Source organism: Lynx rufus, unplaced genomic scaffold (genome assembly GCF_022079265.1).
Source record: "Lynx rufus isolate CCGP_SWC_20201006 ecotype Redwood Valley unplaced genomic scaffold, mLynRuf1.p SCAF_15, whole genome shotgun sequence".
NCBI classification, from domain to species: Eukaryota; Metazoa; Chordata; class Mammalia; order Carnivora; family Felidae; genus Lynx; species Lynx rufus.
In genome coordinates, this window is record NW_025814829.1 from 14,865,195 (window position 1) to 14,937,283 (window position 72,089).

The 72,089-nt window shown below is 35.2% G+C and overlaps 1 long non-coding RNA gene across 1 annotated transcript; it reads left to right on the forward strand.

Annotated features, from left to right (window-relative positions):
• Positions 1-30,695: 30,695 nt before the first annotated feature.
• LOC124510495 (uncharacterized) lies at positions 30,696-58,193 on the forward strand. The gene is made up of 3 exons (XR_006961714.1): positions 30,696-30,809; positions 34,669-34,715; positions 58,125-58,193. It is a non-coding gene; the product is annotated as an uncharacterized LOC124510495 (long non-coding RNA).
• Positions 58,194-72,089: the final 13,896 nt, after the last annotated feature.

A 72,089-nucleotide genomic window follows, 5' to 3' on the forward strand; every position in this document is an offset into this window, starting at 1 on the left:
ATCAACTCTGAGAGCAGAGCCCAGTTCTGCTTCATCTTTATGTTCCCAGCGCATTATAAATTGTAAATATTCCTGTGAATATATTAAGAAAAAAGAATTGGTATATTGGTCTAAAGGAGAAAGATGCACAGATGGAACATTTAGGGTTGGACTTTCAATGACAGTCTCACTCTGGTGGGAAGTTCACATTGATCTTCAAAAGACCTCTCCTGATAGCCGGATTTTGGTTTTAATGGAGTAGAATCTATACTTCATTCTCTGAAACCCAGTATTTATTTATTATGGAAAAGTAAATTTATCATGGGTCAGAGGAAATATTTACATTTAAGGAAAATAATGCCATGTAATGTTTTAAATAAAGATGTGACAAAGCCGAAGTAGTAATTACACAAGGGATTTACAGGAATAACACAGAAAGCAATGTTTCCATAACCCCTGGCTCCTCTTTCTCCCTCTTGCTGAACTTGAACTTGTGTCTTTGTATGAACATGTTTGCTTCTTTGTCGTACAGAAGAGTGGGTGAGAAAATAAAGCAAACTTTATTAACTCAAATAAAAAGATAGGTGGGTCTGTTCAGGAAACAAGTTTGGATTATTGTCTGGAGGTAAATTTTCTTAAGGGAATCTACAAATAAATTATGCTAACGTTGAAGTTCTTTAAATGTATTTTTTTTCCTGCAGAATCTTTAAAGGATATATCAGGTAAGAAACAAGTAAGGGAGACAAATAATAAAACAGTCTTTATGATGCATGAAAATTACCTGATTATACTAAGGTAATACTAAAAATTTAGTAAAATATGAACTGAATTTATAGACAAAAAATTACATTCACAAAAGCAAACAAAATGTCTCCCATGATAAAATATGTGTTTTTCTTTGAAGAATGAGTTATGGGATGGTAGTATAGGATAGTAGGTTATTATGTATCATAGGATAGTAGTATATAGTAGGATGTAGGATAGTAGTATATTGTTACATGATAAGCTAAAATGGAAAAGATAGTAGTAAGTTGAATAAAAAATTATTAAAGTTACATTGGAACAAGCCATATAGAAGATTGAGGTGTAGTGGATGAATATCATCTAATTCATTATCAAGTCCACAAGAAAAAATAAATCAGTCCGTTTATGTATTTATAATTTATTAATTTTAAATAAAATGATGCTTTAAGTTAAGCAATTTAATTGAAACATCTGATACCTTTATAAATTAATTAGCTAATTAATTTTTATTTAAAAGATTGATCCAATAATCCTGTACAATCACAACAGCAAAATGCAGTCGAAACTGTACTTTCTACTCCAAATAATATACAATAAAACCAAATAAAATGAGAGAACAGGTAGCCAATAATTATGATAAGGACTATTCTTCTGTCACATGTGCACACATATAGCAATATTATTTAGTATCATCCTTTGAAAATATAAACCATTAAATAAATTTTGTTATTTTAATCTAGTTTGCTAAATAAACATTGCCTGGTAGTCAATATATAATTCACTTTCCAAAAACTTCTCAAACTGATGTTTAAGCCACATCTTCAATTCCAACTAAAGTAAAGTGAGCTTAAAGTTGCCCTTTGTTTTTTACCTAGTTAAAACTGGAATAAAATTAGTAGGTAAATTAAAGCAACAAATAGTTGCTGAGATATATTTTTTATTAGTAGAAGCGGAAGATGAATAGACATTCCTGGGTGGCTCAGTCGGTTAAGTGTCCAACTTCAATTCAGGTCATGATCTCATGGTTCCTGGGCTTGAGCCCCCTATCAGTCTCTGTGCTGACAACTCAGAGCCTGGAGCCTGCTTTGGATTCTGTGTCTCCCTCCCTGTCTCTCTGCCCCTCCCATACGTGAACGCGCTCTCCCTTTCTCTCTCCCTCTCTCAAAAATAAACAAACATTTAAAAAAATTTAAAAAAAAAGATGCATGGACATTTCTAAATTCAGAGCTAACAAAATTAAATTTTAAAAATTAACTTTGGGGGCGCCTGCGTGGCGCAGTCGGTTAAGCGTCCGACTTCAGCCAGGTCACGATCTCGCGGTCCGTGAGTTCGAGCCCCGCGTCAGGCTCTGGGCTGATGGCTCGGAGCCTGGAGCCTGTTTCCGATTCTGTGTCTCCCTCTCTCTCTGCCCCTCCCCCGTTCATGCTCTGTCTCTCTCTGTCCCAAAAATAAATAAAAAAAAAAAAAAAACGTTGAAAAAAAATTTTTTTTAAAAATTAACTTTGCCTAATTCTTGCATATTTACCTGGGTAAGTAGAATTTTCATCTTTGAAAATATACTTTTATGGTTTATATAAATGTAGCAAAATATCTGGATGAAGAGTAAAAAATAGTATGGCCAATCATCCACTTATTCTAGTTACTCACATAAATCATACTATATGCTAAAATTCATGTATTGAAAAAAAACAAGGTAGACATAAGAGCATTCTAATGTTTTATACTAGCTGCATCAAACATTTAGTTTCAGATACATAGATTTGTAAATTTCAAAATGGAATTCCTTCTTTTCCTCCAGTATTTAGACATTAGTTGAAATTTATGAATTCTGAAAAACACATAACAAGATAATATATAAAGTCAGAAATTTTCCTCCTCATTAGTGAAAACTGCCTTACTGTGTAAAAGTATTATTATTTCTCTCTTTCAGAAAACATTCTGAAGTTTTAATTTGTTTGCTGTTTATTAAACAAGCTCTCTCAGCTTCCATTATATCATAGTCTTTTTCCTTGTATGCTACTTTTTGTTGCATTGCCTGTTTTTTCTCTGCTTAATTTGTTTTTCCTCACATTTTACTCATGACCACATGTTTTTCTCCCACTGTACATCATTCAGTAAGTCATTCCCGATATACATGGTACATTTTGGAAATTTTCTGGAGTATTATTGGTTATCACAATCAGGAGCATGTTTAGTGGGAAGGGAATAATTAATTATGCTGAATGTCCCGCTCTCTGTGGGATAATTTTATGAAATGAGAAATGACTCACAGCCTGAACAACTTTAAAAAGTTTCACCAGACATTCATGGTAGTAAACGTGATGAAATATTTCGAAGTGAGCATCTATCTCCAATTCACATGAAATTCAATTGATGTTTAACCAAGGGTACTATTGTAATTTTTTTCTATTTGGCCTTTACCAATTACCAAGTCTAGCTTCCTTTGACCTAAAATGCCTAAAGTCTCCTTACCTCTCCTCTTTTGCTCCCAGCAATTCAGTTCTGACACTACCCAGAGTTGGGACAAACTTTACAAGATAAGGGCATAGGCCTCCAAAAAACTGTCCTCACTTTAGATACCAACCTTGAGCCCAGGAGTTCCCATGACACCAGCCCTCTTGACAAACTGGCAACATACTTGGGGGTTTCCACTACTCCCTCAGTTTGAATAATTCACTGGAAAAAGTCACAGGACTCAGGAAATGCGCTATACTTACAGGGTTTTTGTTGTTGTTATTTTTGTTTTTGTTTTTAATAGCAGAAATGGATACAAAACAGGACCAAAGAAGAGATGACTAGGGTGAGACCTGGGGGGGGTCTAAATGCTAAGTTCTTCATCAAGTCAAGATACATCAGTCTCCTGTCACACTGATGTGTAACAGTACACACAGAATGCTGTTAACCAGGGAAGCTCACCCAAGCCTCTGTGTCTAGAGATTTATTGGGATATCATTACACAAGCTAATTGATTGAATCGGTCTGGCAGTTGAACTCAATCTTTTGGCCCCCTGTCCTCCCCAAAAGTCAGATACCAATTGGATCAAAGCCCCAACCCTCTAATGACATGGTTGGTCTTTCTGGTGTGGCCAGCCCTGATCCTGGTTTTCCTCATTAGCAGAAACCCAGCTATGGTCACAGGGCACTACCTTGCATACCAACGGTACACCTGTCACTTATGAAATTTCAAGGATTTGGAAGCTGCCTCCTAGGAACCAGGGATAAAAGCCAGCCAAATTCTTTATTACACAACACTCCCTATTACCTTTCCTTATTTCAGATTCTCATCATCTTTCCAAAGACTTGTGTTATCATCTAAGTTATGTTCCTACTTCCTACAGTGGTTCTGCTTCAGATCCATTGTCTGTAATCTTATAGGAATAATCTAGCTAAAATGCAATTTGAGCAATCTCAGTCCTTTGTTTGAGTCCTTTAGCAATGCTCTGAATTAAGCAAATCTAGGTTCCTTAGCATAATGTACAACACTCTCCGAAAGCTTCACCTGCCTAGTTCTCTGGTCGTATTCATACCCCAAATTACTTTTTTCCATTTGAAAAAAAAACTTAGTTGTATATCCCTCCTAAAGTGACTGATATTTCTCTTTTGGGTGCTATTGCTCATTCTAATTTCTTTTTTAGAAGACCTTTCCCTCCCTCTGCATAACTGCATAACTATAATTCAAGATTCAGATTAGGCAAAATTAAATCTTTCTTGCTCTACTCAGATTGGGTGGGGTTCCATTTTTTGTGTGTGTGTTCTTTTGGTACTCTGTACACTATTTTTGGGAAGTCACTTATTTTCTATTAAAAATTTTATTTATGTAAATGTCTACATTGTAAAATTACCCCTGATACTTGTTTTCTTCTTTTTAATTTGTAAGAGAGACCCGAGTTTTTATATGGCTCTTAAGATTTCCCACAAGAAAGACTACATTTTCCAGCTTACATCATGGGTAGTGTGCCATGTGATTAAGTTCTGATTTAAGGGATATAAGTGTGATGTAAGACTTCCAAGAAGTGCCCTAAAAGGGAAGAATTGGTCCTGTCTTTTATGTTTTTTTCTGTGTGCTAAAGTGAAAATATTCAGAATGGAATCAAATAGTGCCATAAGGTAGAAGCCATGTGTATCGGAAGCCGGTATGAACTGTTTCCTGAATAATTGTTGTCTTTATCATTCTTAGACTATCTTGATTTTTTTTTCCACAAGAGAGAAATAATGTCTGTCTTATTTAAGTAGCTATTGTCTTGGTCACTCTGGCCAAAATCCAGTGCTGATTGCTATTCTTCTCACAAAGTGTAAGCTCTTATTATCTTCTTAATTTCCAAGAACAAGAACAATAGCTAGAACTGTATGTACTCAGTCATTGTTCATTGAATTGAAATAAAATATAGATGAAAGAGCAATTGATTTCTATTTATAAGGAGATAACGAAGTATTTGTTCAATAGTTTTAATAGATTTATTCCACTGAAATAGGTTTTTTGGATAATGATAATTTAAAGTTTTAAATATATGAAATTGGTCAAGTGAGTAAATATCGGTTAGATAAAAGAGACACATTTTGGAAAGACACATTTGGCCAAATTACCCAAATGGCAAAATCTATTATAAAAATGGATTGTATATTTCAAATAGATTGTATATTTCAATATTATAAATTGCTTATTTACTTTAGTATTGAAATGCTTAAGGTAAAACATAATTATCAATATACAAATTAATGGGAAAATATTTTGGTTTATTTATTTGGTTTGCTTTCAACAGAGTATATCTTTATCAATGTCAAACACAATGCTCCCACTTTTGGGCTTTTATTACATCACTTCTTCCTTGTTTTCCTCTACTTCATACTTTCCTATCTTCTTAGGCTTATTGGCTGACTCTTCTACTTCTGTTCAAACCCTATATGTTGCAGTAGCCCAGGTCCTGTCTATCAGCCCCTCACTCCCTGGGAATCTCATTGAATCCATAGCTTTAGTTACCATCTATAAGCCTGTATATCCCAAATCTGTGTTTTCTGTCTGTACCTCTCCTTGAAATCTTGATTTGTATATCCAAATATTTACTTAAACTTTACATTTTGATATCCAGTAGTCATCTAAGACAACATATTCAAAACAGAATTATTGAAATACCACATAAACTACCTTCCCAAAAACAAACCTACTTTTTTTTTAAAGCAGTTTTTTAACATTTATTTATTTTTCAGACAGAGAGAGACAGAGTGTGAGTGGGGAAGGGGCAGGGAGAGAGAGAGGGAGACATAGAATCCTAAGCAGGCTCCAGGTTCCAACCTGTCAGCACAGAGGCCAATGCGAGCTCAAGCTCACAAGTGGTGAGATCATGACCTGAGCTGAAGTCGGACACCCAACCGACTGAGCCACCCAGGCGCGCCAACAAACCTGCTTTTATACCTGTCTCCTATCAATGAAGTCCATACAGTAGCTCGTATCAAAACCTTAGATCATGTTTTTGATGTGCCTTATTTATCATATCCATTTGTATTCAATGACAGATTCAACTCTAAAAGATATCCACATCTCTTGGAATATATCCAACTCTTTCTATCAAATCTACAACTCTCCTATATCAAACATCCATCTCATTGATTTGAATCACTACCATAGGATCTTAGATAGTCTCCTCTTTTTGTCTTGTTCCTGGGCTCCTAGTTTCCCTCAGAAACTATTCTCCACATATGGAGAAAGTCCTTTTACATGTAAGAAGGAACATGCCATTTCTCTACTTAAAATAAGACATTTAATATATGTTGCAAAAGAGTAAACACATTCTTATAAATGGATTGATTATTCTAGTCTTAATAATAGGAAGATGATACTTCTAATACAATTGAGTTAAAAAACACTAAAAGTCCCTTATACAAGATGTGGAATAGAATAATATTCAGCCATAAAAAAAGAATGAAATCTAGCCATTTGCAACAATGTGGATGGATCTAGAGGGTATTATACTAAGTGAAATATATCAGGGAAAGGAAAATACTGTGTAATTTGTCATATATGTGGAATCTAAAAAAACAAAACAAAACAGAAACAGACTAAAAAAATACAGAGAACAAACTGGTGCTTCCCGGGGGGATGGAGTGGGAGGGATGGGTAAAATAGGTAAATGAAATTAACAGGTTCAAACTTTAGGTTGTAAAATAAATGTCATGGGGATGTAAAATACAACACAGAGAATATAGTCAATAATATTGGAAAAACTTTATATGGTGATAGATGATAACTATACTTAGTGGTGAGCATTTTGTAATATATGTAGATATTGAATCATTATGTTGTACACCTGAAACTAATATAACATTGTATGTCAACTACACTTCAATTTAAAAAATTCCTTTATGTGTCATTCACCTACATATCTATAAAATATAATTCAATATCAGCAGTAAAGTCATATGTTTTACAATCTGTAAACTTGGTGAATTGTGGTACATTATCACACACAAATGATCCATCACATAAAGGTGTATTAACAGAACAATAATAATTTGAATCATATGCTAAAAATAAATGAAACTGGTGATTTGGTTTCTTGTTTATTGTGTGTGTGTTTCCTTATTAACATATTTCTCATTCAAATCTGGTGATAAAAATTACTCTACTTGGATTGTTTTCCAGTGAAAAGATAGAATAAATAAAAAGAATTTCTTAAATACAGAACAATGAAAATTTTATTTTCATTTTGTTTCATTTTGTTTTAGAGATCAGCTTCCCCTAGAGGCAAAGTGTTTTCCCTTCCCATATTATCACATTATACCTTGATCAAAGTATCTCAGTAAACAAAGTCATCTAGCCCTCTATTACTAGGTAAACTCCCTATTATTGAATTTTCTTTTGTTCCCCACTGAATTAGTGTCCATTTGCTACTGTAACTTTTTACCACAAACTTACTGGTTTAGAATAACAGAAATTTCTTTTTTCTTTTTTTGCATGTAACAGTAGTTCATTCCTTTATTTTTATTATTTTTTTCAAGTTTTTATTTAAATTACAGTTAACATAATGTTACAGTATAACATTAGTTTCAGATGTAGAGTCTAGTGATTGATCACTTACATACAATACCCAGTGCTCATCACAGCAAGTGCCCTCCTTAATGTGATCATTCTGTAGCTCAAAAGTTTAAAACCATCTTATTGGGCTAAAAGCAAGGTGTCAGCATGGCTGCATTACTTCTGCAAACTACAGGGGTCTGTTTGCTTGCCTTTTCCAGCTCTGAGAACACCTGCTTCCCTTGGGTCAGGACCATCATTTTTTATCTTCAAAGCCAGTACTGTCCAGTCAAGAGCTTCTAAGGCCGCCACCTCCCTGGTTCTCTCTAGTGTTTCCCCCTTTCACTTTTAAGAACGCTGTGATTGTATTGAGCCTGTCTTAGTCTGTTTAGGCTGCTGAAACAAAATATCAGAGTGAGTAGCTTATAAACAACAGTAGTCTACTTCTCACAGTTCTGGAGACTTGGGAAGTCCAGTATCAAAGCACTGGTGGATCTGTGAACTTCTCACTGTTAATTTCACATGGCAGAAGGGGAAGGGAGCTCTTTTGGGCCTCTTATATAAGGGCACCAATCCCAATTAAAAGGACTTTGCCCTTATGCCCTAATTACATCCCAAAAGCTCCACCTTGAACACTATCACAGTGAGCATTAGGATTCAACATATAGGGGTGCCTGGTGGCTCAGTCATTTGTGTCCAACTCTTGATTTCAGCTCAGGTCATGATCTCATGTTTCGTGAGTTCAAGCCCCATATCAGGCTCTATGCTGACAGTGTGGAGCCTGCTTGGGATTCTGTCTCTCAAAATAAATAAACTTTTTAAAAAAAGGAATCAACATATAAATTTGGAGGGAGTATTACAAACATTCGGTCCACAGCAGGGAACAATAGTAATAATCCAAGATAATCTCTGTATTGTAAGGTCAGCTGAATAGCAATTTTAATTCCATCTGTAACCTAATTCCCCATTTTAATGTAAGCAAACATGTTCACAGGTTTTTGGAACTGGGCCTTGAACATCTTTGAAGAATTATTACACTTACCACCATCACCAACTGGTGGACTACTCCCGTTGAGTTGTCAGGGGATGGAGAGATATATTTTAGAACTCAAAAAGTGCAAATGATGTGTTGAAAATTAAATTTTCCATTCTCAGATTAAACACATTTTTATTCATCCAACCACATCTTCAGTAAAACATTTATTAGACACTTACTCTACCTACAACCCTTGGAAACAGACACACCACCCATTCTGATGAAATTTATAATTCATTGGGGGAACAGGCACACTGGAATTGGTGTGAATGTTACAGAGATACACCCAAAATTATGGGATTTGTTACAGGTCCCCAGATAGTCAGTGGTAGCTAGTTCATTAAGAGAAGTGGGAAATTATTTCACCTAAAAGAATTATTTCCCACTAGTAAATATTAGACATTGAGGTAGATGGAGAAGTTATCCAGAGCCTTTCAGTATAGTTCAAATCACATCATGTAAAAGTCTGGCCTGATCTTAGCACTTTTTGAGATAAAATTCAGTTTCTTAAAAAATGACTGGAATGTTTGTTTTAACCATAGCAGGTAAACACTCCGATTGTTACACTAGTGATCAGATTGTTATCAGACACATCAAAGACAGGAAGAAAAGAGTAATGGTGGTTTTTACTACAATAACATAGCAGTATAGTGTATAGGCAATCTAGAGAGAACATTAAGCTCTGTGGGAGCAGTGCTAGAGTATGAAGCCATTTTCTTTGTTACCATAGAAACAGCAAAATGTCAACTATTTTTAGAGCTTTGTTCCAAGATTCAAGCATCCATGCTAGTTATCAGTATGTTTAAAGATGCCAGAAACATATGCCAAGTAATATAGCTAGAAATTTAAGTTTGTAAGGTAATTTATTTCCTCTAGGACATTTTAATAATATGCATGTCCCCCACATTTAGTGGTATTTATGCAAATAAATGTCCACACTTTATAAAAGATTATATAAACAAGTATTATTTTATATACACATATTTAATAAAATAAGTTACTTCCACACATGCTTTTTCAAGGGTGAGTATAACATTATAGTGTTCATAGCTATAAACACTATAATTAACTTGGTACACAGACACTCAATTAGTTGGCCTCTGTTATCACTTAGCTAATTTCTTTCACCTTCAATAAACATCTACTGAAAGCCAGGCACCCCACTAGGTACTGCAAATATAAGGATGACAAAAGTGCCATATTTTTCCCCAAGTACATATTTTCAAACGTGAGCTTGACCTTAAGATGCGTTATATTATAAAACCTGACAAAAATTTTAGGACAAACAAATGTTAATTAAGGTGCCTTTCTCCAAAAATAAAATGTTGGTTCTTAATTTTTGCCAAGAAGCAAAAATGAAGAATGGATTCATGTTTAACTGTAATTTTCTTTGTGTTTGATGCTTAATGAAGATCCTCTGGCAAATAAGAATGTAAAATCCATCTGTGCAGAATGCTTTACATATTTGTATATAATGGAAAATTAGTAACTTTTATGTTTTTATGGGTAAGACATAAACCATGCAATTAGGAAGAATGATGCAGTTATCAAAATTTTGAATTACCAAAAGTACCGTTCGCTCATTACTATGTATATATGTTTATAATTCATGACCTTCATCTTCTTTTTTTATATTTTAACTTAAAATGTGTATTTGGGGGTTTATAGACAAATGTAATTATTGAAAGCAATTTGAGAAGAAAGTGATCTGGCAAAATATTCTCACACTGAGATTTACTTTCTTAGATTACCACTGATGCCTCCTGAATTCTGTAGATAGAGACAACTAATTGAGAATAACATGGTCAGAAGACCTTTTGCAGGAAAAATATCCTCTCATTTGGAGTGACTTAAATACTGTTGTTACACAGTCTTTAGTAGCAAGTTAAAAATCAAGTTATTAGGCAAATTTATCTAACTTAAATGGATCAAAAGTCCATATTTAAAATAAGATAACAAACTTGTATGGATTCCTTCAATAGGATTGGTGTTTATTGGTTAAGAGGTAATAGGCAAGCCTTGATAGCAAAAAAAAGAAAAAAAGTGGGGGGAGCATGGCTGCAATAAGCTAAAGTTGTCATCTCTTTAACATGTGGAAAACATTTTACAATATTCCAAAAATACACATACAGATATCTGCATATTTTTTAAATGGCATTTGATGGTACTTTAATGAGTCACATATCCTGAGATAAAAAGTTAATACAATTATCTAGATAATTGCATGTCCAATTATTTAGAATCTCCAGCAGAGAAAAAAATAAAGATTTTACTCTAATTGCCAATTTTCATTTCCTTTTGTGCTAGAAAATATGTCTTTGCATAGTCTGTTCCTTCCTAAAGGTGAAAGCACGAACACATTATTCTTTACATTGACTCTGCAGTTTGCTGTAGTCATAACTTGACCACCAAATGACCTCATGTAGTGCATGCTACTTAGGTTTGCCTTTTGGACTGAGAACTCATCTTCCAAACTGATAGAAGTGTTGACTGCATTCTCTCTAAGAATTGCCCTCTGTGGAAATCTGTTGTCTCGCCCCAAGCTTCATGCATTCATTGGGGCAAATAGCATCCAATGATGGAGGATATATGAAAGTCTGGTCTTTATTATTTTCTCAATCAATATCCCATATATTTCATATGATACCTAGTATTGATTTACATGACCATCCCAGGTTCAAAGCTCTCTGTGAGATTAATTGATGCTTCTGTTAAAACAAGTCACAGTTCGACTTCTCCCTCTACTGAATCTTGGTCCCTCATGCCCCTATAGGAAACTTTTCTTAGAGCTCTCCCGAATAAACCTCTTGCACTCAAATCACCATATTAGAGTCTGTTTCCAGGGAATTCCAATAAATACCTGAAAGATGTGTTTGGAGGACTAAACATCAACTATATAACAAAACAAGCAGAGGGTTGAAAAAAGTTGGTTTTTACCATTTATTTACCTGTTATTGGTTAACACTTGTAGATCTCACATACTACTGGATTGCTTTATTAATAATTATCTATGAAAATGAATAAGTTCTTTTGCATACTTATTGCTACTATATTAGATAATGTATAGGCAACTTCACATTCATTAGAGCTTATTTTTCTGCATTTATAATCTATGTAGGTGACACCATTGGTAATACCTTAATTGATAGTCTTTTCTTTTTGGTAATGTAAAAAGTATATATAACATAATTTGTATATTCTAGGGCCAAGAATTCCTCTCAGGAAATAATTCACATTTTTCCTTTAATAAAAAAATCTGATTATAAAAATGAGTTAAAGATGTATATGCTATCCTTATTGTGTAATTCTTATTATCTTCCTCTTCATAAACCATGTATTTCTAATCATCCTTCACTTCTTTATTATGTAGCACAAAGTACATTTACAATAAATGAATTAATTATGAATAAAATAATTGATTCTTACACTGAGCTGCCATATTCATCAAGAACAGGCAAATAGCACAAGTTAAGGTCAACTAACATTTATATGTTAACTTCCTTGTGCTTTTCTTATGATGTAGGTTAAGCAGGTTGGTTAGTGTATAAGAAAGAACCCATTTGGAAGGTTAGATCAAGCTGAGTTCATACTTCAATTTTGCCATTTATTTGTATGACCATTGCAAGTTAATAAACCACCTCATTTATTTTTATCTTCTTGGTTTGTCTTCATTCTTTCTTTACTCTCTTCCTTCACTTCTCTTTTTTTTCCTTCCTTAACAAAAATTAATTATAGTCCATCTGCTGTGGACTGAGTGCTATGTGGGTGTTTACAAACAGGATTGTGCACAAAATAAGTTTATATCCTTAACTTTCTTACTATTTTAAATAGTAAATAAGAAGAAAATAAAAGGGTGGTGGTGGTGGTGATATTTAACTCAGTCTAGAGTTTTTAGGAAAGGTTTCCCAGAATATATATTGACAAAGATGGATTCAGATACAAGATTTTGGTAAGATGTAGAGATAGTGACTGAAGAGGAAGGAGAGGATCATTGACAGAGGTTATAAGCAAAGGAATATGTGGAAGTGTGGAGGCAAGAGAGCAGAGTGTAATGAGAACTTTGTGTTTTTTAATTTTGGGGACTTATTTTACTATGAGCGAAAGAAACGCTCTTAGGTCTAACCAAGAAAGAAGAGGGACATGTAATAAGAATCCAGGAGTGTCTGTAGGTCCTTTGAATGGCTGCAATCTGTCATAGGCAAGCCATCATGATCTGATCCTTTGCACCACATGGTGTTTTATGTCTGCTGCATTCAGCGTCTCTGTTTCAGTCATCCCTGTGTTTCTATTTTGCTCTAACTTTTTTTTCTTCTTTTTGTGTATAATGGAAACATCACTTTCCCAATCCCACATCTACATCACTACTCATTTCAGAGACCAGCAGAATCTTGATAAGGAGCCCTATCTCCCCAATACAGTTTACTGCAAGTGAAAATTCCCATGGGATCATATGTCTTCCTGATATCCAACCTTACTCTAAATGGATTAGAAAGATGGTATGGTTTGGACATTGTGGGCCAACTTGAGAGCTCATTTCTGTAGAAAATGATTACTAAAGGAGGATTGCCCTTCTGGGACTGGGGCATAGAGTGGTTGGAGTATAGGAGGGAGAGATAAAATATTTATTGCCTTGCAAGTTATAATAAGGACTTTGGACTTTATGCCAGAGGTATGAAAAATAGAGATTTGCAAGTGACATGACAGGATTTTCTTTTTTAGAAAGTGTACCTCATGTGTCAGTGCAGAAAATTTATTTGAATGGGTCAATATTCAGTGTAGGGAGACTTGTGTAGCCCAACTGAAATACAATTCACTAGTGGCAAAAGATTAATAGTTCATAGAGACTGGAAATAAAACCAGGTCACAATGAAAACTGCAAGGAGCCTGCAGGATTACATTGTCTTCAAGGTTACTATTAGGATTTCTATCAGAAGCAGATCCAGGATTTGGGAATCCAAAACACTGACAATTTGGGAATATTCTTTAATGAAAAAATACATAAAAATAAAATTTGGAATAAGTGCAGATATTTATTTGTATCAGAAAGGAGATAACAATGAATTTAAATGTGTTTCCAACTCAACTTCCCCTTTCACAATTTCACGAATGCTTAAGATACCCCATTGTCACCCAACATGAGGGGAAGCATGGCAGAGAAGAAGCCAAAGTGGAAATACACAATGGTCCTGACTGAATGCAGTAAAAGTTACTGAATTTTTGGAAAATTTAGCATACGTATGATCATATGAACATATTACTTAGGTCCCTTCTAGAGACATTAAAGGTTAAAGGGTATTGCAGCTTAAGCTTTATTAGTTTCATTATAAATCTACCTCCAGTTATTAAATGTGACAGATCAAATTCTTCCAGGAAAGCTGAAAATTCCAGTGTCCCCACAAAGCTATAAATATGTTTGAATCAATCTAATATGTCAGGAAGAGAGTAATGTTATTCCACAAGACCTCAGATGTAACTTAAGGCTATATTCAATGACTATTCTTCTTGTATGTATAGTAAATAGAGCAATATTTTAAATGCTTACATGTGCCCAGTAGTCAATGCTCTGAAAATGAAAAATACATTATTTCTTGGAACTATATGTTGTTTGAAATTTTTAGGGTTCAGGTTTACTTAGGATAATCTATTTACTTCTAAGTTACTTTTAATTTTTTAATATTTAATATCCTGAGTATACTTTGAGAAATATTCTCTTTCATTGTCTGCAGATGACTGAAATGAGTGAAGGAGTCACAGTTCACTGGTTGTATTCATGCTCCCCTAAAGGGGTAGCATCCAGGTTTAAGAATAATTATCCTAAAGTATTTATTGTCCTTTGAAAAGTGATTTTTAAATAGATATACCAGGAATCCTTGTCTTACAAGAGTACTCGAAATAGGCAACTTTTAAAAACAAGTTCAAAGTTTATTTCCATTGAGTGGATAGGGAGTTCTTTATGGTCAAATGAGAAATAGCCTAATTTCTTGGACTTAGAAAATATTACAATATAATAAATTTTACAAAGGGATTTTTAAACTTAAAAATTGATAGATTTTATATCTACATGACTTTTTATTCATCTGGTTAACCAGAAAGTTTCCTGTATGTATTTCTGAGCAAGATAACATTATTACTTGGTTTTTATAAAATATCTCCATGTAGAGCATGTCGTTTTACTTTTTGTAATTTGTGAGTGTTTGATGCTCATGAAAAATGTCAGATTGACATCCCTAGATACCAGAGTCCTCAATTTGTGATTTATATAAGCCTTGGGGAAGCACAGCCTTCTCAATGATCCTAGCCAACATAGTTACAACAGAGCAGTTTAAGCAATAACTGGATGGCTCAGGGCTTGGCCTCTTTGCTGAATCTGTCAGCCAATGTACCAATTAACTCAAATACAATTTTTATGATGTGTACCAATTTCATTGGAAAAGTGAATACATGGCTGTAGGTTTTACAGTTGCCTCAAGAAACAAAGAGCCTAAACTAATTGCAAAAGCTGTCACTATTGTCATTGAGCCACTGAGTTGAAAAGTTTACTGAGCAATCTCTCACAGTTTGCTTTGTACCTACAGTCATGCTTTTACCTAAATTATATTATTTGCCTTGGAGGCAAACACAAAACAAGGAGAAATTAATTAAATAATCATATAAAGGCAGAATGTATTTTATTTACATGGTCATAAATTTCATTGTATATATTGAAAAATCTCATTCTTCTCAATTATGATGCTTACTAAATCTATTGCTAAAACTTCTTATCAAGAAACATTTGGCCTTCATAAAAATGTTGTTTTTAAAATGTGTAAACATATTCTATATAAGATCTGTTTCTGTGACTTGCTGATGATTCCTAAAAAGACGAAATGTGTGGATGGCTTCTCTCTTGATTATGAAAATCAGACAATCTTGTGGATCTGTGAAACTAAAATAAAAATGAGACACTTCTAAGGAAACAGAAGAGTTTGATCTGAGGTTAATATTGGGTAGAAGGGAGGAGGGTCCGTGGACAGTTAAGAGTTAAGGAGAGTCTGGTTCCTTGTGCAGAGTTTAGGCTGAGGGAAAATGTACTTGTTCCTTTTTTTACTTCCATAATGCCATGGGTGGGTTATTGCTTTAAATATGGCCACTGGAGTCAGAATAGCAACAGCGTCAACCCAGATCTGACTGGAATCAGAGACTATACTGTCTAGAATAAGAATTAATAAAATATGCCTAGAGAGACAAGACAGAAACTTTTCCCACCCCATCACCTCACAGGTTGGGCTAGAAGATCATAATTTGGGAATTAGAAACTTCTGGAAAAGAACAATACCCAAGCATGAAGCATGGAGAATGGCCTGAAGGATAAGGTCACCTGCAAGATTAGGCTGAATGTTCAACTATAGAGGTCTCCTTGCCCTGGAGCATATTTTTTAACTCCCTCCCTTAAATTCCAAGGACAGATGCTAAAACCAGACTTTTAGCCTTTCTTCCCTCCCTAACTATCTAAGGTAGCTGAAAGAGAGCTTATGGGGGTAGAGGGAATAATAAGAAATTTAAGGAACCAAAATGCATACAAAAATAAGACTACAAATTGAATGATTTATACTACACAAAACAGAATTAATGTAACTGTGAAATAAAAATAATAAATAGGTCTAAAATACCCCAGGGGCGCCTGGGTGGCTCATTTGGTTGAATGTCTGACTTCGGCTTAGGTCATGATCTCGCAGTCTGTGAGTTCCAGCCCCATGTCGGGTTCTGTGCTGACAGCTCAGAGCCTGGAGCCTGCTTCGGATTCTGTGTCTCCCTCTCTCTCTCTGCCCCTCCCCTGCTCATGTTCTGTCTGTCTCTCTGTCAAAAATAAATAAACATTAAAAAAAATAATAATAAAAAAATAAAATACCCCAAAGCATTAAGTAAAAATAACAATAATATTAAGCAGAAACACTGGAAACATCTATGGAATAGACAGTATTTAAATTTAAAAAATGGTAGCTTGGAAGAAAGGCAGAATGTATACAGCAGAAAATCATCTTAAGAAACTCCTTTAAAGAAGATAAAATGATGGGGCGCCTGGGTGGCTCAGTCGGTTAAGTGTCTAACTTCAGCTCAGGTCATGATCTTGTGGTTTGTGAGTTCCAGCCCCACGTAGGGCTCTGTACTGACAGCTCAGAGCCTGCTTCGGATTCTGTGTCTCCCTCTCTTTCTGCTTTTCCCCCACTCATGCTCTCTCTCTCTCTCTCTCTCTCTCTCTCTCTCTCTCTCAAAAATAAACAAACATTAAAAAAAATTTAAAGAAGATAAAAATGAATAAAAGTTTGGCAGTTCATGGCACGGTAAATAAAAATTAAGATATGTGGAGTCTAGTAATAGGCATATCAACATCCTCATATCTGAAGTTCTGGGCACAAAAAAATGTAGACGGGGAGAAAAATACTGAAAAGATAATGACTAAGAACATAGACTAACAACAACCTAATCTCAAGACCAACTTAAATTAAAAATTTTTGATAATGAAATATAAAAAGAAAATTCTAAAGCTTCCTAAGAAAGATAGTATATTCTACAAAGAAACTAATGAAATTGACACTGAACTCCAATACTGGATGGGAAGTTTTTAAAGTGCTACTGGCAAAGTCCAAAGCTAGAATTTAAACTTAGCCAAATTACCATTTCAGTGGAAGGGTAAGGGGTGCCTGGGTGGCTCAGGTCATGATTCTCAGATCATGGGGCCTAGCCCTGCATTGGACTCCACACTCAGCCTGGAGCCTGCTTGAGATTCTCTCTCTCTCTCTCTCTCTCTCTCTCTCTGCCCCACCCTTACTTGGCTGCTCTCTCTCCCTCTCAATAAATAAATAAATTAATTAATTAATTAATAAATAAGATGTTTTCTAGGGCTTCTCTATCTATAGATCTTCTTGCTTAGTAATTATATGTGAATATTGACTACCATATTGGTAAGAGCAGTCCTAGATACTTCCATTCCACACAAAGACCATCTTCAGATTTATTCTTCCAGGAACTACTCTGGCAAGAAAATAAATCAAGGAGGATTCTATGAGATATACTACAAGTGTAAGTAAATTAATAGTTTAGTGTAGCTTATTGTTATTTAGAAAAGTAAAACAAAACCAACAAACGAAACATACATCTATTACAATCAGAACGAAATTACAAATAATGTCAACATATTTGGATAAAGAAAGAAGTGAATAAGATATAAGGAGATGAGCACCCTATATTCAAGGAAAAGATACTGGTATTTATGAGCTTAACAAATTGAAACAGAAAAGGATGAAATATGTATGTATATAAATGTAAAATGTGTAACTTTTAAAATAGCATAAAATGTTGATCCATCTAATGGAAGCCAAGAAAAAGCCAGGAAGCCAGGAAGAAAAGAAAAGAAAGAACTGTGATAAATAGAAAATAGAAATTTCAAAAATAATTTCTAATTTAACAATATTTTCTCATGAATTAAAAACACAGATTCTTAGATCCATGATAAAAGGCAAATCAGCAATGTTTTGCCCTAGAAGAGATATATTAAAAACTATATATGTATAGTTTTTAATGTTTATTTTTGAGAGAGAGAGAGAGCACAAGCAGGGGAGGGGCAATAAGAGAGGGAGACAGAATCTGAAATAGGCTCCAGGTTCCAAGCTGTCAGTGCAGAGCCTGACATGGGGCCTGAACCCAGAAACCATGAGAACATGACATGAGCAGAAGACAGACGCTTAACCGACTGAGCCACCCAGGCATCCCAAAAAACTATATTATATTTAAAAATGAATAAAAATATGAGAAAAGAAAGCTTCAAATAGAAGGGAATTCATGTGTAAAACAAAGAAAAAGAGAGATGACATCAAGTAGATAAACAAAACAGATCTAATAAACAAAGGAATGTCAAAATATATAAAACAGCTGAAAGAATTATAGGAAAAATATCTCAAAATACCTTACGATATTCTTATATTTATTTGAAAAATGTATCAAACTAGCAGGAAAAATAACTGAAGTTATAAAAATTTGAACATAAGTATTAACTTTGAAATATATGCATATGGGGCGCCTGGGTGGCGCAGTCGGTTAAGCGTCCGACTTCAGCCAGGTCACGATCTCGCGGTCCGTGAGTTCGAGCCCCGCGTCGGGCTCTGGGCTGATGGCTCAGAGCCTGGAGCCTGCTTCCGGTTCTGTGTCTCCCTCTCTCTCTGCCCCTCCCCCGTTCATGCTCTGTCTCTCTCTGTCCCAAAAATAAATAAACGTTGAAAAAAAAAAATTAAAAAAAAAAAAAGAAATATATGCATATGTATATATGTGTATATACATACATATACTTTACATTTCAAAAAATACATATTCACACTTAGCATGTGAAAAACAAAACTGTGCACATAATATACAAAAGCAAATCTCAATAAATTTGATAGAGTCAACAACTTAGAAATGATGTTTGTTGATGACAATGAAATAAAACTTTAAATTACTAAATATGAGTAAACCATAAAATCATATAAAAATTATGTAAAGATAAAGTATAAACATATTTGTATGTGTATGTGCATATACTCTTACTAAATATGTTTTATTTTTTATAAATAAAGTTATAAAGATCAGTTAAAAATACTTAGAAAAAAAGAAAATGAAAACACTACATTTCAAAAGTGTAAGGAGTAGCTGATAAAGTAGAACTAAAAAGGAAATAAATAATTTTATGTATATTTAAACAGAAACAAGATGAATTCTAAAAAAAAGTACCTGATTTTAAAAGTTAGCAAAAGATCAAGAGAGCAAACCCAAGGCAAACGGAAAAAATAATAACTGTAAAACTAGAGGTCAGTAACATAAACAATAACAACCAGAAGAAAAATCAATAAAGAAGATAAACAAAATTAAAAAACAGCAACAACTGTGTTTTAAGGAAGAACAATAATTTTGCCAAATCTCTGCAAAGAGGGATAAAATAAATGAGAACATGCAAATACAATTCTGAATGTAAAAAAGAAATAATTGCAAACACAACAGAAGATTAAGAGCTTAATAAAAGAACATAGTGAACAAATATACACCAATGAATTTGGAAACTCATGGAACTTAAGAGAAAACAAATAGCCTTTTATAGTCTTATATTTTCTATCTTTTCATTTACTTCCAGGGACTTTTTGTTTACCTCATAGTGCATAATTTTAAGATTGGCTTTAAAGTCTTTATCTGATCATTTCAACATCTGGGACATCTTGCTGCTGACATCTTTTTATTGCCTTTTTTTTTTTAGAATAAAACATTTTTCTGATTTGTTTGATGTTGAGTAATTTTTATTTTCATCTTGTGAAAATATAATATATATACTCTGGGTTATGTTGTAAAGCTGCTGCAAAATATTTCAGTCTTTGTTTGAGGAGACAGTCAATCCTGTTAGTCTTACACAGTAGTTCTGTGTTGCTTTTTATTGGAGTTGATTGTAATCTGAGTTCAGTTCTTCAAGACTTTGCTGAGCTGGTTTGAGTTTGACCCATGCATGTATAGATCAGAGGTTAGTCTGGAACTTGTAAGGGTTCATGCACAAAATTAAGGATTCTCCTTCTCTGGTTCACTACCTCTGTATCATCTCTTCATTTTCCAACCTGTATAGGCTCCCTTTCCCGTTTCCTTTGGCCCAGAGTATATTATGATTTCTGTCAGCATTTTACCACTGGCATGGTATAGCTTCTGGACTGAGATATACTTATGGAGCATGACCTTAAGAAAAATAAAACAATTTTTTTTTCTCTCCTCCATAATCCACCTGCTTTTGTTCACTTTTTCAAGCTCTCAGGTATTTGTTTCTGTGTTTTGCAGAGTTGGTAGTTGTAATCAGTGGGAGAGACAGACTGAAGCCATCACCATAGGAGACTCTCTTTTGGGTTTTATATTCATATTTCTGAATACTAAGTAACTAAAGAGTATACTGCTTTAATTCCCACCCCTTTTAAGATCTTGGAGATATTCACTGCATTTTGATTTTAAGCAGTGTGCCTTTATGGAGAAATTACCATCTGCTAATAAGCACAGGAAGATAGGGTTGAAAGATGCAGCACCTTATCTCAAGAACTTTGAAAATCAAGAATAAAGACAGTTTGGTTATTTAAAAAAAATAAGTATGATAAGGATAACAATAGAGACATGTACAAGATTCTATGAGAATTCAGAAAAAGAGCTGTTAACATAGCCTGTTAACTCTTCCTAGAAGAGGATATTTCTGAACTGAACCTTGAAGATGTGTAGTAATCACCTAAGTGAAGAAGTGAGGGATAGGGGAAGAAGTCCTAGGCATGAACAAACAAATCAAAAAATAACATATTGAGTGGTATAGGGAGGCTGGTGAAAACTTTAGTGAAATCACATAAATCAGTATTAATACCACAGCAGGTATGCCAAGGTATTGATGGAGAGATTAGTAAGATTGTATAAATGCTAGGGGAGAGACTTGCTCTTTATGACATTGTAGAAACAAGTGGAAAGGCATGCTATGGGGAAAACTAAATGGCCTGGTAGGCTATGGTGGTAAACCTGATGGGGCTAGAGGGAAATATTCCCTGAATTAAGGCAAAGAAGGTAGAAATGGAAAGAAGTGAATGGAGTAGATTCAGGGAGATTATGGAACTGATGTGAGAGGGCTTGGTAGTGGACTGGATGATCCAAGTATGGGAGAAGTCCCAGGATATTTCCAATTCTTGCTTGTTTTATAAGGAAAGTGGTTCCATCAAGGATCAATTTAAGAATTATGGGTTGAATCTTGAAAAAAGAGACTGTTTGGTTTAGATTATGTTGCAATTTGAGATGCCCATAATTTTCTCAAGTGAAGACACCAAATACTATCTATCTATCTATCTATCTATCTATCTATCTATCTGAGCTGCATGTAAATTTTTGTCATAGCATTATAGATGTTAGAGATAGAAGGGACGTTGGACATTTAGTTGATTTCTGTTATTTTTCAGAGAAAACTCTCCAAATAGAGAGTTGAAGTGATTTGTTCAGTTGGTAATTTCAGGCAAACTAGGAATCAAATACGGGTATGTTGTATTTATATCACACATATTAATACCATGCTGCCCTACACTACTGTTCTATCTTTGTGGGGTAATACTGTTCTAGAAATTAAAAATCACATGCTCAGATGCAGGTACATGAGTGACAGCTTGATTTTATTTCATAGAATTTCAAAAGAGTAGATTTCATTCCTGCTCACAATTTATGTCTAAATTTCCAATGACAAAAGCAATGGACAGAACAAAATGGGAAAACTAGTGGAAATGAAGAAATAGAGTTTGAGTTTGACTGAACCTGAATAATTTGAAAAATAAGTACTTGAACTAGCTAACAGTGGAGGGTGTATATATATATATATATATATATATATATATAGTGTCTAGAAGACAATCTGGCACAATTATAAGCTCCCACTCAAGCAATTGTGGCGTTATTAGTTTGAAAACACAGCCACTGAGGTTATTCCTACAGTGTTCATTAAATTGTGAAAGACTATTCTGAAACTAATGGTCTAGAAGAGCTAAAGCACTGAGCAATCCAAGGGAGACAAGAACTACTGAGGTGTGTAGTTATCACCTGAGGATAACTTTCTTGTTCAACAAGTTTCTTCTTGCAAATGAAACAAAATATAACCACTCATGAATTCACTCTTTGCTCCAAAAGCATGTGTATAATACTTGATATAGTTGGAATTTTCCCATAACTATTAGAAAACCAGCTTCTGGATCAAAACCAGATATATTTTTGCTGTCATAGCCAAGGTAATGTAGAAAACTTCAAGATTAGGGGATTCATTCTCACTTGTCGATGGAATTGACTCTGTCTTTGTCCTCCAACCTTTGACTAATATAAATGCCATGACTATTCAAGAGGATCTTGATCCAGTTTATTATAGCAACTGTGAGATGGAGGGAAGTGGTTAAGTCAAACCCCCTTTTATTATGATTTCAATAGATCTACATTAAACCTATAGTGATCAAAACCAAAGATCTGTGAAAAGCAGTAGTGAAGCATAAAAGTGTAGCTAAACCATCGGAGTCACTCTGTTCCATACTCGGAGGCCTGTCCCGTGAAGCTCTGCTCCACTGCCAGGCTTGGCTAACTGACAGACTAGCCTGGAATGTTTCTATAATTGTGATATATTAAGGAAAGTCTGTGCTCATTTAAAAACAATAAGAACAATAATGAAAACAAAAACAAAAACAAAACAATGACAGGCCCCAATCTGGTAATTACCAGGTTCCGATAACGCGAGTGTAAATTTGTTTTCTTAAATTCTATGAACAAGTAGGAGTTTGGATTAGATGGTTTTGAAGGATTCACTTACACTGTAAGAATCTGTGATGCTGTGGTTTGTTTAGTGATACATAGAGATTCCTCTCTGGCCCTTCAGAAAACCCTTATCCCCAAGACACTGTTAAAATCTCTTGATCTAGTTAAGCAGAAATATTTTATCTTTCCAGACCTTATAAACATGTACTTAACAAAGTATACAGTTTCTTTACACTGATTGAGAATGTGAAAAAAAAAAAAAATGAAACTCTGGCTGACAAACTCACTTTGAGGAGATCTTTGAGGATTCTTATTTCTTTATGATCATGACTCTTAAACTCTTTTTTTATTCCTTTAGCAGCTAAGACCATGTTTGGCACGTGTGATCCGTATCGAAACATATTATCACATATTAATCACAGTACTGAATTACAAGCAACACCAACCCTAGCTGATTTAAACAAGAATGAAAAGTATTGATTACATTTTAAGTCAGAGAATTTCTGGGAGAGCTGGAAAGTCAGGGCACCAAGAAAGGGAAGCAATGCAGCCAGAACCTCAGCCAACATCATGTCAAACAGTGTCAGTCCTGGGTTGGCACTTCTTCCTGCTGCCATCACTGTGCACACTGGCACTTGAAGCTGGTGTCACTGTCACTGTTGGCACTAACCCCAGGATTCCTGTCATTGCTAGTCTTGCAACACATGGAAATGGACGTTGCTGCCTCTCCAGTTACTGCCAAAAGAAATTCTCTGTATTCATTTGAGTCCATTTCTTCGGGTTCGAAATCTCAAGAGACACATCTCATCAGCCACCCTTAGGTCTTGTGCATATGCCTCAGCTCCCAGGCAAATGTATGGCTTTCCTCTTAAACACACAAATGAAAGACTTTCTCAGAAGTAGACAGCCAAAAGAATTACAAATGTCTATAATAAAGGGGCCGAAGAAATAGCTGCTGAAATGAACAGATGAATAAAAAAGTGAACATAGTCACCTTGCATAAAAAATGCACTTCAAATAGACAATGATTTATACTGCAATGGAGAGATCAAAGAAGCCTGTCATAAATAGTAAATTTTATTTTTTTAATAAGATATCCACAATGAGCATCTTACTGTGCAATGTAAAAAATAACAAGAATGGTTAGTAGAATACTAAGGAGAAGAAAAGAGAAGAGAGACAAGGGTCGTAGTATTAAGAAAAGTACATTGTATCCATGCCCTGCTCTGGTCTATATGCTTCAGAAATTTTAGACCAAGTTGAGAAATAAAACTGCAATCAGTAGCTGGGTTACTGATAAAGCTAGGTTGGGAGATGCCACTGGGAGCTGGAGTCAAAATGGATCTAATAATTCCCTGCAATATCTATGTTCTGGTAAAGAGAAAGAAGAGAGAGAACTGAACACCCCACATCAAGGTCATTTGTGTGATTAGCCAACTAACTCACTTTACTTCTAAAGAGAAGAGTAAGAAGTAGGGCAAGAAATTCGGGTTATTTTAGGAAACATAGCATAGAATCAAGAGAAATTCTTAAAGGGTTTACCATATATTATTCTTAAACTTCATTTTGTAAAACTTCAGACTTCACTATTAACCCTAAGGATTAACCAGGGTATAACCATTTCACCTGTTAGTTGAATTATTTTCCCCCAAAATTCATATGATGAAATCCTAACCCCCAATACCTCAGAACATGACACTATTTGGAAATAAGGTCATTGCAGATATGGTTAGTTAAGGTGAGATAAACTGAAGTACATTGGGCCCCTAATCTAATATGACAAGTGTCCTTAAAAAAAGGGGAAATTGGAACACAGAAGCACACACAAGGAGAACGCCATGTGGAGAAGAAGGCAGAAATGTGAAATGATTCTTCTGCACAACAAGAAATGCAAAGATTGCTAGCAAACAACCAGAAGCTAGGGGGAAGACTTGGGACAGATTTCTCCTCACTACCCTCAAAAGGAACCAGTCCTGACAACACCTCGATCTCAGGCTTGTGGCTTCCAGAACTGAGAGATAAAAAATTTCTGTTATTAAGCCACTCAGTTTGCAGACCTAGCAAATTCCTACACAGTTCTAGGGAGATCGACAGAAGTCAGGACAGTCACGTTTCCTATTTGCCAAAAACACTGCTCATTTATAACCACAGATCCTTTGAGGCTTGTATTTAGTCTAAATTGTCCTTCCTTCTACTTCCTTATTTCTCCCACTCTTCAGAGCCAACTTCCTTCAAAGAAGTATACACTTGCTGTTTCTACTCTCATTATATTCCCACTCCTCAAACGAGAGCAATCTAACTTGTTACTCTTACTCACCAGTTCACCGAAATTGCCTCCTTGAAAGTCATGAATGACTCCTAGGTTAAGATTTGTTACATGATGTTCAGAACTGTTTAAATCATTCCCTTCTCCAGCCTTATTGATTTTTTTAAATCTCTACTGACTATTATGACATACTCTTCAGCTATTTTGTTTAGCTCTTAGCGATTAAAGACCATTCTCATTTTTCTTTTCTTCTCCTTCTGTGAACTCACCTGTAAATGATCTTATGGACACTACCTCTATATTGATTACATTAGAATCTGTATCTTTAACTGTGACATCTCTCATGAGCTCAACTCTGTATTTTCAAAGTTTTGGTGGACATCTCCACCTGATTATCCATATATTATATATTATATATATACAATTATATATACAGTATATATATAATATATATATAATTATATATACAATATATATTATATATTATATTGTGTATATACATATATATGTATGTGTGTGTATTTATGTATACACACGCACATATATATATGCGTTTGTGTATGTGTGTGTATATATATATGTATATATATATATGTATACACACGCACATACACACACACACACACATATATCTTTTAAGACTGAACTTAACATCTTTGTTGCTCCCATCACCTGCTCCTCCACAAGCTCCTCCATAGGTAATTTTTTTCAAAACCCACTCAAAAACCTAGGTGTCATTCTAGATTCTTCCTTCTCTGTCCCATCCCAATTCAGTAAGGCATCAAGACTGATAGAGGATTTTTCCTTACAAATAAAATTTCAAATAGCACAAAACAGTTGAAACTCTCTTGTTATCAAATGCATGATGCATTCTTTAGCATATATAGCAATATTTGACAGTCTCCTAAGTACCCCAAGCTGTAATGAACATATTCTTCAATAGACTCAATTTGAGCAAGCTTTTTTGTTTACCTCAAGGTCAAGTATGTGTGCTTTCTGTGTGTTCCTTTAATGTATGTTCCATTGCTGATGGTACTAAATTTTAAACTCCTTGTTCAGTTGTCTATATATTCCCTTCTATGGCCTAAAAACCAAGATAGTAAGGTTGATTGACTACATTTGTTGAATAATTGGAAGATACCAGAATGTTTGGAAGCACTTGTTACTTTCAGTGATATCATAACTGGAGAGAGAGAGAAAGAGAAATTTTACTGTGACTGAACTTGACTGACTTCCTCTGAATGTCAGAATTCCCCAAACAGTAAAATATCACTGACATAAAGTAAAAGTATACTATTTATCCTCGAGGTTTCTTTGAGATATTAAGTAGCAATGACCTGAATTGTAGCACATCCCCATCCTGTAAAGAACCATATTTCAGGTTTCCCTTTCTCCACCTGTGTACATGACCAGAAACAAGGCAAGTTAAGTCCCCAAAATGAAATCTATCTGTTGTGTATACAGTTGACCCTTGAACAATGTGGGGGTTAGGGGTACCAACCTCTCATGCAGTCAAAAATTGGCACATAACTTTTGACTCCTCCAAAAACTTTACTAATAGCCTACCATTGACTGAAAGTTTTACCAATAACATAAACAGTTGATTAATACATATTTTGGATGTTATATATATTATATACTATATTCTTACAATAAAGTAAACAAGAGAAAATAACATTATACATATTATTTATTTGTTTATCATATATATATATATATATATTTTTTTTTTTGTATAGGGAGAGACAGTGTGTGAGTAGGGCAGGAGAAGGAAAGAGACAGAGAGAGAGGCAGAGAGAGAGAGAATAATAGCAGTCTCCACACTCAACACAGAGCCCAATGCAGGGCTCCATCCACAACCCTGGGATCATGACCTGAGCTGAAATCAAGAGTCAGATGCTCAACTAACTGAACCACCCAGGCACTCCAAAAAGAAAATATTAAGAAAATCATAGATTGGGGCGCCTGGGTGGCTCAGTCGGTTGAGCGACCTACTTCGGCTCAGGTCATGATCTCACAGTTTGTGAGTTTGAGCCCCACGTCGGGCTCTGTGCTGACAGCTCGGAGCCTGGAGCCTGCTTGGGACTCTGTGTCTTCCTCTCTCTCTGCCCCTCCCCAACTCGTGCTCTGTCTCTCTCTGTCTCAGAAATAAATAAACATTAAAAAAAGAAAGAAAGAAAATCATAGGGAAGAGAAAATATGTTTATAGTACCATACTATAAAAAATCCACACATAAATGAGTCCACAATTCAAACTCTTGTTCAAGGGTCAACTGTAGTAGAAAATGATGATGAAGGGGCACCTGGGTTACTCAGAACTGAGCATCTGACTTCAGTTCAGGTCACGATGAGCCCCATGTCGGGCTCTGTGCTAATGGCTCAGTCTGGAGCCTGCTTCAGATTCTGTGTCTCCCTGTCTCTCTGGCTCTCCCCCACTCACACTCTGTCTGTCCCTCTCTCAAAATAAATAAACATTAAAAAAAGAAAGAAAATGATGATGGATTGGCAAGAGACAAACAGAAATCTACCACATTCCTTTCTTCCGATTCATTTTACAAATTTAGCTTTTACAAATGATTCTATTTCAACAAATATTTCTACAACTGTAATTAAAAATTACCAGACTAGACAAATGTAAATGATGAATGCAATACATAGATGACAAAATTTAGAATGCTGGTGAAGTCCGCATGACTTTGGAGAGAAAGCTGATATGACCAGAATAAAGAATTAATCTTCAAGGGGTGCCTGGGTGGCTCAGCAGGTTAAGCATCTGACTCTTGATTTTGGCTGTTGATTTTGGCTGATCATCTCTCAATTCATGAGTTCAAACCCCACATTGGGCTCTGCACTGAAAGCATGAAGCCTTCTTGGGATTTTCTGTCTCCCTCTCTGCCTCTCCCCTGCTCTCTCTGTATCTCTCTCTCAAAAATAAATAAATAGACTTAAAAAAAATTAATCTTCAAAATCCAATATAAAGAAATCATATTTATCCCTTTGACAGTAAATATTTTAGAAATTAGTGAAATGAAACTTCCAAAACTAAAGTAACAAGAAAAGTCACGAAGTGCAAAACATTAGATTAAAAATGGTTCCAGTTCTGGATCTGGTTCCTTCTGGTCGATATTTAGAAAACAGAGTTGTGAAATTCCCACTCTACTTTTTAATGATCTACCTTCCTGGGGCACCTTGATGGCTCAGTCAGTTGGGCATCCAACTCTTGATTTTGGCTCAGGTTGTGATCCCACGGTCCTGGGATCGGTCCTGCCTCAGGCTGTGTGATGAGCATGGAGGCTGCTTAAAATTCTCTCTTTCTCCCTCACCCCTCTCCCATTTGCATATTCTCTCCCTCTAAATAAATAAAAAAAAGAATATACCTTCCTAAAAACCTACTTCTAGTTGTCCTGAAGTAGGAGATCCTAGATGGTCCTTGTCCTTTGTCTCAAAAAGATCAAAAGAAACATTAAAGGCCAGAGATATTTTTGTGAGTAAGCACTAGAGTAGCAAACTCAGATACTTTCAAGGAAAGTAACAAAAATGAAAAAGTAGTCTCATTTGGTGAAAGTATCTGTACTTTGGTGTAAAGTAACAGCCATTGGTGATCTCTGAAAAGGACTGATCCAATGATGCCAGGTTTTCTGAAATTTTTTTCCAAAAGAAACGATAAAAATATATTTATAATTTTTAACGTTATTTATTTTTGAAAGAAAGAGACAGAGCATGAGCGGGGGAGGGGCAGAGAGAGAGGGAGACACAGAATCTGACGCAGGCTCCAGGCTCTGAGCCATCAGCACAGAGCCCGACGTGGGGCTTAAACCCACACACCGTGAGATCATGGCCTGAGCAGAAGTTGGTCACTTAACCAACTGAGCCACTAGGCACCCCCCAAAAATATTTTAAATCTAAAATCTTCAATATTTAAGTATTGATTTATTATTTTATTACATTGTGCAGGCAAAAAAAATCCCAAGTCTGCAGTCTTGACTTAAGACAGCCAATTTGCCACCTCCGGTTTACAAAAGTCCTTGCTACTCTCCTTGATAACAAGAGAAACATTTTGTGTTGTAATTTTTAAGTAGGGATTTTAATTCACTAAATAGCTTAGCTTTTCACATTGTATTGTTTTGTACTGTCTGGTGGTCCCTCATGCGTGGGCCACTTGTCTCCAACAGCTGCCTCCTTCAGGGTAGAGATAAGCTTATGCTTCTTTGTTTTCTCTCTCAGAAATAATGCACAGTAGGTATACAGTAACTCCTTGTTAGTGGGATAAAATAAAGGTCCTGGGCTCTTTAGCTTGGCTCTTCTAAGCCCTTCGAACACATAACACAAATAACAAAAATGTTTCATAGAATGTCCTGCCAGATCCATGGCTTGGTCTATCATTTTACCCTTAAATCAAAAACAAAAACAGCAAACAGATACCTTGCTAGCCCCATTTTTTGTGTTTCACATTAAAAGGTCTGCACAGTATTAAATGCAGGTTTAAGCTTTTGATTAAATTAAATTCCATTTATCCATTCAACAGATATTTATTGAATTCCTGTTAAGTGTTCTGCAGACTTCTAGGTGCTGCAGATGAAGCAGCTAATAAAGCAAAGTTCCTGCCTTTATGCCTAGTAAATATTTGCAAGAGGTTTTGCAAATAATATGCTGATAATAAGATCTTTTTTTTTTCTGGTCTTTATTTTAATATTAGAAAATACTTGATGTTAAAGATATAATTTTTTGATTTATGATCTATTCTTAAGTGAACACAAGAAGTCCAGTTAGAAACTTTGAAGTAATTATACTCAATAATTAAACAATCAAGAAAAATCCATTCTATTTTGTTTAAATGATTCAAAGGGAATTGAAAGTAATGGTCTATCTGGCAGAGTTGTGTGTAATTATTTTCCATTAATATTTGCAATAGACCAGAACTCAGGCTTGGAAATATACAGTGCTATGGGGGATATTACGAAAAAGACTAGAAACTAAGTAGGCTTGTATAATGTTGTACTAAGTAGCATTTTATTGTTGTTATATAAGAAAATAACATATTGCTATTGCCATTAGTGCAGCTAGCATGGAGATTCAGACCTTCAGGAATAAACCCTGATGGGGTGATCTCTGACTGATGTTAACATTTTCCTCTTAGCAACACATACTTGCAAACAAAACAGCATATATTTGCTATGACCTTGGGGAAACATCAGTTTCCTAAAGATAAATTGACCAACATATAAAAGGCATGTAATTCCAAACTAATCAAACATAAAACAACTTAAATAACTGGCATTCAGGAAATGAGCACAATAAAAAGGAGTGCAGAATCATGTCCTTATCTTGAATTCCTTTTACAAAAGTTGCAAATGTTAAAAGGATGGCTACTGCTTACACAAGTACTTCAGTATTTTTGCTCAAGCTGTTCAGAGCCTCCAGACCTCCCAGGCACATGGAAAGTTCTGTCATTCCTTCTGATTCTGCCCTTCCTTGTTTGCCTCTGGGTGAGTGTGGGGAAAGAAGTAACCCATGAGGTCTATACTAGAGCCAGCATTTCCTGGCAAGCCTGATAAATGAACAGCAATTAGTAGAGTTACTTGCAAGTCAAGATCAAGCAGCAATGGTGAATTTTTCGTCTCTGCTTCAGTCCCTACCTCTCCCTACTGTATTTCATGCCCTGTCACAATCCTCTTACTCCTTAAAGTGCCTTCCTACTTTCCAGATCATCAAATAGCACCTCTGCAAGCATGGTAGTAGGTAATCAAAATTAGCGAATTGACTTTTATGACTTTTTCTTAATATTTATAAATTTACCCAAAGGCATAGATGGTCTTGAGTCTGTACATATTAAGATTGTTCTTGAAAAAGAAAGTGCACAGTATGGGAAATAAATTTGTTTAGGATATGACTTTTTGCTCTTTAATCTCCAAAATTACAATGAAGAATAATGCATATGTTGAGAAATTTGGTGATTACTTCTTGTCTCTGGCAATTAACACTCATTTCAAGGAATAATTTACTCCTCACACTCACAGAACAGATTATGAATTTAACATGGTATAATCTGGAGACTGTAAAACAGGAATCAATGGAATTAGGTCCTGTTTAAGCATTCTGTATTTAGAACAGTCAAAAGACTAAAAAAAAGAAGTCCTATTTGGATTTCTTTTTGGATTTTCACTTTGGATTAGGAAAAGCCTAGGAAATCACCTAATAAACTTGCTTAAATTCTGTGAAAACTAATTGTGAAAGGCTCATTATTGTTGCACTGTTCATAATTGTATTACAATCAGCTTTATTCATCAAAAAGTTCTATGCAAAATATGTCTCTTTGCAAATCCACCATTGGTTAAAGTTCTGCCTTTTAGAGTCACAAGAAGATGCAGGTTATGTCTCCATATATGGCTAGATTCACATATATTCCACATAGGGAATATTTAGTAAAATATAGGGTGCAAAAGGAATGGAAAATTAATACATATGGACCTTAAGTTTGGAAGTACTGCAGGAAAAATTTTAGTCCCGCAATAAATATTCATTAAGCTGTGCACTACACTGGTGGGCACTGGAAAAGGTTGTTAAAATAAATTGTGTGAAAAATATAGCTTCTGAATTCATATATATGGCTAAAATGCATAAAATTCTTTCAAATTTCACTTTGTTTTTATGAACAGTGTCTACCATTTATATTTCTTTGTATTTTACAATTGTATGATTGAGCTCAATAACCTTCTCAACCTAAAACCACATTGCCAGACCTATCTCCAGCTACTCCCATGCATGCACTATTTGCTCCAGGTGGCCTGAGCTACTCAGCCTTTTCCTAAACATCATTTTGGTTTTATTCATCTATGTCTGATTCCTTTCTTCCAATAGTTCCTCCTGTCTCTTTGAAAGATCTATTGAAACTCCACTCACATAATCTTTATGAAGCCTTTCCTTGACTATAGTCAGAGAAGAAGTCTCATGGCAAAGTACACCATTATTAAGAACAACTATTCTGCTTTTTAATAAACATGTATATGTGTGTATATTTATATACACATGTGTGTAATTTTCCATATTGCATCATAGATTCCCCCCCCCAAAATGCTATTTTCAAATAAGTGTTATCTTCTTATGGATAAACACATCAATTGGTTGTGTGTGGGCTATGCCTGCAGAAATGGATGCTTCTCAATCTACATGTCCTCATAAAGAAGCTCTGCGGTCTACAGACCGATTGCTTAAAAAGGATAGTCGAGAGGGAAAAGGTCAGAATATGTTTCATAACAGATGAGATTGTAGTGGAGAACTGTGGACAGATACACTTTAGAATGATAGTATCCACAAATTTCTAATCTCTGATTAACACCGTAGAAATAGGTCGGAAATTTTCAGTCATGGATCAAGATTGGAAGAGTTACAAAAACACTAGAGACTTTGTAACTTTTGCACATATATCTTTAAAAAAAAGTTTTTACCTTTTTTTTTCTACTTAAGCAAGGTATACTTGACAGCAGCAAGCCATCTCTGATGTGCAGCTCCCACTGTCCTGTCATCCATTCCTTTTGCTCCTGCTAATGTCCGTCAAAAAATGTTCTATTAATGAAGAACTTTTATTAAACTTGATCAGTGGAAAATTCCACTCTGGTCTTAGCCCTGATGACTCTTTCAGAACCTCACTTATTGGTTACTTGGGCCACCTTGCAGAATATGCAAGTCTCAGTAAGATGAGCCCACGTAGAACAGTTTAGCTGTAGCCATTGGCCTGGGTTGCATCTGAGAAATCCCAAGCTGGCCATATAGAGAGAGAGGGGAAGACTAGAGCCCTGGAGAAATGGCTCACCTTGTTAATAAAACCTCTTCTATACCATCTGATTTGATGCCAAAGCTCACAGCTTCCCAGTATCATATGAGCTATACCTATCTAATTGCAACACATGTCTTGTTGGAAAGGTGGAAAATTTAATCTATTTTGCTTTTAAACACTTAACGAAGATTGAAAAAGAAAAAGATGAAATTGAATAGGTGTAGGGGTTTTGAGGGATTTGAGAGCACACGTTTCCACATGACCACAAGAGGCAGTTATCACACAGCAAGGTTTGTTGAGGGGTGCTCGGACATGGTTGTGTCCAAGACAGAGAAGTGAAGTCTCTCATGGCATAAAACTATCCAGACGCTTACAGTGAGGAGCCATGATCTCGAAGGGTAGGAGAGCAAGGGAACTCCCATGGGAAAGAAGGATCACAGAGGAGGCTAATGAGTGTAGGTGATGTCACTCAGCAGCATGCTGAGGAGACTCTGGGTCAGAAAGCCCCAGAAGGGTAGCAACAGCAATGTGGGGTCTTTATGGCCTGGGAATGAGGTCTTTATGGCCTGGGAATAACTTCTCTATTGCTAGCAGATGGGGGAGGTGAGGTTTTGCAGGGTATGCAAAGCAGGCATGCTCTAAATGGCTAAAAATCTGCTTGTTTCAGCTATTTTTAAGTAACTGGATATGTAAAAATTTGAGTTTGGCACTGGCAGGCTGAATCTTCCAGAAATAAGCAACATAGGTGCTAATACGCAGAGGCCATCTTTGGCTTATTTATATAACAATAGGATCGCACTTCATAGGGAAAAGGATTGCACTTCATCTCTGGAGACCATTTTAATAGGACGTGAGACTCTGGAATGTATGTTCTAGCATAAAACAAGAATGAAGGACAGAGGTTTAATGGGATCTGAGAAGCCAGCCTGAGCCTTAGCAGTGGAAAGGCCTTAAACGGTCCCAGTAAAGGTATACAGTACCCACCAAGGGCCAGTACCCTCTACTGAAAGTAAATTCCATTATGCTTTCCAAAGCCTTTCCCTGTTTCTTCCTTCAATCTCACAGGTACAGTTCTTTTCCAAAAAACACAAATAGAGTTCTTATCAGTTCAAAGCTAGAATTTCTTTTGTCTTCTTCAAAGTGGTTTAAACATTTCTATAGATATTAACCATTATAACCAGTTCATACTCGATTTTATGCAAAATTATATGTGTAAGAATTATATCCTACCTAAAACAAAGAACAATATTTTGTTCCTTAGATATTTAGATTATTACCTTTATGTATTTAAAGTAGATTATGTGTCGGGCTGTCTTATGCCACACCTTGGCAACAAATCTTGGGGTGAAAGACACAGTTCTTGGCCTCATAGAGCTTGTGTTAAAGAGTCATCCAGGGCTAAGGTATGTAACTAGACCGTCTTCCTAAACAGCTTGAGTGGATAAAATAGTGCCATGCCAATATATTCTGGGAGTGTTATCAGGTAAGCTTATACATTCTAGTTATTGTAAGAAGTCCAGTAGATCAGTAGCAATAACTCCCTCCATTTTGTGTTTTGTGTGTCTTTTAAGGCTTCAAGTCTCTGGAGAGAAGTCTGGTCAAGATAACTTCCGTATAGGTGAGTTGACTACAAGAAAAAGGAAACTAAATGCTGAATGATGGTCTGCAAGAAGAGAACCTGGCATGGCAAATTTCCTGGCTCCTCCAAAGTCCACATGTACTAAAGCAGATTCCCCTTTTGGTGTTAGGGAATCATAGGAGAAAGTTTTCCACTCATATAACCCTTAAGGAAGGATTCACATATAATTAGGACCCTTGGGTACTAATTAGACCTGAGATCGTTCAACTCTCTGTTGCTTCATGGGCAGGTGGTTGAAGAGATTCAGGTTGTATGTTATCAGGGCCATTGAGTACCAAAGTACTCTTACTTAAATGAGGTACCTCAGAAATGGGGAGAATGCTATGGCATCTTCCTAGGGCAGGCGATTGCTGCTTACTCCAGTGAAACCTTACCAAAGTGTTAGGTTTGTGGTACAGAAGTGTATTGGTTTGCTAGGGCTACCGTAACAAGGTACTACAGACTGGATGCGCTTACACAATAGAAATTTATTGTGTCACAGTTCTGGAGCCTAGAAATCCAAGATTAAGGTGTCAGTGGGATTGATTTCTTTTTTTCTTGGGCTTGAGGATGGCTTTCTTCTTTCTTCTGTCTTTTCTTAGTCTTTCCTCTGTGCATGTGTGTGTCTGACATTTTCTTATATAAACAGAGCAGTCATGTTGGATAAAGTCCCACCTACATGACTTCATTTAACCTTCATTACCCCTTTTAAAGCCCTATATCCAAATATAGACACATTCTCAGTTGCTGAGGATTAGGACTTCAGCATATGAATTTAGAGGGAATATTATTCTCATAATAAGGGGCCATGACTGAATCCTGCATTCTACTGATATATCTACTTAATGAGAACATTGTGTAGGATTCCTAAGGAAACAATAATTTGCAAGCACCTAGCTCAATAAAGACAACATCTCTTTGTCTTGAGCACAATCTCTATTTTAGTTCATTATTCATATATGAAATCACTATATGAAAGACAAGAATGCCTCAATAATACTAAGTTGTGGTTAGATAGGGTGTCTGCTCCTTACAAAACTGATAACCCTACCTTAAGTCAAACCGATCATTCTTCTAAAACAATTGGCACCCTTGACCCTGTAGTCAGAGATTCTGTCTTCTGTAATGACAAAGGGTACAATTCTCCTAAAAGGTGACCTTCCATAATTATAAGGTGATTTTCTGTAGCTGCTTATTCTGTGGTATAATTGACAACTATGCTCATTAAAGAAAAGAAAATCACGTATTTAGTCTTTGTTGGGGCCAACCACTTGTATGTGAACAATTAGTATGCAGTTGAAGACAGCGGTAGGTGTGTTCTAGGCAGAGAACAGCAGCTATAAGAGCACACGCACAAAGAGGAGACAACTTACAAAGAACTGCGGTGTTTGGTATGAGAGTTGTGTAAGGAAGGTATTTCTGAAAGCAGAAAGTGAGGCAGAAAGAAGGAAAAGTAAGTCACAAAGGACTTGGGACATAAAACTAAAGAATTTCAAGCTTATTCTGAGGCTTTTTCCCTATTATTGTCATTGTTTTCTTTTAAATGTAAATTTATTTTTGTTCTTTCATAAATGATCCATTACTCAGAATATGTGCCTCCTGGGAGTTATATGGAAAAACAGAATTGCAAGTTCTCACTGTTATCAACATACTTTAAAAGTTTAAAGTTCATGAAAATATTATGCAGGTGCTCAAAATATATGATGGATCACAATGCATATCATAAAATTATTCAGCAATGCAACCTGTGCACGAGAGGAATTGGAGTTAAATGATTGAATATTCATAAGCAAGAAGAGAATACTGAAAACAGATATGATACTTAAATTCTCAGTTTCAAAGGTCAAGACAATTAATTGGCAAAAACTCTCAAATACTTTATTAAATTTCTTTTAAGTGACAGTGGTTTCTGAATTCACTTGTAAGGTACTGTCATACCATGTGATAAATGATAAACTGTAATTCAGACACTGAATTAAACTCTGGAGGTGGTGTCTATGCCTTTAAAAATATTTATGGCATTACTTTATTCCTCATGAGTGAAATGCCGCTATTTATTTATTTATTTATTTATTTATATGCTGCTAGTTTAGATCTTCACTTATGGATTTAACTTAGGAGTTTCCCAGAGAAAGCATTCCACTATGGGCCTGCAATGTTGTGATGCTTCCTTTTTTTGTGACCTCATCCATTGGCTTCACCTCACTTCATTTATTTCAATAGAATGCTGACATTTGTCTAATATTATTTCTAGGTTATCCCTACCAGGCTTTTGACCTTTATCCTCCAATCTGAAATGTCCTTTTCATAGGTCATCCCTGTACATTATAGAAAATCTCTCTTCTGCACAATACTCTCTTCCCCATACTTTCTCCATATGAGCAGTGAATTTGAAAGCTCCCTACCCATCAACTTATCAACTTACCTTATCATTTGTCTTCTTTATTTTAATGAAAGAGTATTATGTGATTACAGAGTTGTATATGTTAAAGAAAGAAATTATTCTGACACTTGTTAAAATGACAAGGAAGACTTTTTTCAGGACTATTGCTATGAATGTCAATACTATTGCAATAGAGAATAAAAATGGGGCTCAATTCCGAATACAAGGACAAGCAAGAATTTATAACTAATGACCAGAATGAGGGGCATCAGTGGATGGAAAATTACTAAGAGATAATAAGGGTAGGAGGATGTTTGCTAACCCAGTTTAACAGAATTCTTGCTGAAGGCAGGCCAGAAGACCAGATATCAAGGGTGGGGGATGAACAGTTTGATCAGATATCAAGGGTGGGGATGATTCTCACTAAACTGACTTAGCAGGATTCTTGCTAAAACCAGAGTAGGCCAACTAAAGACAAGGCCCAAGGATAAGGCCTAGTTAAAAAGTGTTCAGAGGAGCCTGACTAAAGTTTGAGCAAGGAGATAATCTTTGTTAGTAATCTAGAGTTACTTCTTTTTATAGGAAATATGAGTTACCTCATTTTTTTTGTCTTTTTTTTTTAATCTGTCGGCTAATTAAATGGGATTTGTTAGCTAAATTATCAATGCTTTCTCTGGAAACTGCTCTTCAACTGTTGCAAAATAAAATTAGGAACAGTAAATATGTGATATCTTATCTAGGTTTCTGGTGAAAACTTCCCAACCCAACCTTTGCATATTCATCTTTTAGCATTTGTTTCCCACTTTTAAAAATAAATTCTTCTTTGCCAAAATGTGTGTAAAGTTTTTGTGACTCAAAACACTATGCTTACTCCCTCAATGTTCTTGAATTTTAATGTTTCTCCTATTTAAACATTCTTTTCTCTAACTCTCTGTCCAGATTCTCTGACACATACATATATGTCTAAACTACTCAGATGTGTCAAAAAAATAAACTACTCAGATGTATCTGAAATTTCCTGCTGACCTGTTCTCATCTTACATTAATATCATGCACACAGCAATAAGTCTTTGTGAGGGGGAGATTTTGGCCTTCAATACTGTAAGGGATTATGTTGGCAGCCATTTCATTCTTCTCATTTTTTAAAGCTTTTTCCTCATTTCCCTCTCTAAACCTATGAAGAGTATTTTAAGCATAATATATTTTTCTTTCTTCCAGCAGTTTGCTTTTGGAAATGTCTATTGTTGCATAATAATAAGAAAAACAATCTTGACGTCCTTGACCAATAGTGCATTCTTTTTATAAAAATCAGAACAATTGTTCTAAACTTTCTTCATATTTCTATTTATTTCCCCAAAGTTCAACAAATAGTATATAATTTTATGGCCCCTTGTGATGTACCACTGTGCTTAGTAAATCTTGACCTCTGACATTCTGGTCAACCTGTGTAGCAGAACTTTTGTAAGAATTCTTTAAGTCAATGTTGAATAATGTCAGAAACTGCAATTTGGATGGCCTCCCTCTTCCAGTGTAAATGCTACTGTTAACACACCTTGTATCATTGTGCTAATCATTCCATCTTCTTCTCATACATAACAAAAATCAGCAGAAAAATTTCCCCCAAAAGCTCTAAAAGTCTTTGTTCATAAACAATACCGTTAGATGAAGCATTTTTATCTTTGCGTGTGTTGGTCTTCTCTGACTACTGTATATGTGTTTCTTCATTCCTTGATGCCTGACATTCACCTACTTAAATGTCTCCTTCAGCGACTATGACATGGCCTTCCGTCACAATCAAACATCATGAAAAAGTTGTTTTCCTCTTCCATTCCCATCACTATGGTGACTATGTACTGGACCAATCATCCCAAAATGAAAACAAGAGAAATACTAAAATACCAAAATAAAATTTTAATTTCTTATCAAGTGTGCAATATGAAAGAAAAAAAAAGGTTACTGGAGCCAAAAACTTTACAAAGACAGAAACAGGTAGCTGAACAATGTGCTAAAGTAGCTTACACCTTAAGGAATTTTAGTATGAAAGGATCTACCTGCTCACTGAGTAACCTCTGCTAAGTATCTGCTCAGTTACTCTTTGTCAGGGCTGGATATTTTGTTAGAATCCTGACACATTCCAGTGCCAAGCACAAGCCTTCTCACTATCCTTGGTCCTGAAATGCTCCCTTGTCCCTGCTTCAAATATTTCTATTCCATCATTTTGTTACTTATGAGAATCAAATGAAGAATTCTCAGCTGATTGCTCTGTACCATCTGATATAGTACAAGATTCTGTGAAATTGTCCTTGGGACCAATCATCTTCCTCGGCAGTTCCTGTGCTACTTTTCTTCGCCATCTGAACTCAGTACCATGCCAAACATGAGAATTTTCTGAGAAACTTGCAAAAAATGAAAGAAAGAAGGAAGGAAAGAAGAAGGGAGGGAGATAAAAGAAGTGAAAATTGCTCACAAACTATTATTTTTGGATTCCCTCAAACTATTTACATCCTTCCAGCCATCCACTACCTCAAGTTTAGATTCCAAGGTGGGAATGAGAGAATTGTATTTCAAAAGTTCTCTTTCTTGTTCTCCCTCTTTTTCATGTTGTCTGTCTTGCCCTTATTTTCATGTTCTCATTTTTATGCTCTCTCTTAAACATACCTCAACACAATACCAAGTTTTATTTTATCCTGTGGACTTCTTTAAAATTTTCCCTGAAAAATGAAATGTTTTTTTCTGAAATGTTGTCTAATTAAATGTAGCTAATTGCACAAGCTGTCATTTACTTATTTATCAAAAATACATTGAGCATCTACCATCACCCAGAACTGTTTTATACCTAAGGACTAAGTGATAAATGATACAGGCAAGATCCCTGCTCTGATATAACTTACTTTTTAGAGGCTGGAGACAGATTAATATACAATTTCAAAATAGTACAAATAAAGAAAATATCACAAATTATTAAGTACTTTGCATATACTTATACCAGGGTAAATACATATAAAGTAACCATTGTCAAACAATTACATTATATTGAGGAGTCAGGGAAGATTTCCTGTAATGGTGACATTAATCTGATATTTTAATCACAAGAAAGAACTAGCCATGTAGAAATGATGGAGAGGAACATTCCAGGCAGAAAAGAAGACCAGAGTGGCTGAATTGTAATGAGTAAGGGGGAAAGTTTATTGAAATTTTGCAGCAGTCAGAGCATATTAGACTGTAAGTTGGGGGAAAGTATTTAGATCTTATTTAGATGCAATGAGAAGTCAGTGGAGGGGATGATATCTTAAAATATCAGTCTAGCTAGTGCCTGTACAAGTGATTCTTAAAGATTTCGGTCTCAGTGTTTGGTTAAATTATTAAAACTTTTGAGTACCTCAAAGAGCTTTTGTTTGCATAGTGCATATCTATTGATAGTTACAATAGAAGTTAAAACTAAGTAATGTGATGTTATTTATTAATTAACTTAAAGACAATAAAAAATTACATGTCAACAACAACAATTTTTTATTGAAAGTAACTAAATTTTTTAAACCATAAAAAGAATGAAAATATTAACATTGATTTACATTGTTACAAATCATTTCAAAGTCCGTCTTAATGTAAGAGCTATATTTTTATATATGCTTCTGCATTAAATCTATTGAAATGTACTTTTGGGTTTAATTATATGAAAAACAAATCTTACCTCCCATAAATATATAGTTATAAAAGGGAGGAGTAATCCATTATTTTATGTTATTTTATTACTTTATGTTATTTATTTATTTATTTTTGAGAGAGAGAGCGAGAGAGAGAGAGCGAGCAGGGAAGGGCAGAGAAAGAGGGAGAGAGAGAATCCCAAGCAGGCTTAGTGCTGTGATCACAGAGCCTGATGCTGGGCTTGATCATGAGATCATGATCTGAGCCAAAATCAAGAGTTGAACGCTTAACTGACTGAGCTACCCAGGCATCCCATAAATTAGGGGAATATTTTAATAGCCCTATCAGATTTCTGTGGATATTCCTCTCTCATACCATACCAAACTTGCAAGTGATAGTTCCTTCAAAGTTAGTTTCAATGTGCATTTTGAAACCATTAGTGAACTTTTCATACTTAGCTCCTGTAAAATATCTTGATTTATCTCACATTTAAAATGAACACTTTACCATGCATAATTTGATAGAACAAACATTATTCAATAAAAAGATATAGTTGCATGAGCTATGCATCTCTTCTTCTTGACACATTTAATCAAACATTTTTTTAAGTCATACTTATTAGTATCACCACTGACTTTACCAGACAAGTGTTTAAGTATTGGGAAGTTGTTAAACTCATGGTAGTAGATTCAGTTTTGTAAACTTCTGACTTTTCTCTTGAAAGATAAAATTTTATAATTGGCAATAAACACTATCAGTTCTCCTTGAAGTGAAAATCTTGTTTAGTTCATTTTAGGGAATACCTATGACTAAATAACTTCAGTTTTTCTATGATTCTCTCAAGTAAAAATATTCTATGAGTCAGAAGCTGCTAATTCATCTCACATCACCAACAGTTGAGTAAGTTTTACCTCATACAACTATCATACCTTTGAATGTAACAAAAATGTTTTGTATGTACGTCACACAGATATTTAAAAGTCATGAATTTATAAGCTGAAGTTTAATAAATTTAATATTTTTCCAGTTTATCAAGGGTATTTGTAAATTAAACTGACTTTTTTTTAACTGTAACTCTGTTGGTGACAAACATAACGACCAGCAGTATAGTCTTATGTCATTGCCTCCATTTGTGCTAATACACCAGCTGTTTACCCACCATCGCTTTTGCATCACCTGTACAAATGCTCTCACAGTGAAAAAGGCAAATAATATGTTAGTATCATGATAAAAATGGTTTTGACCTCAAAGACACGCTGAGTCTGAAAATCTCATGGTCTCCCTGAAGTCCATGGATCTTACTTCAAGAACAAACTGGCTCAGAGAATAACTGAGGTGGAGGGTGAAAACAGAAGCAGTTGGGAAGCTTTGTGTAGTTCTTGAAGATGGAAATATGAGGTTTTCATTCAATTTGGAGGTAATGAAACCATAAAGAAGTAAACAAATACAGATTATGTTTTGTAAATAGGGCCGATAGAACTTAGTGTTGGATGTGTTGTGAAAAATGAAGGTAAGAGAGGAATCAAGGATAACGCCAAGATTTTGCTTTCAGGAAATAGAGAGCCTCCAATGACACTTATTAAGATGAAGAAGATAGGCAGGGACAGATTTAGTGTGAGAAAATGAAAAGCTTAACTATGGGAGTTTTAAAGAAACCCTTTCCATATTCTCAAATCTTGGCTTTTTCTCTCTAGATCTAAAAAGTCTAGTGTCTAATTTAAAACCTGAAACTGGACAAAGTCTTCTTCATTATAGACATTCTCTTCTACCCTTTTTCACCTTTCCTATTTGCTTGATATAATGGTAAATAGCTAAATAAATGAATTTTTAAAAACCCTAACTTTAAAACCACCCTCCAAAAACCACTTTAATGAGAATGTATAACTTTAGAGAACAGTTCTCCAGCTACCCTCATTTCTGGCATCAGTAGTGAATTCAGGGATTCCAAAGACAACCCTCACTTCTGACACCAAATGCAACTTTGGGCTCCTTAAAACCACCCTGAGGTTTGATAACCCACTAGAAGGACTCATATAACTCACTGAAAGTTGTTATACCCACAATTATAGTTTATTATAGTGCAAAAATACAGATTAAAATCAAACAAGGGAAGAGACACATGAGACCGTCAAGGGAAGTTCTAAGCATGGAGCTTCCAGTTGTCCTCTTCCAGTGGAGTTATAAACAGTGCTAACTTTTCCAGCACAATGTGTGATAATCAAATTGTCAACAAGGGAAGTTCACCCAAGCCTTGGTGTCCATAGTCTTGGGGCTTGGTCATATAGACATGGTGGACTGTTTATATAGCTGACCTCACTTTCTAGGCTCTCTGGAGTTTGAGCTGATAATAGATGACCCAAAGTCTCCACCATATATCACATTTTTATACTACTTGGCATAATTTAAGATCTTCAGGTAAACAAAAACACTTTTATCTAATAAAACATCCCAAGGGTTTTGAGATTACCTTTCATGATAAAAGGGCAAAGTTCACATCTCTCCCTGAGCAAAGGTAAATCATTTACCACACTGACAATGGGTTGTTTTGTTCTAGGTAGTTTCTTCTAACCCCTTCATCCTTCCTCTTGGCTTAGCCTTAATGGCTAAATGACCAAATAATTAAAATGCTCGCTACCTGTCTAACTCCTCATTCCTCAAAATAACACTTAGTGAGAAAGGAAAACATATTAGGTGATATCTTAAAATATTTTTTTTTTATTTTTAAATTTTTTTTTCAACGTTTATTTATTTTTGGGACAGAGAGAGACAGAGCATGAATGGGGGAGGGGCAGAGAGAGAGGGAGACACAGAATCGGAAACAGGCTCCAGGCTCTGAGCCATCAGCCCAGAGCCCGAGGCGGGGCTCGAAATCACGGACCGCGAGATCGTGACCTGGCTGAAGTCGGACGCCTAACCGACTGCGCCACCCAGGCGCCCCTTAAAATATTTTTAAATGTATATAAACAAGTTCTCTGTCATACTTGGCTAACATATTTTGAATATTTGCTATGTGCTAGGAACTGCAATTTTAATTCTTATGATCTTATGAAAATAATATTTGCATCCTAATGTTATAGGTAAGGAAACAAGGCCTAGAGAAGTTAAGCAATTTGACAACAGTCATAACCAAGGTGTATTTGTCACAGCCACGGTATATATGCCAGTGGGACTCCACAGAGCCCTCTCCTGACTACTAAGCTGTATGTATCAATAAATGAGAGGTATTGTATCTATCTTACAGGTATTACTATTATAATCATTTACAGTTCCTTCTCTTAGAATCCTAAATTTATTCTTCTCATTCATCTAGGTAAAATTTATTCTTAGAGATTTTTATTTCATTTAATTCTGGGCACTTGACTTTCTTAGCACTGCCTATCCACATTTTACATATTGTCTCTGACAATGTGCATGGCTATGATAGCTTCCTTCCCACAAAAATACAAGGTTATACACTATTACTCTTCCTTTAAGTACAAAGCCTAAAGTACTCTTAATCTTTATTCTTCTTGCTTAGCATACTCTACATACTGCACATTGTTCTCAGTGTGTAGAGACCCCCTTAATATATCTTTGACTATTTCCTACATCTTCACCAGTTTCTTTTTCTAAGTGAAAAGCACCTTTTGGGTGGTTATTCCCATTTTTCCTTGTCATATTTCCCATCCAAAAATGTCTTTCACTGAAAGACTTTCACTAAAATTATAAAAGTAATCACAGGATTCTTTGAAGTAATTATATCGCCTCTTCCCCTCCCCACAGTTTTTTCTTCCCCGTGAGAATCATTTAGTGTCAACCTTCAGAAACAAAATACTATTCAATACTTTTAATAGTCATGTTCTCCATCTCCTTTTTATGGATAAAATTTCCAAGACAAATCTATCCTTTCAGTAGATCTTAATTTCTGAAGACCTTATTTCCAGTGATTTCAAACACTGTCAACTGTTTCTACATTAAATGAAATAAAAAGTGGATAGAACAATTTGGCAGCATAAGTACTAACAACGGATACCCTCTCAAAAGAGCTCCAAAATTATCTGACTAGGCACCTTCCTTATCTCCTGTTCAATTTTATTCTCTTTCTTGTCCTTTCCCTGTTGTATTTTTTTTTTCTTCATCATTCCTGTTCTGTTACCCCCACCCACATTACTACATTACATCCAGTGTAAAGTTGTGGAGGTTTTTGCTTTTAATCCTCTCTAGTATCCCTCTACTTAGAGGTTTCTACATGTGTCTGAGAAGAGAAGTTCATAGTGTTATTACCTACAGCTAGATAAGAACTAGTGTGGTGTAGTTAGAATTCCAAATGTGGGTCTCCCAATTCTGATGGATCTGCTTCTGTTGCTGTCACTTTACATTCATCTCTTCACCTGGCTCTTCTATATCACTTGTAAAACCATCCATTATTATCCTCAACCCTGGATCTAGTTCTTTGAACTTGTGTAAGATCTAGTTTGACTCCTCTTCTTTTTTTTTCCTTTCTCTTCTCTTCTCTTTACTTCTTTCTTTCTTTCTTTCTTTCTTTCTTTCTTTCTTTCTTTCTTTCTTTCTTTCTTTCCTTCTTTCAGAATGCTACTTATACACCCAGGTAAAAATTGTTTAAAACCATCCCATTTACCAAGGTTTAAAGGGGAAAAAAAAGAGGTTAAATTACCATCTCAAGGTCACTAAGCCAGATGATGATAGATAGGCCTAGTTAATAGAGTCCCTTATTTATCAAGCTGCATTACTTCTAAGTTGCAATATAATAAATTTTATACTTTTTAAATATCCTATACTAAATAAAAAGTAAATCACTAAAGCATGATTTTTATAAGAATTTAACTGAGGAAGATGGTATTCTTTCCAAAAATGCTTTATTCCAACTCAACTACCATGATCTTTCCTTTATGTAGTTTCTAAAAATTATTTTTGCCTTGAAACTTCTTGATTAGACAAACATAGGTTTTCTCTGGTGACAAATAAAATGATGTTATGTTGGTTCTTCATCACAATCACATCATCATAAAGATGTTGGCACAATTAAGGTTTTTAGTAGAAGTAAACTTATAATGAATATTCATGTGATTTTTGATAAATTGCTGAAACATTTCCTATGAGTAGTAGACTTAATTCATAGGTAAATTCATTCAAAACATGTAATTTTAACTTTCAGCACTTCAACTTACATTGCAGTTAAAATGGGATATTTAAGCTAATCTCTCTTAACATTATAAATAGAATCACTTACATTAACAAGCAGTTTCTATGTTAATTCTGGCACCACCAACTTCCCCTTCATTTAAATGTAATAATATTTAAGAGTTATTTCACTGTAGAACTTTTAACCAGATGATAGCAATAATTTCGTGTGAAAACAAATTTAAAATTAAATATCAAAATTCCATTCTATCAAATTTTGAAGGATTCTAACTAATGAGCACATCTTCTGATATCTTTCCCTATATGATATATTTGGGAAGTGATTGAGACTTCCTTTTTGTTTCTCTCAGGATTGATGAAGTTACATTGTGGCAACAGGTAATTCCCAAATCACAGTGATTGAAACCTAAAATGAGATCATTTTAGCTTGCACTACATGTCTATCAAGGGGCACAATATGGGACTCAGCTTATCACCATCACCCTAGGTTCCTTACCAATAGAGCCACCCCCGTCACAACTGGTCCTAGTATCTGGAAATATTGCCTGACCACTATTTATTTACCACCTCCAACCACCCCTTCCCTCCTAGTGAATTCTTTTCTTTCCCCTTTTTTTGCAGTTTTTGTGTTCCTGTTTATTTTTTCTTCGTCATTCCCAATATCTCTCCTTATCTTTATAGTTCCATCATCCCCAATTTTGAATTTTCTAGTTTACTTGTGATCTCTCCTTCCAGAAGTTTCCAGTTACTACTGAGGATAGAAGTATACCATATTTATGTCTGAATCTGGGAGGATACAGAGAGTTCTGAATTTGGTTTCACTATCAATTAAATGTTCAGCCTTAGAATGACATATGCCACTTCTATTCACAATTTATTGCCCCTAGCTAGTTATATGACTGCATGTAGCAACAGTAACCTAGGAAATACAATACTACTGTAAAACTGGAATGAAGAGAGACAGAAATATTTAGTGAACAACATCAATGCCAGACAGTCCACTTTATGCCTATCAACTTGGTTCATTTTTGTTTTCAAGGCAAAAGACATTTCCTTCCTTCCAAAAGGAGATAACCCTAAAATTCCATAAAGTCAAGACCCATCCCTCAAACCCATGATCTCTAAGTGATGAGCAGTAGTCACTACAGCAGGTCCAGTTGTGATCCTCTCTTGATCCACAGATATATCAGAAAACTGTATGCCCACTTCCAAAAAATCTACAGTGATTGAAAACAAAGCAAAACAAAACAGGACTATCAAAGTAAGCACTCCCATTCACAAGTAGTAAAAAAAGGAAAGGATGTTAATGGTCCAGAGCAATTCTGAAATCCCATGGTCAAAAGCTCCAAGAAGACCCTATACTGTTTGTGGCAAGCATATCTCAGTTGCGCCCTGATTCCAATGTCAGGAAATTCTGGTCATTGGCCTCTTAGATCCTTAGCTCTTTCTCCAAAGATATCTTCTCTCTTCTATTATTCTGGCACTTCTGAAGAGGGTATTGAAAACTTTGATGTCATTAGGGACTGATCTGCTTTCTTAGCCTACCTCTCATCTATAGAAAGCTGAGGACTTCAAATAAGCACAGATATTTTTTAGCCTAGGCTTAGTGGTAACTTTGGCAGGATAACTCTCTCAAGAAGTTAGCTTCAAATCTGTTTGATTCCAGCCAGTCCCGTGAACCATAAGCTATATCCAGAGTTAATGTATCTCTCTTGGTTTAACTATAGGAACCTTGAGCCTCTTCAGGCACAGTGGGAGAGTTGTACCCTTAGACTCGTTCCCTGAACTATTTTGTCCAATGAAATGAATATACCTTCTATCACCTTAATCCATCAAGTAGTTTTAACAATGGATGTGACAGCCAAACCATTGATTGCATTCTTGCTGCACGGCTGAGTTTTAATCAACCTTTGTTGTTTGAGGAATTTCTCAATAATATCTTTTATTGCTCGGGATTGAGAAGCAATTGCTTTTTCCAATCCTATAATTCCTTACATTTTTGGATCCTCTCTATGCTCTCTCGTTTCTGCTTACAAACTGGCCAGTTATTTTTTAATGCATTTCTTCATCTCTTCTTTGTATTTCTCAAATGCAGCCAATGATAGCTAGCACACATTACTAATATTCTATTTTCCAAACACATTCCCTAAAGTGACAAGGTCAGAAGATTATCTGCATTGCACATTTTACAGCTTTATCATCATGTATTTCTCCATTGTATATCATGGATGAATATCTTTCTAATCTCTAATAACAGTTTCCTCACTACTAGGCAAATTTCTTATAGCAATGCAAAATATGTTTTGTTATTATAGCACTTGTCTTTCAGTGCCAAATTTGCATCAGTTAAGATAGGCTATCTTAGGCTGTGAAAAAAAGAAAGATAGGAAGGAAGGAAGGAAGGAAGGAAGGAAGGAAGGAAGGAAGGAAAGAAGGAAGGAAGGAAGGAAGGAAGGAAGGAAGGAAGGAAGGAAGGAAGGAAGGGAGAAAAAGCCCCTAAGTATCAGTATTTAAGGAAACAAAGTTTTAGCTTTTGTTCTCCTTATATGTGCACTGTTGTTTAGCAAGAGAACTGTATACATACATAATCTTAGTTCAGGAAACTAATCTATAACAGCAATCTTGTAAATATTGCTGCTTATGTGTTAGGGTTTTTTTTTTTATTGCTTTGTAAAAAATTACCACAAGCTCAATGGCCTAAAATAACACTTAAAACAATGTACATTTATTATCTTATAGTTTTTTGTGGGTCAGGGCCTGGGCACAATCTAGCTGGGTATTCTCCCATCATATCAAAAAATGGCAGTCAGCATTCTTTATGGAACCATGGTCCTCATCCAAAATCACATGGTTGTTGGCAGAATTCAGTTCTTTGTGGATGTAGGACAGAGGTCTACTTATGGTTGTTGACTGCTACTCAGGGTTTGCTCTCAGGTTCTAAGAGTCACTCATAGTTCTTTACCACTTACCCCACTCACAGACAACATGTCAGCTCACTCTCTTAAGGTAAGCAGGAGAATTTCTCTTTTAAGGGATTCCCTGATTAAATCAAGCCTGGCCAGAATAATTTTTTTTAATTCAAAGTCAACTGATTAGGGATGTTAATTGTATCTGTAAAATCTCTTCAGATTTTCCATATACTGTAACCCAATCACAAGAGTGATATCTCAGTGGATCTTCTCCACTTCAAGGGAGAGGGGATTGTACATGGAATGTATACTAGCAGCAGGAGCTTTAAGGCCATCTTATGCCTACCATGTGTTATAAGAAAGAACAAGAGAAAATTTGAGGGTTCTGTCCTGCCATTCAATGCCCAGACCATAGTTTCCTTCTGCTCACAACCCATTGGCTAGAACTAGCCTCATATCTCTACTGAAACATAAGAGGCCATAAAATCAATCTTATCATATTTCTGAAAATATTAAATCTTTGATCAATGATTCCCACATAGCCTGCAGATAGAAAAATGTGTAGAAATCACTATCTACTAAATCTTTTAGATATCTATAACACAGACTCAAAACCAGTGATATGAGAAAGCAACATTATACACTTGTTTTTTGTTTTGTTTTTTAATCATACATATTAGTCTGAGTGTAGAGCCCAGATATGGAATATGGAAGAGAAGGAAACAGCCTCTCTGAGGTTAAAGAACTTGCCTTTGGTCATACTAGGTGTTAGTAACAGAGTTAACATTTAACCTAGTTTCTCTATGCTCTGTCCACTGTCCAAGCTATTTTCTATGTACGTGGACTGTGTAGGAACACTGTTCTGTGAATTTCCAGAGTGCTAGAAATTTGAAGTAGAGATTTTTCATGCTTGATAAACAATAATCATCTAGTAATTTTTTTCATTGATTTGCTCAAAAACAAGTATTGATCATCCACCACATTTCAGGCATTAGCTTTGAAGTAGAAATAAAACAATATTAAGATACAAACCAGTACTTCAAATTTGTTTCATTAAATTTAAAGATAACTGTGTAGAAGACTCTTCTGAAGTTTCACAGTAAAAAAGTTTCATAGTTTTTAATAGTAAAGATAGAGACAAGGAGCTATCTTACCTCAGCTCTCCCTTTCCTTCTTAGTATGAGAATTCTTTTATTCTACGATGTAGGAACATAACTACATTCTGCCTGTGAGATGTAAGTATAAGCCTTGGAGTCTGGTTTAACAGCCAAATCTAATTCTGACACCCTTCTACCATTCAGTGTTCTTGTCATCATTCTTAGAGATGTCAGTACCCATGAAAATGATTTGCACAATATTATGACTTCTCAATTTCTTAGTCTTATCAACCCCAAAGATCTATGTTACTTCCTGATCTCACCCAATCATCCACATCCCCATCTTGATTCATAGTAAGAGTTTATTTCTTAAGCTTCTTTTCATTTATTATTAAAATGTCACATTACTTCCTCCCTGTACCTTATTCTCAGCTGATGACCTTACACACTCATTGAGCCTTTGCACTTACTGTTCCGTCTTCATGAGTGCTTTTCTGTGCATGACTGGTTTGTTCCTGGGACCTTCCCACAGAGTCAGTTAAGAACAGGAGTCTGAATGGGCTGGAGTTACAGTTGAGTGAAGCATGACCAAAAGCCAAAAGTGAGAATTGGCATTATATACAGAAACAAACAAACAAACAAGAAACCCTGCAGTTAAAAAACAATGCAATAGCTTTCTTACAAAGTAAACAATAGTTGAATAAGCAATGCTGGAACTGAAAAGATAAGACATAATAACACCTTTGTCAGAAAGATATTGAGAAAGAAAGGCCTGGAAAATGTAGTTGACCAAGGTCCTTACTCTCCAGCAACAGAGATGAGTTGTGTGAATTCCTCCTCAACTATATAATGGACTGAAATACAAATGTTAAAATATATATAACTATATTTATTGATTTAGAAAAATTGTCCCTGATATATTTTTAATGAAAAAGGTTTTTAAAAAAAGAATGAAATCTTGCCATTTACAACAGTGTGGGTGGAGCTGGAGGGTAATTAAGCTAAGCGAATTAAGTCAGTCAGAGGGAAACAGATATATGATTTCACTCACATGTGGAATTTGAGAAACACAACAGATGAACAAAGGGGAAGGGAAGGAAAAATAAGATGAAAACAGAGAGGGAGGCAAACCAGAAGAGACTCTTAAATACAGAGAACAAACTGAGAGTTGCTGGAGGAAAGGTGGGTAGGGAGATGGGCTAAATGGGTGATGGGCATTAAGGAAGGCACTTGTTAAGATGAACACAGGATGTCATATCTAAGAGATGAATCACTGGGTTCTACTTTTGAAGCCAAGACTACACTGTATGTTAACTAACTTGGATTTATTTTATTTTATTTTATTTTATTTTATTTTAAAGTTTATTTATTTATTTTTCAGAGAGACAGCATGAGCAGAAGAGGGGCAGAGTGAGAGGGAGAGAAAATCCCAAGCAGGCCCTGCACTGTAAGCTCAGAGCCCAATGTGGGGCTCAAACTCAAGAAACCATGAGATCATGACCTGAGCTGAAACCAGAGTCAGACACTTAACTGACAGAGCCACCCAGGTGTCCCACTAACTTGAATTTTAATTAAAAATAATAATAATAATAAATTTAAAAAAACATTTTTAAAACTACTAAGAAAATAAACAATTATAGAGAAATTAGAGTGGCAGTATGTAGTTCAGAGTGCAGGGGAATAGGTAAGGCCTGTCAAGTACAGTGAAAATAGCACTCTAAACTCTCAGGTTGAAGTCTGGCTTCAGCAGTAACTAACTGAACAACCTAGGAAAGCCACTTAATATCTCAGAGCTTCTGTTTCCTCATCATAAAAATGCCTACTTCTCAAGGTTGGTATGAGAACCAAATGAAATGATGTACAGAAAATATTTCACCAACACCCCCCCACACACACACACAAAAGAAATCTGTATAATATACTCTCCTTTTTAAAAAACAATGGAAGGCCATAACCCAATATTAAAACTTAATAACTTGGAGTAAAATTATGGGTAATTTATTGATTTTTCATGTTTTTCATATTTTGTTTTATACTGAATATACCAATTATGTAATAAGAAATAATGGAGAATGACTAGTTTGGAATAAATCATCCAAATGGTCCATATGCATCCTGGCATATGAAAAATATACATTGGGACAGCAGATGAGAAGGACAAGACAAGATCAAGAGTCATAATCTTCATTGTATGCATTAGGTATACTCTGATAGAAAATAATATCCATGTGGCCAGCCTGAAATGTAAGAAATAACATGTACAGAACCCTAGAAAGATTCACTAGTATAATGACAACAACAAAAAAGGCATTTTCCTAAATGCCAATATTTCCTAAATGCCAGTTATTTTTATAAGTTCTAAAGCTGAAAATAAGTTTGATAGATCATAGTGTTTGTTTCAGTTCTTTATATTACCAATTCTTAGAGTTTACTTATTGGGAGGTATGTTTCAATGATACCTTCAAAATCTATAAAAATTATATTAGAATTATGTTTTTATTAATTTAATTTTTATTTATGGGTGGAATTAGTATATCTTTTTTTTTCAATAGGACTATTTATAGGATGCCTGGAATATAGGCTATTACTAGGAAAAAATGTGATGACAAGTCAAGGAACTAAAATTTTTAAAAGAGGGTTTGGTTCCTTGGACAATATGACCTTTGCAGCAGCCCCGTGCTCAGTGGGCATCTGCACTTGATTTAATGCTCTGATGTTGCCATCTTGAAATTCTTAATAATTTTTTAGTAAGAAGCACTTAATTTTATTTTTCCCTGAGCTACACAAATTATATAGCTGATTCTGCTTATAGTATGTTATAACTTGCGATCTGCATTGCTCTAAGATGGGAAAACTCACACGATCAAACATAAAAGATTAATTCATTGGATGTCAAATATACAGATATTAGGAATAGTCAACTGACAATTTGGGCAATGACCAAAGGAAATATTAGTTTGGAAGATATCGGGAAGTTTAGTTTTAAAACTTGATAATTACATAAAGATTATTGTTTAAGATTTGTATAGAGCAGGATATCAAAGCTATGCATGCATTTATGATTAATTTCAAAGGTGTTTTGAAATCGCTTTAACTATTTCCTGATATAAAAAAAAACTCTTTTGCAAAGGATTTAAGGTAACAGAATCAGAAAATAAAGTAGGATTTCTAGAATTACATAGATTATTTCAGCATGACTTTGTCTATGTCAGGACTTGTTACCATCAGAAGCTGGCAGTTACAGGCAACCCCTGGACCTTGTGAGTGGTAAGAAGCAAATGAACAATTTTATATTTATTTATTGCCTATAGGATTTACCCAAGTATTGTCCCTGTTGCGTCAGCATTTTTTACAAAGTCTTTGGAAAAACAGGACATAGGGGACAATGGCAATCTTTAAGAAGAACATTTTTTTTTAATGTGAAAGGTGAGAAAGAAGAAATTTTGTTTTTCTAATAAAAACAGAGCACAGCTTGGTGAATATGATACCTTCTCACAAACCCATAAAGAACTGAAAGTTTATGCAATTTTAAAATACCTCAGGAAATGTTCATGAATATCTTTTAATTCCAAGTCATTTAACTTGCATTTAAACATGCTAGCCTAGCAAAATCATATTGGTAATTTCATTGGTACAAATGAAATAGATCTGAATGGAGTGGGATTTGGGGAAAAGAAAGAAAATTAAAATTATTGCCTTTAGGAAATAACACTTTTATGACATAAGAAAATTTTAATAACTTTAAGTTTATCTACCAAAAAAATCTTTTTAAAGAGTTTGAATCCAAGCAATTAGTCGAGCTGGAGAGACTATTGTAAAAATTCTCACTCCTTTAGTTACAAGCTGACTTAGGGTATGTGATATAACCTTTCTCAAGAGCACACTGTTCATCTGATTATAATGCTTTTTTTTTTCAATGCTATTTGGAGACTGAATGTAAAAATATATGCAAAATGGTTGGCCTGTTGATGTACAAAAGATGCAACTTCTTGATCTCCATTTTTATTTAATAAAATTATATATCCATATGCCACATGTATACATATTTGGCAATCAGTTTGTTGTCTATCCACTCTGTGGGCATAAAAGAGAACCCAGGGTCCACCTTTCTCCCTTCTCAACTCTCCTCTTAATTCCTCCAGTCTCCCCCAAGATCTGACTTGTTCTTTTCTCAGCCTCTGGCCTATGTCAGTCCCATCAGGTACTGGAAGGGTTTAATGGGCTTTAGCAATCCCAGGTGGGAGGGGAAGGAAAAAAGATATATATATTTTTTCCCAATCCAACTTTAAAATGAAACAAATAGCAGGCAAATATATCTTACCATACCTAAGTTTGTTTGGCCACTTAGCATTAACTTTCGTATGTTAATATGCTAAAAAGAGTTCCGGTTTTTCTTTTCCAACCATCCTAGAGGCTCCCTTCTGCTCTCCTAGATTGATCAGGTGGTGGGTAGGAGGTAGTGTGGTGGTACCCTGCACTGAGAAAAGGATAATCCTGGGAGTCAGAAATTCTGGAAAATAAGTATTTAGAGAAAGGTGCATAGTTAGAGTGTATTTTATATAATCAATTAGTTGGTAAGTGAGATACATCTTTGAACATTTAATGGATAAATGGACTATTCTGAGGGGTTTGGATAGTTTTACTGCAGGAAGATGAACAAAGCAAAGTATGCTCTATAAATATTGATCTCAGTGGAATCAGACACAGACTCCTCACTATTTAAATCTTCGTAGGGTCCAAACTTCCTGCAAAAATTACAAATTATTTACATTAGAATATTGGACTAAAAGCAGTAAGGCTTCTTACAAAAAATGATTAAGAAAGCCTGAATGATTAAAAAAAAATAGCAGTGGAAAAGAATAATGATTGTGTGGTAGTTTTCCTCTTTGAATCTAAGGGTGTAAGCACTAAGGAATATAGTAGAAATAAGAAATTTTAATTTGTCCAAAAATGACAGAGAAAAGACAAGCAGTTATATTATTTTAAAAAATTACTTGAACAATTTAAGGTAGGAACACTTCAGTGTGCTTTTGTTTGTCGTTGGGACAGCACAGTTCAGATCATAAATTACAGGCCTGGGAAATGCTATAGTTTAGTGAGATTAATTTTTTTAATGTCACACAATGCTTTGACATTGCAATCTGTACTTGTGTTTGTGTGTCAAAGGCCTTTACATTACTTTATACGTACTTTATATAGAGAAACTATGTTTGAACTTTGTCTAGGTGGTTAATTGCCCTGATATTCCTAAAGGAAGAATCTTTTTTTTTTTTTTTTAATTTTTTTTTTTCAACGTTTATTTATTTTTGGGACAGAGAGAGACAGAGCATGAACGGGGGAGGGTCAGAGAGAGAGGGAGACACAGAATCGGAAACAGGCTCCAGGCTCTGAGCCATCAGCCCAGAGCCCGACGCGGGACTCGAACTCACGGACCGCGAGATCGTGACCTGGCTGAAGTCGGACGCCCAACCGACTGCGCCACCCAGGCGCCCCAGGAAGAATCTTTATAAAGGAAGCTCCCTTTCCTTCTCATGAACGCTGTATCAGGGACTGTGCTAAGCTACCTAAGTCCATACATTTGGGAATCTCTGTATTCTATCTAAGCCACATGTACTGCCTCTAAGTTGGCAGATTCAGACAACAACTTCTTCCTCCACATCATGGGAAATTAGGAAATAGATGTCTTTCATGGTTAAAGGCTAGTATTTATATGGTTCTCAACAATTAATCAATGAAAATAATATCAACTTAGAAGTTTAAAAAGCTATGAGAGATATCCAAAAAGTGAAATATCTTCCAAAGTAATAATAGTGTGTACCTCTCCATAGGTACACATAACATACACATTAACACATATTCCAAGGCACATACATACACACACCACACTCACACATATAAGTGAAATAACATTTTTAAGGAAATCAACAACAGCTATTTTAGATATTAAATATAATATAATCAAATACACGAGTAGTCTTATAGGACTAAATATGTTTTAGGAAACATGTTCAGCTTTATTCTAACTGATTTATGTATGAATTCCTCACATAAGTTATATCTATCCTAAGAAATTAGTCAGTGTGGTTAATACGCACCTTAAAAATGGTGATGGGAAATACAGAGAAAGTAGTATCTTCCTCTGTCAAAGGACGTGCATTTAAGATTAGAAAGCAATAAATAGAATTTTTATAAAATAGAAAATAGTGTTATTAAAGGGATTGTCAACTGAAGTTCAAAATACTAAATTAAATAACTTGGTAACACTCTTTAAAAATCATTCCTCTGTTTTAAAAAATATTTTTAGGGGCGCCTGGGTGGCGCAGTCGGTTAAGCGTCCGACTTCAGCCAGGTCACGATCTCGCGGTCCGGGAGTTCGAGCCCCGCGTCGGGCTCTGGGCTGATGGCTCAGAGCCTGGAGCCTGTTTCCGATTCTGTGTCTCCCTCTCTCTCTGCCCCTCCCCCGTTCATGCTCTGTCTCTCTCTGTCCCAAAAATAAATAAACGTTGAAAAAAAAAATTTAAAAAAATAAAAAATAAAAAAAAATATTTTTAAAGCAATTACTGATTCATTAATTTTATAAAATTGTTGGTGTAAATCAGTATTAAATCCTGTAACTGATGCTATACTGTCCGGAGTTAAGTAATTTAGTTTTTGTTTTGTTTTGTTTTGTTTTTCTTGCACTTGTTTCTATGCAGTGTCTCCACTGTCTGGGGACAAATAGAAATATGTACACCTAGAATATTATTATGAAACTATCTTATCCTAGACAAATACTGTATGGTATCAGCTATATGTGGAATCTAAAAAGTCCAACTCATAGAAACAGAGTAGAATAGAGGTTACCAAGGGCGAGGTGTTGGAAGAAATGGGGAAATGTTGGTCAAAGGGTTCAAACTTTCAGTTATATGATAAGTAAGTTGTGGGGATCTAATATATGGCATGGAGATTATAGTTAATAATACTGTACTTGTACTTGAAAGTTGCCAGGAAAGAAGGTTTTAAATGTTCTTATCACAAAAACGAAATGGAAGTTTTGTGAGGTGATAAAGGTGTTACTTAATGCTGTGGTCATAATCATTTTACAATATATAAGTGTATCAAATCAACTTGTACACCTTACACTTATATAATGCAATATGTTAATTATGTCCCAATAAGACTGGAAAAATAAAATAGCATATGATTATAATAAAAATTGAAAAGATAGATTGCTTGCATTCATCAGTTATTATGCATAACATGTGGCCCTAAAAGCACTCATTCATTAATGTAGGTGGTGCATCTTTGCATTTTATTCAGCATGTGACATCATGATAGAGTGATACAATTTCATAAAATGTAAAAATATGTAAATTTTACTCCATGCTATAAAAAATACTGTGATTTACTTAGTCTTTCAGAAATTCAAAATATGTTCAAATGTAAGTTTGGTTTGAACTAAATTATAATACAGAATCTAATTCTTTTTTCCTTTGCCAAATCTCAGATCTCCATGTGTGCACCAAGACCCATTTTTAAATCACGTTCAATAAAATAGCTAAATTTATGTTATTTTTCAGTTAAGGATGATGTTTGCAATCTAAGACAATTATCCAAGATGCAAATTGAAAATTTTACATGCTATTATATTAAAACCATTCTGAAGGACTTTCTTTATAATAATACAAAATAAATTGCAAGCATTAACATGGTCTGTGAGATGTTCAATGATATCTCCTCTCCCTACTTCTCCATCCTTATCTCAAGTCTCCAGTTAGCACCTGCTTCATTCTTCATATCAGGGGCTACAGAAACAAAAGTCTTCAGAAGTTTGACAACTTACCTAAATGTGTGTCCACAGTTGGTCCCTCTTCATTAGGTCCACCTCTGAATTCACCTGTGGCTATAGAAAATGGTTCTTGGCATGTCAGTAGCATTTCACTCTAAACACTGCATCTCTCTCCTTTGCTGTGTGAGGGCTAATTCTAACCCCACGGAAGCTTGCTGACTAGGGGCAGTTACAATTGAAATTCTTGAGAATGACTGCTTCAAGGGTGAACCTTCACCCGATGGTGAGTGTGGACAGGTGGAGGTTGGTGAATAAATGCCCATCTCTCCATCTTCTTGTGGAACAATTCAGAAGGATGTTCTACATGGTTTCTCAGAGAGTCCCCATTTTGAGCTCCAATTGCCTAAAATGGAAACCCACTTATTAACACACACCTATTTGTGTTTCTTTCTGTTTCTTTTTCAGCTCTTTTTCATTTGTGCTTCTTAGGATCATCTCTCAAGCAAGTACCTATTCCCATGTTCTTGTTCCCAGGTTTGCTTAATTTAACTTAAAAGGAATGGGAAGCATTGTGTTCATCTGAAGAATCAATGACCAACACCAAAACATTTGATTTCTTTTAAGCAAACGAAGGTGGGGAGGAGGGGTTCTTCAGAGGTATAAGTCCTTATGATTAAGCTTTCTGATACTGAATTGCTAGAAGTACCCTGCATATATTGTTTTACTTCATGTGTCTATGTCTTTTGTGCTATTTTCTGAATGAAATGCCCTTCCTCAGCTTTTCACTCAGGTAATTTCTTACCTTTAAGAAGCAGTTCAGGTATTCTGAGAAACCCAGAGCCAAATTTCTTCCATAGAAACAGGCATGGATTTCATACTCTACACATTATATTGAGATGATCAGGCTAAGTTCTTTGAAAATAGAGGCCACAACTAATTCACCTTTGAGACTCCAGGATAGCACAGTGCCTGGTATGAACTCGGTACCTATAATACTAAATGAGTTAATACCTTCCCCTCCCCCCCCCCCCCCCGCCAAAAAGCACATAGATGTCAGGCAATGCTTTAAGTGCTTTCCTATATTAACTCATTTAATCCTCATGACAACCTCTTGAAGTCTGTACCATTATTATCACCATATAAAAAAGAAAAAGCTGAGGCAGAGTGAAGCCAAGTGACCTGCAGGTCACACAGCTCGCAATTTATGAGCCCAGGACAGACTAAGGCTAGAAGCTATGTTGTTCACAGCTCCCTGTCATTGCTTCTCATGAATTAAATATCAAACCATAACACCTAACCAGTATAAAACACCATTTCCCAGGGTGCCTGGGTGGCTCAGTCAGTTAAGCATCTGACTTCGGGTCAGGTCATGATCTCATGGTCTGTGAGTTCGAGCCCCATGTTGGGCTCTGTGCTGACAGCTCAGGGCCAGGAGCCTGTTTCGGATTCTATGTCTCCCTCTCTCTGTGGCCCTCCCCCATTCATGCTCTGTCTCTCCCTGTCTCAAAAGATAAATAAACATTAAAAAATTTTTTAATTAAAAAAAACACAATTTCCTATCATTTTTAGAGACCTCTATATCTAATCTGAGATAGTCCTTATTCTGTGTCTCTACCTAGTTTTCAAAAGAAGAAGCAAAAATCCTCTCTCAAATTACACAATACTATTTACAAAAGCACTAGTAAAAAAACATTTGAAATGCAACATTCCTAAACATCATATGATTTGTAAGTAATCATTGTAGATTTCCTTGTGTACCAGAAATTTATTTAAAAAATTTTAACATTCTATGAAAAATAAGATGCTCTGGGTGTTACTGGTTTTTAGAGGTCACTACTCTTTTGAGAAAAGATTCAATGATTATTTCTGAAAAGTGAATGACAAATGATCAATTCTCAATGCATTGTTTTGCTATGTAAATAAAACCAAAATGTTAGGCTCCTGCTACAGATGCTGTTAATGGCAATAGACTTGGTAAATTTCAGAGAACAAGCCTCAAGTGATACTGCAAGTCCTGTTTCACACTGTGTGCATCCTGTTTCCTGTCGACAGTGGCTGTAATGGGCACATAAACTAAAATTTACACACTATTTAGTCTGCAAATGTTCTGTGTCCTTAGCCTTTAGCAATGGAAATATGCCAGTATCTTTTTCTTACATAATACCCTATCTTTATTAGATTTGAGGCAATTTTATCTATCATGGAATTATAAACTGTTAATGTCATTTGTACATTAGGAGGCTCCTAATAAACTTAAATCCAGATAAAGAGTTAAACTTAAATTATACCACAGTTATCTGATCAGAAAAGCCTACAGTACATATCTAAAATATATTGCATTAAAAACAACTTTAAATGCATAACGTACATAAACTTGAGAAATTATTTACAAATTTAGGAGTCCTTGGCCAAATCTCCACTGAGAGATGAAACTTCTAAAAGCATTATCTAAATGAGTAGGGCAAAGTGAAGAGATTTATTTTGTTAGCCAAATCATATAATTTAACATTGACCTTTACTTTTTTCCTTTCCTAAATTTTCTATAATATCATTTAAGCCATTATTTTAGGTATATGATTTATTCACCACATTCTTCCTTTCTAAGTAAATCTTAATAAGCAAACAAGATTTTTTAAATGTGATGATTATTTAAAGTTTCAAACTCTTTTGTTTTTTCTAATAAACATTCTAGTAATAATTTACCAGAAACTACAGAGCAGAATAAAAAGGAAAATTAAATGAAAGGCTATGACCATACGTAGAGTACGATATTGACTTATTGACAGCTGAGTTTATATATCTCACCAAATACATTATTTTTATTTTTCTAAGAGTTATTTTTCCAATTATGTTTGTCATAAAGCATGGTAATCTCTCCAGCATAGAGAACTACTCAATGAAACAATGTACTTTAGGTTTTAGGTAGAAATTTTAGAATTGTTATGAATGCCTTTCTTCATTTGTATGGAATTGGGGTTTATCAAAAGTGGGCGTACTATTTCTTGCAGGCTTAAATCAGGGATGAAATTTGAAGACAGATTTGGCTTAACAATTTTAAAAATTTGATCTGAGAAGTTATGAGGTAATTATCAAGTAGCATTAATGAGTATATCTTAATTCTGTAAAATAAATGAATTTTAAATTATTTCTTTAATGTTACACTAGACAACTACTAGATGGGAATAAAAAATCAATTTATTTGCATATTTATGTTTCAGAATTATCAGCACATTTTCCTCGTAAATTTCCAGATTCTTGATTATTTTGAAGTGTCAAAAATGAGGCAACAGTATTTTGCAATGCTGTGAACAAAAATTGTGTTGTTGATGGAGATTAGGAAGATAGACTTGAAAGGCTTTTGACTTGTAGGAAGTGGTTTGCAGTTTGCATTTACCATGCATTTCTGGAGTTCAGAGTTAACTACAAAGGACCTGTGAACTTGAATATCTACGTGTACAAAACTGCATAAAATGAATACGTAGATAACATCACACACTTCTTGTTCCATTGCCTAAAACATATGCATGGTAAGGAATGTAGATACTTACTTAAAGCCATTAATTAAATCACAGTATTTTTTGTTATGATATATTTCTCGATCAACATATGCTGTAAGTATCACAACTAACTTGGTATAAAATTGCATTGATATTATAAAAAAATCTTCATATTCAAAACACTTCGGAAACTTTCCACCAAGGGGAAGACTTGCCACCAAGGAGAAAATTATTTATACGTTCAATTTCAGAGTATTTACTGTTCATATTGACTGATGTAGAGAATAACTTCAGTATGTCATTGTAGTAAAACAACCACTTTCTACTAGGAGTGAGGAGGTCAAGGACATGAATGGATTGTAGAGACAAAAAATTCCTCTTCATTCCACATTTACATTTTTACTAGAGATCTGAACTGTAATATTTAGGCATCAAAGAGACCATAGAAGAAAAAACAATTTAAACAATGAAATGTATGCAGACTCAAAATCATTCTTACTTTCAAAAGTATACACTGTCATTAAACCAAACTCTCAACTATGAGGATAATTGAAATTTACCCTAATCCTGTTTTATGGGCTTTTCTTGTTATGAATGTATGTGTGGTAGAGAGACTAATGGTCTTCCAAAAATGTCTGGGCCCTATTCCCTAGAGCTTTTTGATATGTTTCATGGCCAAGGGGAATTAAAATAATAGACAGAATTAAGATTGCTAGTCAGTTGATCTTAAAATAAAGAGATTAGCGTGCATTATCCTTATGGTACCAGTGTAATCACAAGGGTACTTAAATGCGGAAGAGGGAGGCAGAAAAGTCAGTGTTAAAGTGATGCCAAGGGAAAAAAAAAAAAGACGTGGGGCTCCTGGGTGGCTTAGTCAGTTAAGCACCTGACTCCTGCTTTCAGCTCAGGTCATGATCTCACCATTCATGAAATGGAGCCCCGTGTCAGGCTCTGTGTTGACAGTGTGGGGCCTGCTTGGGATTCTCTTTCTCCCTGTCTCTGTTCCTCTGTCTCTCAAAATAAATAAACATTAAAAAAAAGAAAAAAGGGTCAACTGGACATTGCAGTTTTTGGAGCAGGACCATGAGCACCTCTAGAATCTGGAAAAGGCAAGAAGATGGATTTACTCCAGAGCCTCCAGAAAGGAATACGGCCCTGCTGACACTTTGATTTTAACCCAGTCAGACACATTTTGGACTTCCAACCTCCAAAACTGTAAGAGAAAAAAATGTGTGTTGTTTTAAGCCACCTGGTTTGTAGTAATTTCATACAGCAGCAATAGGAAACTGATAGAGTATGCTAAGGTCTATGCATTTGATAAATATATAAATTTTCACGAACATAGAATTCAAGTGAAATGACAATGAATTAGTTTAGCCCTCTCCCAACATAATTGCTTAAACATAATGACATTTTTCATATAATGAGAAAAGATGCCCTGCTTGTCCTTAGAAAAGAACATTTGAGCAAGTAGGATGAGGCAGAAATCTGGATAGGTGTATCACGTTTATGGGGGTGAACAAAGCACTGGGACAAAACTGTTCAATCAGGGCCATTCCAGGACAATTTGGTCTTTGACTTGATCATCACAGCACTGATTCTGCACAGAGACAGGCAGAACAACTTAATGAAACTACATGATTCATAGGCAAGTGTGAATACTCCACAGGAGATAATGGGACTTTCTGTGGGAGAAGAAATCCCTGGGTAGGGGGAGGTAAAGTTAGAAAGGAAATTATGAATTTATTCTGGAAAAGGCAGAAGCAGCTCTAAGTATAATTTTATTATTGAAAAGACTTACATACTCAAGGGTAGGAAGGGCTAGGCATTTGATTTACATTTGAACGTGTCTCAATGGATTAATTAAAGAGGAAAAAATGGAAATAATAAACGAGGAATGTAATTTATGTGTTCAAAACCAGAGCACTTCTTCCCTGGATCTTCTGTCAAGAGCACTTCCTTTACAGTGCCAAGGCAACCAGGTACTTGAAAGCTCGTGTTTGCTTCATGGACAGAGAATAAGAGCAAAAGAAATAGATGTCCTGAAAGAATATTTTATCTGGTCATGAAAAAACACAATGAACTATCCTTGCTCAAAAACCTTGCTCAAAAACTTTCCAGTGAGTCAAACACTAATGTCACTTGAAATACTACAATATTTCTCTCAGTGTCTTGGACTTAGACTGACCTGGAAAGAAAATGTCAAATTTTAGTATTTAAATTGTTAGAATAAGCAGTTAGTTTGGTCTAACAAGATGCCTGGAGGCCAGCAAGGAGGAAGTCATGGCTACTTATGAGAAAGTTAGAGGACTGTCCTGGTAGCATCCCAAAAGAAAGCCACAAGAAACCAGATCAAACCAGACAGGCCCAGAGTAGCTGGCAAAGTAGGCTGGAATCCCCTGAATAAACAAGGAAGAAAAGGCACGTAACCCACATTCTTGGAAGAGACCACCCTGCTTCAAAGAAATCCCCACCTGAAGTAATGAATATTCCACCCATCTGTTAACAACTGTCTATAAAAATAGAAACCTAAACCCAGAATCCAGCTCTCCCTTGAGCTTGTCTGCTCTATGCTTTCACTTTAATAAGTTTTCCTGCTTGTACTGCTTATCCGCTGTGTTGTCTGTCCTTTTAATTCTTTCTTGTGACAAGACCAAGAGACTTTGGCAAATCTTTTGGATGGGCTGGGTTGAGGCCTCAGGGTCTAGGTCTCCCAAGTCCACCTAGCAACAGAATCACCTTTATGAACTTATATGATCCATATTTAAACACAAAGTTATGAAAAATGGCTTAAAACAAAAATATAATTTGTTATATTTTATATTTAGTTTTATTTTTGTCCTAAGGGTAAAACCTGGTCAGCTGAAATTTGAGAGTCTCCTGTCTTCATTAGGAATTCAATTATATAAGCAATATTTTAAGTTGGATTTCTAAAGATTGTCTGTCTCTCTCTTTTTTAACTCTTTCTCATTCTTTCTCCCTGGATACATAGGTACTTTGATTATTATCGGTATCCTTCTCAATTTTGACATCAGCTCCATATCCTAGATATTTTATTTTGGCCATCTATATTCTAATATGAAAAAATAAAGCAAACAAACAGCAAAACTTTTTTGACTAATGCTTAGGGAATATGCATATGAAAGTTACCAGGTTCCAAAAGCAGAGTAAAACTAAGACCAAAGAAAGTTTTCATTAAAACTGTTTCTCAGAGGTCATTTCTTTCACACACTTCCTAAGAATGACAACATACTGATCACAGAAGGAAACTTAGAATCATAGGTAATCAGTGATAAATGTCAGCACGTCCAATCAAGACCACAAAGGAAATGTAGAAACATCACCCAAACGGTGGCCATTTTTACCCTTAAAAGAGTGGTGTGAGTAAATATGTGCATGTGGAGCTGGGAGGGAATTTCATTATAAAAACACTCCAGGACTCTGTGTGAAATGTTCATGAAATTAAAAATAACAGAATTATGTGTAAATTTCCAACAGAGATGCCTACAACTACAATATATACTTAATCATTACTGGCCTCCTCTGACTGAGACACTCATTTATACTAAATGTGAAAAAATCACCACAATCAAGCTAAAACACTTATCCATCTCTCCATATAGTTACCATTGTGTGTGTGTTTGTGTCCATAAGATTTAAGATCTATCCTCTTAACATATGTAAAGCAGACAATGCAGTATAATTAACTATCATCACTATGCGGTTCCTTAGATCTCCAGAACTCATTCATCTTGTATAACTGAAAATGTGTACCTTTGGGAGGTACAATATAATTAACTAAATTATTGACTTCACTCAGGTTTCCCCAATAATTCCCTAAATACCCCTAAATGCTTGTTTAATTTTCCCTCGTCCAATGACTAAGACTGAGCATAGTTTCATATATTTAAATCCCACTTACATTTATTTTTCTGTGAACTCTTTTTATAATCTTTTCCATTTTTCCATTGAGTTTAATCTTTTTTTTATTTTTAGTAGCTCTTTAAATATTAGCGATATTAACCCTTTCTATGTGTTCTATATTTTATTTGTCCCACAGTTTGTTTTTTGGCTTTTGTTTATGGTTTTTCAGTTTATGTTTGAATAAAATTCTGTTTTTATTTTAATATACTCAAATTTATTAAACATTTTAAAAACTAAAACACTTTCAGATTTTGAGTTATTTTTAGGAAGAATTCTATCCTCTCCCAGATTTTAATGAAATCTACCCATGTCTTCTTTTAACTTGTAAAGGGTTGTATAGTTTCATTTTTAATATTTAAGTCCTTGGGGCATTTGGATTTTATCATCTTATAAATAACAAGGTAAGGATCTACATTTATCTTTTTATAATGGTTATACATTTGTCTCACCATAATTGTTTTTAAAACGCCAATCTTTTCCCACTGATGTAAAAGGTACTATTATTAAATATTGATTTTCTCTAATATTTAAGTCTACCTCTAAACTTCAGATTTTTTTCTATCGGTCTATCAAAAATTACAACACATTTTTTTAAACTGTGGAAATTTTATGATTTGTTAAGTATAGGCTTCTTCTCTTTGTTATATGACTTTCTTGACCATTAATATGTATTCTTTTTTTTCTGTGTCATTGTTTAAATAGCACTGGGTTGGGAGGCAGGGGCACTGTTTGGATATAACTGAGATTTTATTAACATCGTGTCCATTTTTTTTAATTAAAAGTAAAGTCTTTATTTGTATTTCAGGAGTGTTTTAATGTTTTTCCCCAGATATATTTTACATATTTTTATTATTATTTTATGTTATATTTCAAAAGGGAACAAAAAGAATATAGAATATTTTTCTTGAAAATCATCAGTAGGTGGGAATTTTAGAAATTTTATCACAATGGTAATGCATATATAAATACTATACCTCAAAATGGAATTGAATTATTTAAAAAATAAGGACAGGGTGCCTGGGTGACTCAGTCAGTTGTGCATCCAGCTCTTGATTTCAGCTCAGTTCATGATCCCAGGGTCATAGGATCAAGCCCCACATCAGGCTCTATGCTTAACATAGAATCTACATAGATTCTCTCTCTCCCTCTTCCCCACTCCCCAGCTTATGCTCTCTCTACAATAAGAAAGAAAGAAAGAAAGAAAGAAAGAAAGAAAGAAAGAAAGAAAGATAAAGAAAGAAAAATAAGGACATAAAGGATAAATAAAGTGTGGCAACACATTGCTAGTTTTAAAACTGAGCATTAAAGTGTACGGGGAATTATGATATTCTAATTCCAAACTATAGCAAACATTGTATGTTTTTTTCAAAGATTTTTTTGTCAGCAAAATCCATCACATTAACTTAAAAAGTTATTTCAAGATTTATTGATATAAAAAAATTGCTTCCACTAGTAACAGTTAAGAAATGAAGTGTATTTAATTACTTAAAAATCCTGCAACAAGGAACTAATTTGAGTTACCAATGACAAAAGCTGGAACTATTGGATATCAAAATAAATACTGCGGTTACTAGATTGTAACTGAAAATGTAAATACACATGAGTCTGTATTGATGGAATAAATTATTGAATAAATAAATGTAAGAGAAGAGATAAATCTTCCTTACAAAAGAATTAGAAATAATTTGTGTGGATACTTCCTCTTCCAGGAGGTAGAACTTAATTCTGCCCCCCTCCCACTTGAAGGCAGGCTGAACTTAGTGACTTGCTTCCTAAGAATAGAGCATAAAAAGTTTGGGAAAAAAACTTTCAGTGGAAAATCCTGGCAAATTCTACCTAAGCCAAATTATCAAGGTTAGCATCACCAATGCAAGTCATGTTGATAGTATATACCCACTGATAGGTTGTGATAAAAAGGCATTCCACTTCTTTGGTATTTTTTTCCTAGTCATCCAGTCTAGTCATGGTAAAAACATCAGACAAACCCAAAGTAAGAGATACTTTACAAAATACCTCACCAGTATTCCTCAAAACTGCCAAAGTGGTGAAAAACAAGGAAAGACTGAGACACTGTCATGGATAGAGGTAACTAATCAGGCATGACTAGTAAATATAATGTGGAAAAAATAAAATAAGTGCAATGGGGAATTCTTGATTAGAACTTGGAACAGAAAAATGGCATTAGTGGAAAAAAGTGAAATCCAAATCAAACCCAGTTTAGTTCATCATCTAGGCACCAATAGTGATTTCTTTGTTTTCACAAATATACTATGGTAATGTAAGACATTAACAATGGTGGAAACTGAGGAAAGAATATGTGGGGAACTCCTATACTATCTTTGCAATATTTCTATAAATCTGATTCTTTCAAAATAAAATGTTTATTAAAAATAAAAATTTCTAATCAAATTTAAAAACTTAAAATATATTGAGTCCTATTATAATTAGCAATAAAGGATCAGAAAATAAGTCTGTTACAGGTCTGCAGGTGGGGAAGACCACCATCAAACTATGATGTAATAGTAGAGCAAAAAAAGTGGGAGAACTGTCAGAGGACTAGAGGCTAGAAGAGAGGCAGAATAATGGTAGCTCTTTCTTTTAATGTTCCTTTATTTATTTTGTTTTTTTTTTTCAACGTTTATTTATTTTTGGGACAGAGAGAGACAGAGCATGAACGGGGGAGGGGCAGAGAGAGAGGGAGACACAGAATCAGAAACAGGCTCCAGGCTCCGAGCCATCAGCCCAGAGCCTGACGCGGGGCTCGAACTCACGGACCGCGAGATCGTGACCTGGCTGAAGTCGGACGCTTAACCGACTGCGCCACCCAGGCGCCCCTCTTTATTTATTTTGAAAGAGAGAGAGAGAGAGAGAGAACACACAAGTAGGGGAGGGGCAGAGAGAGAGGGAGAGAGAGAGAATCCCAAGCAGGCTGCATACCACCAGCACAGAGCCCAAAGCAGGACTTGAACTCATGAACAGCGAGATGATGACCTTAGCTGAAGTCAGACACTTAACTACTGAGCCACCCAGGAACCCTGGTAGCTCTTTTTTTAATCCAGCTTTTTTTTTTTAAAATCCAGTTGCAGGTTAAAGCCCCAGTGGAAGAAAAAAAAGGAATCTTGTAGGAGGCTAGTAAAGTCAGAAGCAAACTGGAGTGCTTAGACATGGGACATGAGTAGAGCATTTTCCAAGCCAAAAGCTTTTAGTCACTTTCAGATGAGCTGAGGGAAGGCCCAGGAGTTATAAAAATCTTATTCCATTTTCAACTCTGCCAGTAATATGCTGACAGTGAGCAAGTCATTAAATTTTTCTCATCTTGGTTCTCTCATCTATGGGTTGAAATCCATCCATAGTTTTGATTCTATGAATTTACAAAGACAAGTTTTTTAATCCTTTTGGAAATGTTAAATGAAGTTGTATATTTGACAATGACATAGAAATTAAAATAGGTTGCAATATAAAAAGGAAAAAAGTTTTGGTCAATATATAAAGGTTTAAATTTTCATTTTGGCAAGTCCTTGGACATGGTCCAAGGTAATTTATCATACGATTACAGCATAGGCAGGTTTGACCATAGTCATGCCTTTAATTCCTGAAGTATTCATCATGCTTGCTATAATAATACCTGAAAATATCATTCATAATCAGAAGAATATGTTGAACTGCACCATGAATGTGCAATCAGCAAGATTCAGATAGTGGGGAAAATTATAGCTCAGTTTTTCAACAGATAAATTTTAAGGAAAAGAAGGGGATTGATGAGGGACCTATTAAAAGAGACTTAAAAGTCATAGTAAGTTGAAAAAAGGGAGAGGATAAATATAATATCAAAGGATACATATCTGGGTTATAAAATTAAAAATCAATGATCTTTTTGAAATTCAGAATAATAGTTACCCATGAGAAGATGGAGGGCTGGTAATTGTGGTGTGGCACATGGATGGGGCTTCTGTGTGGCTGGCAAAGTACTGTTTTTTTTTTTTTACCTGAATAATGATTACAAGGGTGTTAACATTTAAATAATTTTTATGGCATGCATTTGTTTTGTGTGGTTTTCAGCACTTTTAGTGTGTATTACAATGTGTGATAAAATGTTCAAAAAGGTAAAATTATGATTTTTTTCCAAATGTAAAATAAACATACATCTAAGGTTTTATTTAACTCACTAGTTAACGAGGGAATCAGTAAGACATTACTGGGGGTTCAAAAGAGAATTGAAAACATTCGCACATATACTGGTCATCAAGAATACTAAAATGAATTTACAAATAGATGCAAAATTATCAACATCCATAGGGCAATAGTCAAATGCATCTCCTTAGGGCTAATCTGCATATCTGTGAACAGGAATCACAGGCATTACTATCCGTGTTCATAATTTACAGAACTGTAATATGCTTCAAAGACAATGAAAAGGGAAGATAACTCTGAAGGGTGAACTGGGCAGGACACTCAGTAATCTTTTCCCTATTTTAAAGTCTTTTACTATTATTCCTGACAGTATAAATACTAAGTATTGCAAAACAGTACCATCCATTGTAAGAATGGCAATGATTTTATATAGCTGGGGTTAAAAGGACAGAATGGATGGGGTGAGAAATGAGGCTGGAAAGATGGGCAGGGCCCATATCATGAAGCTGAGTGATGCCTTTTATTTTGTTTGGCACTGGGGAAGAGGTAGAGACAACTCTGGATGGCCCTGCTTGTCCTCTCCTCTTCTTTTTTTCTGTAGGATAGGAATAATTTAGCATAGCAGTTGTGAGTTAGCTCAGTAGAAGAGTGTAGTAGACTCTGGAGATTCTTTCTTTCAAATAAGGGCGTTTCCTCAACCAGTGCACTCCCATTGATACACAGCTGCTATCTGTCCTCCTTTCCTTATAAATATTTTGATGATTGAGGTAAAGTCTCTGTCTTGAAGCTCTTCTATGAAGTTGTCAAGTGCAGTTATGCCCATGTCAAACATACTTTTAGGTGAAGCAGTGCAGGTGTGGGAGATCTTTTACGCTTTGCTGTTTCTCTGCCTGTGAGCTTCCTCAGTAAAACATAATATATAACATTTGCACTGAGGATGTAGGAACTTTTTCCCCCTTTGCATTAGAGGTAGTCAATGAATTTGTTTTCTGTTTGGTTTTTTTATTGCTATTGCTGGTAGTAGAAATATCGTGATTTTTGAATTAGTATAATCCTGTAGAGTATTGGAAGAACTAGTGTGTTCCAGTATTCACCCTGAGCTGCTGTGTTGAAAAATTACCAAATTACTATGATTGAGAGTAGTTGGGGGTAATTATGGAAAGGGAGACTTGATTTATTTTCTGATATGTAAGTTCTTATAGAATTTCCTTACCCCAGGTGTTTACGCAGTTACTCTTAAAATGGCTAGTAAAATCATATGTCAATTTTGACCACGTGATTAGTAGTAGAACATGGGTGTTTTCTAGATAAAAATCAAATAGACTTTCAGGTCGAACTAATGAAGCAATTAGTTCTTTATTTGAAAATACATATTTGGTTTATAGATTAATATTTTTCAGTCGGTCCACAGATACAATTCTAATTCCCCCTTATTTCAATCACCTTTTCCTTGAAGAAGTGAACTATATAGTTTCCCCCAGTCTGGATCTCACTGATTGCACATTCATGGTGCGGTTCAACATGTTCCTCTGTCTTCTCTCATTCCTGCTAACTAGAAACTGGGTCCAGAGACTGGATCAAACTCTGATCTGATCTCTTTGGAAAACTGTAAGCGGGATATGGCAAGGCTATAGGAAACCTATGTTTGTCTCTTTTTATGACCTTAGCAACCATTGAAGCTTAATGCCTATATCTAAATATTTGTTTGTTTAAAAAGTTGAAATTTCGATGCTATTATTTCACTTTTCTTTGTTGGTTAGAATAATTTTAAGAGAAATACTTCCTCTTATCTACTGTTTGATTACTCATCGCAGAATTAATAGGAAAGGCAGGAAAACAGCTTAATTCTTATTTTAAAATTTTTATTTAATTTATTTTTTAAATTTACATCCAAGTTAGTTAGCGTATAGTGCAACAATGATTTCGGGAGTAGATTCCTTAGTGCCTCTTACCCATTTACCCCATGCCCCCTCCCACAACCCCTCCAGTAACTCTCTATTTGTTCTCCATATTTAAGTCTCTTATGTTTTTGTCCCCTTCCCTGTTTTTATATTATTTTTGCTTCCCTTCCCTTATGTTCATCTGTTTTGTCTCTTAAAGTCCTCATATGAATGAAGTCATATGATGTTTGTCTTTCTCTGACTAATTTCACTTAGCATAATACCCTCTAGCTCCATCCACATAGTTGCAAATGGCAAGATTTCATTCTTTTTGATCGCTGAGTAATACTCCATTTTATTTATACACCGCATCTTCTTTATCTATTTATCCATCGGTGGACATTTGGGCTCTTTCCATACTTTGGCTATTGTTGATAGTGCTGCTATAAACATTGGGGTGCATGTGCCTCTTCAAAACAGCATACCCGTGTCCCTTAGAGAAATACCTAGTAGTGTAATTGCTGGGTCATAGAGTAGTTCTATTTTAATTCTTTGAAGAACCTACATACTGTTTTCCAGAGTGGCTGCACCAGTTTGCATTCCCACCAGCAGTGCAAAAGAGATCTTTCTCCACATCCTTGCCAGCATCCATTGTTGCCTGAGTTGTTAATGTCAGTCATTCTGACAGGTGTGAGGTGATATCTCATTGTGGTTTTGATTTGTATTTCTCTGATGATGAATGATGTTGAGCATTTTTCATGTGTGGGTTGGTCATCTGAATGTCTTCTTTGTAGAAGTGTCTATTCATGTCTTTTGCCCATTTCTTTACTGGATTATTTGGTTTTTTTGGGTGTTGAGTTTGATAAGTTCTTCATAGATCTTGGATACTAACCCTTTAACTGACATGTCGTTTGCACATATCTTCTCCCATTCCATCAGTTGCCTTTTAGTTTTTCTGATTGTTTCTTTCACCATGCAGAAGGTTTTAATTTTGATGA